This window comes from Tenrec ecaudatus, chromosome 1, assembly GCF_050624435.1.
Source record: "Tenrec ecaudatus isolate mTenEca1 chromosome 1, mTenEca1.hap1, whole genome shotgun sequence".
Classification (NCBI taxonomy): Eukaryota; Metazoa; Chordata; class Mammalia; order Afrosoricida; family Tenrecidae; genus Tenrec; species Tenrec ecaudatus.
Window position 1 is genome coordinate 100,526,804 of NC_134530.1, and position 72,089 is coordinate 100,598,892.

Here is a 72,089-nt window from a genome sequence, read left to right on the forward strand (position 1 = left end):
GATCCCCAAAGTTTTCCTCATGAATTCACCATAAACCTTAGTGCCATTACTGACTCCTACCTTCCTGTCATGCCATCTTTGTACTTACATCTCCGTTCATTCAGTCTCCTAGTCCTCTTGAGTCTACCAGGGAAATATCTTTCGAATGAGTTTTCTTCTCTTGCTACAACCACGTGCTTGACTAATCTCACTCACGGCCATGAAGTTGATGCCAACTCATAGCCATCCTCTAGCACAGAGTAGGATTGCTTCTGTGGGCTTCTGAGCTGGCAACTCTTTAAGGGAGTAGAAATTCACGTCATTCTTCAGAAGACAGGCTGGTGGTCTCGATTGCGGACCTTGCAGTTAGCAGCCCACCTCAGAACCACCAGGTCTCATGTGGTGCCAGTTTCAACAGTTTCTCTTTGTGCTACAAGCTTTCTAGAACACAAGCTTGGTAACTAGCTCTTGCTTATAAAATGTTTCCCATGAACCTTAAACCAAAATCCAAACCTTTCCATTGGTTTTAATTTTTGTCAGTCCTTTCCAGGAATCTTAAGAGAACATCCCTCATGTCAATGAATTATAGGGCAACTTGACATTGAAATAGACTTTCCTCTTTTCATACACGGCAAATTTCTATTTTTTCCTTAAACCCAATTCAAATACAGTCTTCATACCGATATGGAAGAACTCAGGACTTCCATGGATGGACTCAAATAAAGTCTCCAGTTTTAAATGGAAATAGGTGTTTAAAAAAAGTTCAGGGCTCGACTACTAAACAGAAAAGTCGCAGGTCAAATACAAGACACTCCAAAAGATGGGCTTATGAAAGGTCGCAGCCTTAAAAACCCTCTAAGCAGCCAATTCTTTTGGCACACATGGGATTGCCATGACTGAATTAACTAATTAGCAGCTAATAACAGTAATCATAAAGACCCTCAACCTGCCAGTTTGGGTTTCCTATGACATCTTTTATAATATCATAGCATTGTTCTTATTTTGAACATCCTTCAAATATACTTATAAAGTATTGAATCACAAGTAGAATAGATGTTTGAAACCACCAGTCACTCCATGGGAGACATATGAGGTTTTCTTTTCCCGTAAAGAGTGACAGTGTTGGCGACCCTTAGGATCCAGCCCGCCCTCTCTCAGAGGGCTGCTCCGTGTGGGGATTCTCATTAGCAGTGAGTTTGCTCTGGCGTTTGGAGGCGAAGAGGTTAGTAGTTTTCACCACCAAATGTTTTAATACTTGGAGAGCCAGAGCTGGCTTCACTGAATTTCCAATACCTACTACTGTCACTGAACTTTTCAATATCGTTTAGGAAATTACCTTTATGCCAGGATACAGCTCTTAAAATTACTTAGGCTAATAAAATAAACCAAAAAACAACCCCCTTGCACTCTATTGTTCCAACTCATAGCAAACGGGCAGGACAGTCCTGAACTGCTCCATTCAGTTTCCAAGGCTCTACACCTCTTTGATGGGAGTAAAACCCTCTTAATTTTTCCTGCAGACCAGCTGCTGGGATTGACCCACCAACTTAGGATCAGCTGCCCAATGCTTAGCCCACTGTATCACTGGGGCTCTCGCTAATAAAACTGTCCTTACAAATTGTACAAAACACAACTTACAGAGAAAATGTGACTTGTGCACAGACCGGCATGCAATGCAAATTTAACATATATTTCTATAGCCTTCGAAGATTTAGGATAGAGCCCTTAGGGTTTAATGGGCTGTCCACTGGCCTGCTCCGTCCAGGTGAGCAATACGGAACCACTAGCCACTCTGCAGGAAAAACATGCAGCTTCTATCTCTGTGAAGAGTTAGTCTCAGAAGCCCACAGGGTCTGTTCTGCTCTTTCCTATGGGGTCACTGAGCAGTCAGAAGCGACTCAATGGCAGTACGTCAAAAGTTCAGGAGAATATTTGTACAAAGGAAATACCAGAGAACCATAATGAAACATTTTCGTTGCAATCTTTCCTTCAAAATGAAAACTAAGAAAATCTAACAAAGGCCAGCAGACATGGGATCTCTGTGTGTATGGTCACTGAGGCTTCACTTGGTGTTTCTTACTTCAGAACTCTTTACTCAACCTGATTATCGGATATTGGCTCTCAGCACTGATTGTTCACTAGTTTAAAAAAGAAGAAATGTATTTACTTGCATTGATAATAGCCCAATCATCTAGACTAGCTTTATCCAACTATGTAAAAAAGTATTTGTAGGAGATCCAACCTGACTCTCCCCACACATACACACACAAAACTACAAAGTTCCTCCTTTGTACCTTGAATGAAGAAAAAACTCATAGGTACTTCCTTAGTAGATTTGAGATTTTAGCCTGCTCCTAGGCTAGGTTCCTCAGAAGGAGTCTGTAAGATAAAAATTGTGTGCAGGAGATTTTGAGGTCTGTTTCTGGGATTAATTTTGGGGTAACTAATGAGGACGGGAGTGGGGGTGAAGGACCACTAGAAAAGATTATGATTGCATAAATCATCTTAAAAGCAATTTAACTATGGGAGGGGTGCTCTAAAATTGATGTGGGGCTGATTGTATAATTCTCCGTGATATGACTGAATGATTGAACTACTGAACAATATGATATGCAACTCACTTGCCAACAAAACTCTTCTGGGGGAAAAGGGATACAGGAAAGAGTGACAGGAAGTAGGATGAATATAGGAAGGTGTTCAGTAGTAACACAGCCAATAGGAGACCTCCGTCAACCCCACTGACAGTTCTGGAGCTGAAACTAGCTAGCTCTTTGTAGCTTTTCCCATTTGTGACTGCATCAGGCTTTTATACTGCCATTTCAAGCCTGATATTGCATTTAGATTTCTCTGAGGAAAAAATGTCTGACCTTGAGCAAGGTAGTTTTGTTTAGTAGACTAATGACTAAGGGATCAGAGTAGGGGAATAAATTTCATTCCTGAAATTTCACACGGTGAAAAACTTATATGATACATTTAGTAGCAAGAGCTTTGATATGCATCCATGCTGGGTTGGTTTCATCTATAGGGGCAAATGTACTTACCAGCTTCTCTGGCATCTAGCTACTAGTCATTGTCTCTCTATCTACCTGCATGTCTCTCTCTCTCTAACTATCTTCTATCCATTTAAATAATATCAGAAAGATAAAAGTAAGATTAGAAGCCTGTTGCTAAAGTCTCTGTAATTATAATTAGTGAAAGGTTTTGAAATTTGAAATACTTCAATGACTACATAAAATGCTCTTTCAGCCTTTATCCAAACAAGATATTTATTTTTCTTTCACTCTAAATATTTTCCAAACAAACAAATAGAACTGGTTCATTACCAACAGTTTCAAAAAATGGATGCAAGGACTCCATTGAGTGAGTCAGTCTAATTCGGAAGGCAATTTTACTCTAAATTATGAATTACAAAATAAAGGTTGGTGATTTCTGCCTAAATATTACACAATATCAATACTAAACGTATATCCCTCAATTAAAATAATGTATGAAATGACTCTTTGCTCACATTTTAAAACATAAAATTTTGGTCATTCTGGAACATTAAAAAATTATGTCAGCAAAGTCATACTGTGAAACATCCACTGCTCATCTGCATATCCTAATTTCCATCCAAATTTTTATGGTGCTGACCATCTGGAAAAATGAATGCTACAGATGACTACCAGATCCTTTTAATAGAAACTAAAGTTATGCCTGCTGCTGTGGGAAAATATTTTTTTATTGAGCCTTAAGAATTCCATTTGTTAACATGCTACAAATGTGGAAATATATCCGGATATATTCTATACAGAATTCTTCCTATACATTGCAGTTAAATTTCTGTAAGCCCCAGCAACAAAAATATTCTGATTACTAGGGAATAGGTAAAAGAGCATAAGTCAAATTCATATTTAAATTTAAGTTAGGATTTAACATGTTTCCTTTTTTTTCTTAACCAAATATCAAACTCTCAGGGCTCCAGCTACCTACATTTTCATTGAGAATCATAATGCATAGTTAGGAAGCATGTTATAAAAATTTAATCACACAAAATTAAGTAAAAGCAGATTTTAAAATTATTGTATCAAGAAAATAAAGGACAAATAAGCAAAAGTATCTAATGAAAATCAAAACATCAATGTTAAAGCAGTAGCTATATTTAAAATCATAAGCAAATGCTGAGACATTCTTATAATAAATTTGAACTTAAAAATTTGATAACATATTTGAAAGTTCAGATTTATTAGACAATTTTCTAGGAGACAATAAATTATAAAACCTGATGAAAAAGAAATCCTGACTAGTTAGCACTAAGTCAACAAACTCATATAAATGTAAAAAAATGGACCAGTGAAAATCAGTAGAGTATTGTTTTTGTCAAGAAATATGAAAAGCTAATACTCCACAGACATTCATTTCTCATAATTACAAATATTAATAATGGAGACACTCTGCTGGAGTTTACATTTGTGCATCAAATTTGGATTGAAAGTAAATGAACATAGCAAATTTAACATATGCATAATTTTATAGGTAGGAATTCAACGTATATATTTCCCTAAAGGAAATGTTGTATATGCGTTAAACAGCACATGGATGCGAAGGCTTTAGAATTGTTCTTGCAAATAAAAGGGAAAAAATAGAAGTATCCTTAACAATCTTTCAATGGAGGAATACTTAAGCTCTTATTTATTTATTCGGTCGAGTATTATACAGCAATTGAATTAGATCAAGTCATTGACATGTTATTTTTTGTTACAAGTCAAACTAAGTCAGCCCATCATGAAAAAACACAAAGCTAACATCAGGGTTTACTGGGGGTATGAGACAAAGCGGCAGGATGCTGCCCTCCGGATTTTGGAGAGGGAGTGTCTACCACAGTTGACGTTCAGCAGCTTTGGAAAACATTTTCTGATTATTCTGATTATTCTGATTATTCTGAGAATAGAGGATTTCACCTTTTATCCCATTTCCCTCAATCTAGAGCCATGACTACTACAGCAAGAGAATAATTAGCAAGTCTGTTTTGACTCACTCTAGAGCTTCCAACCTAGACCGGGTCAGTAATTTGGAACTGCCTTTGCCTTAGCTTTTTGTTTCATTGTTCAATTTGTTCAGAACATATTTCTTATGTCCCATCATAAGCTCTATAAGTATGGTTTAAATAATGTACCATAAATAAAATACCAATTTCAGAGAACGACAGCCAATTCTTCACCCATAATTCTCACATAAACAAGATTGACAAGGCCAATGTGTGTCTCAGTTGGGAAGGGCAGCTTAACATCGTGGACCTGCTTCTTTCTGAATTATTATATTCACCAGATTCATTCTGAAAGTTTACTTTAAAACTTGAGAAATGATTTGTACATTTTAAATTTTGTATTAGGCTTGGAAATAACCACAGAAAAATAGAGAAGATGACATGTCACTGTATAATCTAATTAATAATAAAAAGCCTCATTCTAGCATATTCAGTGACCATCTTTAAACTTTACTGAAGTTTAAAGGCTAGAATTACATAGTGAGGAGAGAGAGAGAGAGAGAGAGAGAGAGAGAGAGAGAGAGAAGAAAAATGAAAAGGAAGCTTGAAATCCTTCTCGTGTCCAAGGTGAGAGCTGCCTCTCACCTTGATGAATAACAAAGGGCAGATAAATGTCTATGGTTCCCAACGTGGAGAGAGCCAAGCCTGCAGACCCAACAATCATGAATGGAACTAACGGCTGCCCAAAGTGATTTATTTCAGCTAATTGTTCCTTACGAGTTGCTAGTACACATATTAATGCAGTATTGCTCCATTAGAGATGACCTTATCATATGTGTACTCAACAATACAATCACTCAGGTTTGTTCTTATAATACCACCATAGGCCTCATTGTGATGCTTCACCCTACTTGCCATAACAAAATCAGATATTAAAGCGAAATGTATCCTCAACCCAATAACAAGGTTGACTCTTGCTTAGTCCTGCACTCATGGTGTACAGGGAACGTGAATGAAACTGCATTCCCACCCTCTCTGTTCTTTTGGGGTTTGTGAAACAACTAGCTGCAAAGATACACACTTCCCCATGAGACTTGCATAAGACTCATATGTCGCACCCCAAACCCTGTGTGACACATGCAGACACACATTCTTTGTCTCGAAATTCATCTGCTAAACTGCTTAGTCAGTATGTCTTCATGTGACAGCTTAGTTCTGCAACACCTCCACAAGTTCTTGAGCAACCAATTTGCCCAACGTGTCTTTCATAAATGTTGATTGTGGATCCAAGTGGAATGAAGTTCTTCACCATGATGCTGTCCTTTGACCCTGTCGCGGAGGTGCGGGTTTCCGTTATAGTGACTTGAATCTGTCCTGAAGGCCGCGGTCCTTGCAGCAGAAAGTGCTTTCAATCCTTCTAAAATTCAGCAGCTGTTATCAAGCCTTCAGCCAACCCTGTTGCCCAATTCTTCTCCATATTATCCAGTTAATTATATTTGTTCAGCATACATACATATATATGATGAACGGACGCAATCCCGATGCACAGCTTTACCGATTTTAAAACGCGCAGGGCTGCCTTGGTCTCTTCATAAGACCTGCTCTTAATTCGTGGATAGGTTCCACATTCGCACAACGAAATGTCCTGGAATTCCCACTTGACCAAGTCACCCCCGGTTGGGTGAGATCCACACCGTCAAATGTGCTTGCCCAGTGAATAACAGCACAGGTTCAAGGGTCTTTCTGGTGGTCTCTGCTTCCAGCCGTGGCCCAGCTAAGGGCGGCAATGGTATTCTTCTTGGTGAGTTCACTTTTGTGTACCTTTCTGGCAGCTCCCTGTGGATTCATTAGACTCCTGGATCCTGGCCCATCACACTGAAACCAGCATAATACAATTCCACTTTCAAGAGCCCACCTGAGAATAATCTGAACGCAGAATAGAACATTCTCTTATTTACTGTCCTATCCTATCTCCTCCCTCATTAGACTTTAACTGGCTGTTTCTACACTTCTTTATTTATATCTGGAAGAGAAAGTCTCATTTTCGCCTAACTGTTGAAACGTGTACAAAGCTCGTGGATGTAGCATTCTCTTTATTGCTCCACTCACTCTCTTCCCTCTTTCAATTAGCTTTTCAAACAATGTCTTTTCCTTTCTAAGTTTGAATTTTAAAAAATTAGGCTATTAATAATTCCTCGTGGACAAACCTGCTAGCGTTCACCAAATATCCATTCGAACTCTCTTTTATAGTAAAATACCTTTGATCCTTTTGCTGTCCGTAAAATCCTCATTTCCCAGCATCCGCAGGAGCTAAGTGGGGCCATGTAATAGTGTTGTGCACAATGGAGGTAATCAGAATTGATACTCAGCTTACAGAAGCTGTGATTATAAAGAAGTCTGTGCTTTGGGGGTTCATCTCTTTCCTATAGATGGAACACACATGTGGCATTTGCATTAGACAATGAGCCGTGTGAAGGACTCTCATGCAACAACATGTGAGAATAATCGTCACTATTTTTTGATGATCCTATTACTTGCAACCACACCTAATCCTGAGTTGAGAAGAGTTTTTACATATAAACCATCCTCTAAAGCAAGTAAGAAGGAAAGAAAAAAAACAAATCAACCACCAGTCACCTCACAGTAAATGATACCTACTGAGTTTTTTTAAACTGCTGCTTTTGTAATTAAGCACAAATAATTAAAAGTGAAACAAACAGTGGATAGAACCTAGAAATTAGGATAAATCATTTATTGATTTAAGTCTTTTCTTCAGATTCAGTGTAGTAAATAATTACAAATAATTTGAATACACTTGAAATGTGGTACAACTAATGGCTCCTTCTGATGAGATGCACAATCCTGGTTTATTCGCTTGGAACTAACAATGTCTTGGTTCAAGAGAGTGTAATATTGACATCCTCCCACATTAGACAGTCTGTCTTTACATCCATTATCAACCATGATTACTAATTTACTACTCTCTAATTTAACTGAAAGATCTAAACACATCATACAGTGAAACCTCTAAAAACATAGATGTCAAATGCAGTTTACTAATCTGCAGACATCAAAACCACACACGGATACAAACAAGGTGTAGAATTTATTATATCAAGTAAATTATGACTCATATGGACTCATTGTGTTTCTGAAACTAATCTTTAAGGGAGCACATAGTCTCATTGTCCTCCCACTGAGAGGCTAGTGGGTTTGAACTCTTATCCTTGCAGTACAATCCAACATTTACAAGACAGTGTCACCGGACTCCTTAGGAAATAATAAAGTATTTAGAAAGGAAGATAATATTAGTATTAATATGCAAGGGGACTCTAAATTATAGGTGGGGAAATTCTATTATTTTATAAATGCATGTTTCCATGAACTTTTTGAAGCTCTCTAACTATAGGAATATATGTGTCAATATATATTTAAAATAATGCCTAGAAATATTTGTTATTTTTCATTTCCTCATGCACCATTCTACTGATCATCTGTAAGTATGTTTTACTGTGGTTGCTTATATGTTTTCTTTTAAAAGCTCTGCCTCTGGCATTTCAAATATCAGTGGGGTCACCCATGATGGACAGATTTCAGCACAACATCTGGACAAAGACAGAATAGGAAGTTAAAGGTCAATAATTTTTGAAAACTGAGCCACTGAAAATTAATAAATAGCAGTGGCATGTTTTGCGATATCGTGCTGGAAGTTGAGGCCCTCAGGATGGAAGATGCTTAAAATATGACCAGGAAGAGTTCCTTTCTCAAAGGAAAAGCAACCCGAGATGCAATCAGTTACTTTCTATGGTCTTTCTAGCCATAATCCTTTGTGAAGTACCGCAAATTCGAGCCCCTGCATTTGGAGCGATATAGTCCTGGTACCTTAGCGTGCTACTAGTTGGGCTCTCTACCACAATGCCAGCAGAAACCACCAGAGAAAAATGCAGCTTTCTACTTCTGTACAGGATTTACACACTCAGAAACCCACAGGAAGTTCTGTTCTGTCCTTCAGGGTACTTCTCAGTCAGAATTGATTAGATGGCACTGAAATCCCTGTGGCTCTAATCCCATTTGGAGTAAATATTCTGTTATGATAATGAACAGGATTAAGGTGGGATACAGCCTGAGTCTTCACTTTGCTAGAGGGCATGACTCAGTCACACCTTTGCTGCTGTAGGGGTAGGGTAGGCTAAAAGACAAAACTATCCCTCCTCAAAGCCTTCCCTTTTGGGAGCTCTGTAGCCTTCCTGAGCACTGGTAGAAGGAAGAAAACCTGCTTTGACTTTTGGATATTTTTGTCTTCTTGTTTCTGCATTTCTGGTTCTTCCATTTGAGTTTTAACTGTCCCGAGTTCACCAGCTTCTGAAGACTAGGTGGGGAGGATCCTCCAGACAGACACCTCAACTTTAGATGGAGGTCTCAAAGGCATCCATCCACAGCTCCGTGACCCATTTCCCTAAAGTGCTGTGATTTCTGTTAGGTGTTTCAGCACTTTGCAGAAGCCAGGACAGAAGGAAAGATGCTACGGCTGGGGGTCATTAACTTTGGAGAAAATGGAGTGTTTTAGCATCTTGGACAATTTGGACATTCAACACACCACTAATCTTTACCTTGCTGGGACCAGTCTGGTGTAAGCGTTTCTAAAAGAAACTATTGCCACAAAAGCATACTGATGTAAGATGGAGCAAAGGTTTAGGACCTTCAATTGCTGATGTGGCATTACGCAAAATGAGAGACTCAGCTATAGACACCCATTAATAATCAAAATGTGCTTGTACACAGTATGAGTCTAGGAAAATTGCAATCATCTAGACTGAATGAGATAATAAAAATCAATACCCAAGGCATTAGAGAGTTTTAGAATACCATGGTCTAGTATTCACCACATTTAACCCGAAATTCATATTGTTTAGGATACCAGGGCTGAGCAATTAAAGAAGAATGGTTAGAATTCATAGTCAAAAAGAATATTTTGAGATCTACATTGATGTACAATATTATCTGTGATGGAATAATATCTATATGCTGACACAGGAGATCACTAATACAACTCTTATTCAAATTGATACAGAACCACAAAAACCAGTGAGGAAAAAAATGGAAGCGTTTTAGGATGTAATTGGCTGATAACTGCAAAGGCAGCAATTTGAATCCCACAGGCACCCCATGAGAGTGGCTGAGACTTGGAAACCCACAGGGCAGTTCTCCTCTGCCCATTAGTGCACTACGCATCAGAATCTACTCCAGTGGCAATAGGGGTTTTGGTTTGTTTGTTTGGTTTGTTGGTTGATTTTGGTTTATATGTAGTACACAATTGATTAAACATGCAATAAAGATGCATTTATAATTACTAATTATCAAAATAAGAACATTGGGGTGAAGAAGAAGCATTGCTACCTGGTATATATGGCTTGAGGATAAACAGATCCTAGAGATCACATGATAGAATTTTGAAAAACCAATGACTTATTAATTAAAATATTTTGATACAGCATAAATGACAACTATACACATGTCCTTGAGGTAGTTAGTTGATTGTGCCAACCTGGCCAATAAACACATGTGGGATTAATTGAATGGCGGAGAGATGAATGGCTCAGCAAGCCTCACCTTTCTTGTCTCTTGCTCTTTGATCATTGGACCAGTGTGTGGCTGCCTTACTTGTTTTGTGTCTCAATATGCAAGCTACACTACCTGTGGGACACCTAACCTGTGGACTGTGTCACTGTAATTTTAGGTTCCTTCAAGACTTGCTTCTTTACACCATTGAAATTTACATCTCTTGATCTGGGGACTGTCGGACCCTGTAATCTGGTTGACTGCTGATGACCTGCCTTGCTGTTTGCTGTCTGTACCCTGATAGCCTGAATTGCTCTACAGAAGTCTACCCCATAGCCCTCCAACCTTGAAGGACTGCCAGTGTCTCACAATTGTTTCACGGGAGTGAGTTGAACTCAGCCATCTGTACTACTTTATAAATTAATTAACTGTTTATTTCTTATGTTATCTATTTATCTGTATAAATATATATAAAATTATTAGCATTCTGGTTTTGTTTCTCTAGATAACCCTGACTAACACAGTCCTCAGCAGTTGTAATAATAAATAAATAGACTGCATCAATGGAAGGAAATAATGGAGAAGCTTGCTATATAAGTCAAACAAGATCAGGGGCTGACTGTAGAACAATTGATTGCTAATAAGCAAATTTAGGTTGAAACTGAAAATATTTAAACATCTCCATGAGAGCCAAATCAGGACCTTGAGTATATTCTATCTGAATATAGAGACCACCTCAAGAATCAATTGTATGCGCTAAACATGAATTATGGAAGAGAAAAACGGTTGTGGATGACATCAAGAGCATCATTCCTTAAGAAAGCAAAATGTCACTTAAAAGACAGGACCGAAAAGTTAAAATGGATTTCATTACAGTCTCTGCAACTTCCTCTTCATCAAGAAAACGTAAATGAAGTCTCTGTGGTCAGCAGGGGATGCAAAGAAGGCCTCCCACAATACACTTGGTTTGGACTAAGGTGCCTTCAGAGGGAACAAAAAAAAGTCCATCCAAAGAGTGACCACTGGGAGAAGGGGGAAGATGGCCGACAGGGACACCCGCATACTCTGAGAGCTCCTCCAAACAAAGCGGGATTGGCGACCAGGTAGCTGAATAGTAAGAGTCTGGTGAGTGAAATATCCCCCTGGGTCAGCACCCCAGTCCTACCCCACGTATTTGTCCGGAGCAGGGGTCTAGGTGAAAGAGGACCGGACTAGTGGGCCATCTCTGGCCACTAAGCTGCCGTGAGCTCACTGGCGACCGGCTTAGGCTCCATCCCCAAACCCGGCGCCTAGGCCAGAGCCACTTGCCTGCCCTGCCTACTCCAGCGGCCCACTCCCCACTCCCTATCGCGGATCCCCACTGGGAGAGAAGCTTTCCTCTCCCGCAGTTCCCCTCTCCCCACAGGGCAGCGATCTGCCCTCGGGCCCACGTCCCTCCCTCCATTCATCCAAGCTCAGGGGAGCGGACCCGCGGGTTGTCTGGCGACCCCCAGGGGGACCATCCACCCGCACCGCTGCCGCGGACCTCTCCACCTGCCCTCCGTGCGCTGGCCTCCCACCCCCGCCCGCCCCCGCCAGCCCCTGGCAGCCTAGCGCCAGCTCCACTCCTGGCGGGGACCCTGCGCTGAGCACTTCCCGCCAACAGGAGCCATAGCCCAACCCGCGCCTGTCCCGGACCCTGAGCTTCCGCGGAGCGCCTCGCCCCGCGCTGCTGAGTCTGCCCACCAAGGGCCCCCCCCTGCGCAAGGCACAAGAGTAGGTGCCCTCCCCAGGGTGCTGCGGGGACCCCGGCCGCCGCGACTCTGAGCCTGAGCAGAGGAAGGGCACCATTGCCCCCTGCGGTTTCGCGCCAAGCCTCCTTTGCCAGCGCCATTACCCCCTGCGGTTTCGCGCCAAAAGGGCGGAGAGCGAACACCATTGTTCCCTGCAGTGTCCCGCAGCTGCCTGCGCAGCTATCCAAGGGGCCTCCCCGCTCACAGCCCGGGCAGATCAAACACTCCACCTGCAGTCTCGGCTTTGCAGTCCCTGAGGAGCCGTCAGTGAGCTCCAGCCAGCTCTCACCACCTGGGGCCCTGTTGGGTCCCCAGTGCCAGCCCTAAGCCTGCCGCAGCCCGCCCCAGCCACCCCAGGAGACGGCACAGTGGCCTGAGCCTCCATACAATAAGGTTACTCCTGTCTCCCAGAAGCATGGGGCCTATTAAAGGATCAAGGAAAAATCAACAGACCACATCACTCCCAACAAAAAAATCAGAAAAACGAGGCACTTTAACAGACCTAACGTCACTCATAGAAGAAACAGATATAGATCAGCCACAAAAGGAAATCTTCAGAACTCTGCTTGCAGTAATACAGGAGCTAAGAGAAGCAAACCAAAATAAGGATGCAACGATAGAAGGGATGAAATGCACAATAGAGGGGATGAAGTCCACAATAGAGGGGATGAATACTATCCACCAAAAGGAACTGCAGAAACTAACAGAGGAGGTAGCAGAGGCCACACAAAAGGTCACAGAAGCTATATCTAGGCTTGAGGAGGCTGAGAACCGTATCAGTGAACTCGAAGACGCTCAAACCAAACGAAGCAAGCGAGAAAAACAATCAGATAGGAAAATTAAAGAAACAGAAGACAGCCTGAGATCAATGACAGATGCTATGAAGAGGAATAATATTCGAATAATCGGTCTACCGGAACACAACATAACACACAAATCGACCGCCAAGATAGCAAAGGAATTCCTGGAAGAAAATTTCCCCAACCTAACAAAGGAGAATCCGACTCTCATACAGGAAGCAGAGAGGACGCCGGCTAAGCTAAACACCAAGAAGAACACGCCAAGGCATATAATTGTAAAATTATCCAACTTAGAGGAAAAAGAGAAAATTCTACGAGCATCAAGAGAAAGGAAGACAGTCACATACAAAGGAGCGCAGGTAAGGGTATGCTCAGACTTATCAGCTGAAACCATGAAGAGGAGGAGAGAATGGAGCAGCATCTTCCAAATTCTGAAAGATAAAAATGCCTCCCCCAGAATCCTATACCCTGCCAAGTTATCCATTAAGATAGAGGGTAAGATAAGGGTCTTCCAGGACAAGGAAGAACTCAAAAAATATACTGCAAGTCACCCGACCCTGCAGAACATACTGGCTGACTCACTATGGCCAGAAGATCAAGCTCCAACTAGAACCTCCAGGAGACCACCATATAGCCCATCTCCATCTAGAAGCCAACATGCCAGCAACACGTACCAGGACAACACGGTCTCAGATGGAAAAGAGGACAGGATAGAAACCCTCCACTCAAACGCAGTACACTGATATGAAGGAAGATAGGCAAAGACCCAAAACACAAAACAGAATATGGCAACCATGAAGCCAGAGATTGTAATAATCACTTTGAATACAAATGGGCTCAATTCATATGTTAAAAGAAAGAGGCTGGAGGATTGGATCAGAAAACATAACCCATCAATCTGCTGCCTGCAAGAGACACACCTTAAGCAAGCAGACAAGCATATGCTGAGAATAAAGGGCTGGAAGAAAGTTTACCAAGCAAATGGTAACTCCAGGAAGGCAGGAGTGGCTATCTTAATCTCCGACAAAATGGATCTCAAGATCCAAAACATAAAAAGAGACAAAGAGGGACATTACATAATGCTCAAAGGCTCAGTAAACCAGGAAGCAATAAGCATACTGAATATTTACGCACCTAATAATGGTGCGGCAAATTTCGTCAAACAAACTATTAAAAAAATGACAGAAGAAATCACGGAAACAACAATAATAGTGGGGGACTTCAACACTCCACTATCAGAGAAAGACAGGTCACAGGGAAAGAAGCTCAGCAAAGAGGCCAGAGAGCTAAACAATGTAATTAGGCAACAGGGCCTGATAGACATCTATAGAGCCTTTCATCCAAAAGCAAAAGGTTTCACATTCTTCTCCAATCCACACGGATCTTTCTCAAGAATAGATCACATGCTGGGGCACAAGGCCAGCCTGAGTAAATTCAAACACATAGATATTATCCAGACGTCTTTCTCAGACCACCATGCCATAAAGCTGGAGATTAATAGGAGGGCACCCAGAAAAGCAAGGGTCACCAATTGGAGAATAAACAACGATCTCCTGCGACATGAATGGGTTAAGGTCCAGATCAGAGAGGATATCAGGAAATTTCTAGAAACTAATGAGAACGAGCATACAACATATCAAAACTTATGGGACACTGCAAAGGCAGTCATCAGAGGTAGCTTGATATCACTGAATGCATACATGAAAAAAGAAGAAAGGCGTATGACAGATATGTTAACACAAAACCTCCAACAACTAGAACAGAGTCAACAGAACTACCCCTCCAATAGCAAGAGAAAAGAAATAATAAAAATCAGGGCGGAGTTAAACCAGTGGGAAGACAAAAGAACAATGCAAAGGATTAACGCAACTAGAAGCTGGTTTTATGAACGAATTAATAAAATTGACACTCCCCTGGCAAAGCTTACCAAAGATAGAAAGGAACAATCATCAATAGCCAGGATAAGAGATGAATCGGGGGCAATAACAACAGACCCCAATGAGATAAAAAGGATAATCACAAAGTACTATGAAGGTTTGTATTCTAATGAATTCAGAAACCTGGAAGACATGGATAAATATTTAGAAAAACAATCTATCCCTAGATTATCTGAGACAGAGATCAAGAACCTCAACAAACCCATAGCGAAGGAAGAAATAGAGAGTGTCATCAAAAACCTACCAAGGAAAAAGGCCCCAGGGCCAGATGGCTACACAGCAGAATTTTACCAAACATTCAGGGAAGAGCTGACACCGATCCTCCACAAAGTATTCCAGAACATAGAAAAGAACGGCAAGCTCCCAAACTCATTTTACGAAGCCAGCATTACTTTGATACCCAAACAGGGAAAAGACCCCACAAGTGTAGAGAATTATAGACCAATATCTCTAATGAACATAGATGCAAAAATCCTTAACAAAATATTGGCCAATAGAATACAAAGGAACATCAAACATATCATTCACCACGACCAAGTAGGATTCATCCCAGCGATGCAGGGATGGTTTAACACCCGAAAATCCATCAATATCATACACCACATTGAGAAGAAAAAGGATAAAAACCATATGATAATATCCATAGATGCAGAAAAAGCATTTGACAACATCCAGCATCCATTCCTAATCAAAACACTCATGAAGATAGGATTGGAAGGTAAGTTCCTCAAGCTCATACAAGCTATCTATGAAAGACCAACAGCCAACATCATAGTCAATGGAGAAAAGACAAGAACAATACCACTGAAAAAGGGTACAAGACAAGGATGCCCCCTGTCCCCTCTTCTATTCAATATCGTTTTGGAGGTTCTGGCTAACAACATAAGACAGCGGAAGGACATCAAAGGGATCCAGTTGGGAGAGGAGGAGGTGAAACTATCGTTATTTGCAGATGACATGATCCTATACATTGAAGACCCCCAAAACTCCACAGTTGGAATACTTACAGCAATAGAGGAATACGGAAGGGTAGCAGGATACAAGATCAATAAACAGAAGTCGGTAGGGTTTCTATACACATCGGACAGGGCCATGGAAGAGGCGATTAAGAGGGAAGTACCCTTCACAGTAGCCAAGAACAAACTGAAATACCTAGGAATATACTTAACAAAAAATACTAAAGACCTATATAAGCATAATTATAAAACCCTATTACAGGAAACCAAAAGTGACCTTCACAAATGGATGAAGCTCCCCTGCTCATGGTTAGGTAGGCTGAACATAGTAAAGATGACAGTTCTTCCTAAAGCACTCTACAAGTTCAATGCTATACCAATCCAATTACCATCAACCTTCTTCAAAGAATTGGAAAAACTGACCACCAACTTCATATGGAGAGGGAAGAAACCCAGAATTAGCAGAGAACTCCTCAAGAAGAAGGACACAATTGGAGGACTCGCCCTGCCTGATTTTAATGCCTACTACACAGCTACAGTGGTCAAAACAGCATGGTACTGGCACAATGATAGACACTCAGACCAGTGGAAAAGAATAGAAAGCCCAGGAGTAAAATCATCAGCATATAGACAACTGATCTTCGACAAGGGTCCCAAAAACGTCAAGTGGGAAGCAGATGCCCTCTTTAATAAGTGGTGCTGGAAACAATGGATATCCACATGTAGAAAGTTGAAACAAGACGTCTACCTCACCCCATGCACAAGAATACACTCAAGGTGGATCACAGATCTAGAAGTCAAACCCCAAACCATCAGGACCATTAAGGAAGGAATCGGGACTAATCTCAGAGCACTGGCCCAGGGAGCACATAGGCTCACTGCAACAGGGAAGGGGACACACACAGGTGATCTGGAAATCGACAAATGGGATCTAATAAGAATAAAACACCTGTGCACCTCGAAAGACTTTGCCAAGAGGGTGACAAGGCAACCCACAGACTGGGAGAAGATTTTTAGTAATGACACGTCAGACAAAGGGCTCATTACTAAAATCTACAACACCATCATGACCTGCAAAAAGAGGAAAACAGTTAACCCCCTAAGGAAGTGGGCAAAAGAAATGAGAAGAACTTTCACTAGAGAGGAGATCAATATGGCCAATAAATATATGAGAAAGTGCTCGAAGTCCCTTGCCATAAGAGAAATGCAAATCAAAACAACCATGAGATACCACCTAACACCCCTGAGGCTAGCCCAGATCAGTAAATCAGAGAGCAACAAGTGTTGGAGGGGCTGTGGTGAAATAGGAACCCTCCTCCACTGCTGGTGGTCGTGCAGATTTGTACAGACACTGTGGAAAGCAATCTGGCGATACCTAAAGAAAATGGAAATTGATCTACCTTACGACCCAGCCATCCCTCTACTGGGCATATACCCGGTTGAAGCAGCAAATAAAACACGACCAGTCATATGCGCTCCAATGTTTATTGCGGCACAATTCACAATAGCAAAGACTTGGAAACAACCTAAGTTTCCATCGATAGACGAGTGGATTAGCAAACTTTGGCACATACACACAATGGAGTATTATGCAGCACTGAAAAGCACCGATGAGCACATGAAACACGTTATTTCATGGGAAGAGCTGGAAGGAATTATGCTAAGCGAGGTAAGCCAGTCCCAAAGGGACAGGTACAACATGAGTCCCCTGAGGTAAGTACAATCAGCATGACAGAAATGGGGCATTAATCCACCCAAGGGGAGGGTATTGTTTATATCTCCACAGGCAAAGTGGGACCAGACTTCAACCCAGTGTCGCAAGGTGTGAATGCATTATCCCGGCGTGGAGGACGGAACCAGTGGAGAGGTCTGGGAGGCAGGCCCCAGCACCATAATTTAAGTGGATTCCTGCCCCTCCCCCGAAAAGAACTTGTTCCAAAGGACGACATTGACCCTGCAGCTATGGGAGATGGACATATTTGATCAGAGCACACGGGAGCAGATGAAGGGGCAGGAGGAGAGAGTGGAGCACAGCCTGGCCCACCAGGCCGTGAGGATGATGTTCCTGAGTAGAGCAGCCAGTCCACAGAGAGAACAACATGGCTGGCCCTACTATGAGACATGATGCCCCTCAGTGACTAAGGGCAATACAGGGGACAGCACCGGAGACACAGTGTGGGAATTGCACCTGACCTGATCCCACCACACCGAGGCAATGCACTGGGGGAGTGCAGCGGAACAGCAAGGGAATGGAGTGGCAAGGTCCCCAGGGAATGCTGAAAGTGGACTTTGGGACCAGGGCGTGGTGCCCCAACAGACTGGACTGGAAAACGCTCCTAAGGGCCAGCAAAGATCCCTGAACTAACTACAAGCTTTTCTCTTGCGAACTGTTTTGTTCTGTTCTTTTTCAGTGGTTTGTTTTGGTTGTTTTGTTGTCTGGTTATATACTGTTGCTTTGTGTTACTCTGTCTAGTTTTCGTGCATGTTAGTGACTCCACAGGTCTGTCTGAATAGGACAGGCTGGATGAACTATCTGGAGGAAAAACAACGGGACCGACAGTTCCGGGGGGACTTGGGGTGGGGGGTAGGGGGGGGGTAAGGAAGTGGTGTTAACAAACCCAGGGACAAGGGAAAAACATGGGACCCCAAAGGGTAGAGAAGGGGGAGTGGCAGGCCTGGTGGGAAATGATCAAGGGTAAGGTTGCTTAGAGAAGAGGTATACTCTAGCCCAGGTGGCAATGAAGCATGGTAGTAGGGCAGGAGGAAGGTCAAGGGAGATGGAGGAAAGAGCTAGAAGTCAAAGGGCATTCATGGAGGTCTAGACAACGACATGTACATGCAAATATATATAGGAGGTTGGGGAAATAGATCTTTGTGTCTATATTTATAGGTCAAGTATTAAGGTGGCAGAAGGACCTTGGGCCTCTACTCAAACACTCCCTCTATGCATGAATACCTTCTTTTATTAAATTGGAACTCTATGATGCTCACTCTCCCGACACAACAGCTGGAGCCAACATGGGTGAACAAGTAAATGTGGTGAAGAAAGCTGATGGTGCCCGGCTATCAAAAGAGATAGTGACTGGGGTCTTAAAGGCTTGAAGATAAACAAGCGGCCATCTAGCTCAGAAGCAACAAAGTCCACATGGAAGAACACACCAGCCTGTGTGATCGAGTGGTCCCAAAGGGATCAGTTACCAGGCATCAAAGAACAAAAAATCATATCATTGACTGCACACCTCCATGATAGGATCGCTGAAGACAAATGGGTGCATAAGCAAATGTGGTGAAGAAAGCTGATGGTGCCCGGCTATCAAAAGAGATAGTGTCTGGGGTCTTAAAGGCTTGAAGGTGAACAAGCGGCCATCTCGCTCAGAAACAAATAAGCCCACATGGAAGAAGCACACCGGCCAGTGCGATCACGAGGTGCCCAAGGGACCAGATATAAGACATCATGCAAAAAAAAAAAAAGATATAAGTGTGTGTATTTATGTGTATTTATGTGTATATGTATATATGTATGTGTATATATATATTATATTAAATGAAGGGGGAAGTGCAGAGTGGAGACCCAAGGCCCAAGTGTCAGCCAATGGAGATCCCCTCACAGAGGGGCTTAGGAGAGGAGATGGGTTAATTAGGGTGTGAGGTAGTATCGATGAAGAACACAGCTTTCCCCCAGATCCTGGATGCTTCCTCCCCCCAACTACCATGATCCGAATTCTACCTTGCAGGGTTGGATAGGACAGAGGCTGTACACTGGTACATAGGAGGGTTGGAGATACAGGGAATCCAGGGTGGATGATACCTCCAGGACCAAGGGCGTGAGGGACGATGCTGGGAGAGTGGAGGGTGAGTGGGTTGGAAAGGGGGAACTGATTACAAGGAGCCACATGTGACCTCTTCCCTGGGAGAGGGACAGCAGAGAAGGGGGGAAGGGAGACCCCGAATAGGGCAAGATATGACAAAATAACGAGGTATAAATTACCAAGGGCATATGAGGGAGGGGGGAAAAGGGAGGGAGGGGGAGAAAAAAAGGAGGACCTGATGCAAGGGGCTTAGGTGAAGAGCAAATGCCTTGAGAGTGATTGGGACAGGGAGTGTATGGGTGTGCTTTGTACAATTGATGTATGTATATGTATGGATTGTGGTAAGAGTTGTTGGAGTCCCTAATAAAATGTAAAAGAAGAAAAAAAAAAAAAAAAGAGTGACCACTAAGAGGATCTGCTGTGTCATTTCAATTCAAGGAGGAAGGTTATGGTCACTATTTTGGGGATTCCAAAATGTCAGTTTAAATAGATTTTTTCACCAAGGACACATAGTATTACCATTGAGCTTATTTAAAAGAAGAAGTTTTAGGAAAGTGGGAAAACATTAATTAATGAGAAAACAAGCTAGGGAAGTTGCACCAATGATTCATTTATTCATTGGCACTACAATGGACCTGCTACTTCTCTAAGGCAGCTAAGGCCTGCTCTCGGAGAATTTCATTGGGAAACATTACGCCATCAGCTTCCAAGCCTGAGCTTCCCCCTTCAGACTTCTTTTTGTTCCCCCTTCCATTTTAAAATGAAAATGATATAAATCCATCAGTATCGCCAAAACTGACGTTCTGATTTGGTGTAACCGAAGAGTTCAGAATTGTTGGGGAAAGACTTAGAGAAAGAAAATAGTGCTTTCAGCAACATATAGAAGAAGAGAACAGATGGTGGTATGTAAAAATAATAGGTTTGCATTTTGATTTTTTTATTTAACAAAGTTTCTATAATTTTTTACCACTAATTTTAAACTACCTGGATGTGTATATAGGTACATTTTTGGTGCAGTGGGTTATGACTGGGACTGCCTATCACAAGGTCAGCAGCTGGAAACCACCTGAAATTCAAGACCAGGCTGTCTTCTCCCACAGAGTTACAGTCTCAGACCTCACCAGGGGGGTCTAGACTGTCCCATAAGGGCACTCTGAGTTGAATTGACTCAATGGCAATGAGTTTGTTATTTTGTAGTTGTGTGTGTGGGTGTGTGCCTAAAATGAATGAATATAAATTTGAGTTAAAATCTGAAAGTATTTTCCTCATTTAAAATACTTATTAGTTATAAAAATACTTATTGGTTCATTTAAGGATATACTGCAGTGATAGTTGAGTGACATGTAGTTGCTTCATAAACAGGTTTAACTTTCACAAACAACTACACAACATCACATCAAATCTATATTACAGAGAATATCACCTAATTAGTATACCAATGGGAACAAAAATATGCCAATTAAGTCACTGTTCCAGTTAACCAAAGCCCATAGGAAAATGTGAAACTGGCTGATAATCACTTTTATATCTTCATTGGCTTTTGAATCTAAAAGTAGCTTCAACTATAAGTATACACCATTTTTTTAGCAATCATAGTACAAGGCATAGAACAAATTAATTGCATAGAACTTATATCTTTTTTTAAAAACTTCATAACTAACAACCCAGTAAATATATTAAATGTGTTTAAATGGTATTCTATGTTCTTGTATTTATTCAACACACATATTAGTAACAAGAGTCAAATATGCATTATTTCAAACCAATTAAAATTGGACCAATTTTAATATGAATTATTAGCATGTAGGATCAAAGCAAAGAGCTAAACACTATTTTAAAATCTTTACATCTACATGAAACAGAATACCAATCTCTGCTTTTGAATTGCTAAAATTTGGTTCCATGTATTTAAAAGTTCTCTTTGATAGTTTCAAAATGACAAAGTTTTCATAATTTTAATCTTTTAAATGTCTCTCATGCTTTCTTTTTATAGATTGTTTATCTATAAACAATATTGGGAAATCACTGAATCAGAAACTTAAGTTCTTTTAATTCACCTCTTCATTAGCTTAATACTATCTAAGATTATATTTGGCTGTTTAAATAAATATATCCCAGTAAAAAACTATGGTTCTTTCAATATTTATGGACCCATTAATGGACTGGATTGAACTAATAACCATCCAACTAATTTATTTAGCAGCCTATTGGGAAGAAGGCTTACATTCTGACAATGTGTAATAGTAATATTTTGGTGCTTTCATTGTTGGCCTTTGGAATTAAGATATACAGTTTAAACATGCCTCTTTGATAATCATCAAGAGTTTAAGTAAGTTTTAATTTAGCTTAAATAACTTTTGTTTTATAAATTTTCATTATTTTAAATGTAGCAAATCATCTAGGTAAAAAGCTCAAGTTAAGCCCTTGGTCTATATGCTCTAGGGCCATTTTTTTGTGAAATAATAAAATTTAAAGAATATATATACTCAAATATATATATGTATATACTTCATAACTAAATATTAGTCAACACACACATAGGTAACAATAGATTGATAGATTATTGATAGATAGATAGATAGATAGATAGATAGATAACCTATAGATAGGTTATGGGCTATACAGAAAACATTTTATTAGTGGTATTTACTAACTATTTCTAAAAGAATCAAGAATGACTTCCTGAGCTGGGCTATAGCGAGGATTCCATTCGAATTGGATTTCAGTCACTGGATTCAGAATCAGTACCCATGCATGCTGCAGTCAAGTAGCAAACAATATGTTGCATTAGACAAATCTGCTTCAAAAATTTTTAAGTGTATAAAGTAGCAAACATACAACTTGAGGATTCAGTGTTTTTGACCCAGAGAGTTTTCAATGATATCAATGCAATATGAAAGCTGGACCGTGCACAAGATCGAGGAACTGCTGTGTTAGAATGCTGATGTTGGTCAAGAATACTGAATATACCATGATCTGCCAGAATAGCACACATTTTCTCTTCTTTCTTTCGTTCTTTCTTTCTTTTTTTCATTCTTTCTTTCTTTCTCTCTTATCTTTCTTGAAAGAAACACAGGCAGCTTCTTAGAACAAGGATGGCAAGACTTTTTAAGTTATAAGGAGCCCTGGGGGTGTAATAGTATTCCATTGTGCTGCTATCTGCAAGGTCAGTAGTTCAAAACCATCAACACTCTCAGGAGAAAGTTTGGGTTTTATATGCTAATAAAGAATTACAGTCTCAAAAACTCACAGGGGTAGTTCTACCCTGTCCTATAGGGGCTCTATGAGTCGGCAGTGAATATATTGTGTTTGTTTATGGACATGTTACCACGAGTCATCAGTCCCTGGAGAAGGATATCATGAATAGTAGTACAGAGGGTCACCAAAATAAGAAGCCCTCAAACCGGAAGACCTCAGAAAAAATCGACTCACACTGTGCCTCCAACAATGGACTCAACCATACCAACGGTTGTGAAGATGGCACGACAATTGGCAGAGTCCTAGTTCCTTGATCGGCCTGGTATGAGTCAGCATCAACTTGATGCAACCAAACAAACAACAATTAGTTAGTTATAAAATTATTCAAGTTAATCTTTAACATTATCTGTTACCTATTAGTATCTTGAAAATGAATTGTGCAAGATTATTTTCTACCTTAAAAATTAGAGTATAAGACTTCATGTGACTTTTTTGACACTAAGATCATCTTGAACATAGGATTTGGAGAGGGGTGGAGGAAGGGTTGGAAAAATAAAAGGAAAGCATCTAAAATGTGTTTCCCTTGCGAGTTGACAGCTTTTACCTTGCATACCAAATCTATTAATTCATTAGCTGATGATACTTAAGGGACAAGAATAAAGAATGACACAACAATGAGAGTGAATAATGTGTTCAATCCAAATATATTTTTATGAATATATTAACATATTTACCAGTTACTTATTCCCTGTACCCTTATAAAATTCCACATTCTATCTATCATATATTTAGTATTCTCCTCAACCATAATTTCATCATAGAGGTAGATTTTGTTTTTACAGTAAAACTTCTCTTTCATTCACTAATAAAAATGAATAGTAACACTGAACACAACAAAAATCTTTGCTTACATGAAAACAATAGCAAGAGCAACAAGAAGCATTAGTAGGTTATATAACAGAAGACTATAATCATATTTAGTTGTTTGATTCTATATTGCTATGTGAGGTAGTTAGTTTATTGTGCCAACGTGGCTGATAAAAAAGTGGGGTTAATTGAAGGACGGTGGGATAAATGGCTCAGTGAGCCTCACCTTTCTAAATCTCAGGTCTCTTGTTTCTGATGGTTAGATCAAGGTGCAGCTGCCTTAGCCAGTTCCCTGCTTCAGCTGGCAAGGCTCACTTCCTGCAAGACATTCCCAGGAGAAGCCACATGGACCTACCCCAATGCAGCCTTGGGTGCTGGAGCAGCCATGTGGAAACCCCTGCCAGTGCTGAGATGTTTACACATTCACGGACTCAGCTTTCCTCCTGCAGTTGGCATCATTGCATCTGCTTTGTGAGATGGAGGAGGACTTTTTGAATTGGTATTGGACACATGGGTTAATGTTGGATTTGTGGGCTTGGGCAGCAATGGGTTGGGATGTTTTCTTGATGCACACTTAATCTTTATATAAAACTCTTATACATGAGTTTCTGTGGATTTGTTTCTCTAAAGTACCCAGACTAACACACTGTAAAATATCATGTAAGTAAACACTTTCTTAAAGTTTTTGAAATAGTGGTAAAAATCAAGTTAGAACCTAAAGTTTTAAATGTATACCTCAGTACCAGAATATGGAATTATACAGCATGCCTTTCCATTGATATAAGTAGCAATTTGCTTCATTATAACAATTGATTTATCTACAAAACAAAGTATGTTATGAATTCCTCCTTTCAAAAAGTAAACTTAGAAACTATTAAAAATATCAATATCCTAAAATTTAAAAATCTCAGATCAATATTTTATTATTATAGAAATAAATTTCCTTTCATGCTGTTATCTATAATTAAAATGGTTGGTACAAATTGGTAGAGGAAGAATATTTTAGGAAATTATAAGGTTTATGTTTATCTTTTCAAATATTTTTTAAAACTTCTTAATCCATAATAAAATATTCTGATTTTATTTTGGCTATGGTGAACATTTGTTAAGTATTTCATGGATATTTGTCAACTGTTTCACATTAAACATTCTTTACTTCTCTTAAAGCGTTATCTTCTTTTTCAATGTATATCCATTTTCAGCCATGGAACGATGATCTATTGTTCTCATCTATATTGGTGATTTTTGCCATTTGGAACCCATGATCCTATGACATGCCTTGGGTATAGTTTTTGGTCTAGAGAATTACTAGTCACTTATTTCTAGACAATGACTATGAACAAATCTTAGGACTAATCAAGGTTTTTCTTTTCCCAAAAACATCATGGTAGGAGGTCTGAGATAAGCAATATTACAGTCTTCTGCTACTACCTGGGAATATTGGATATTTGGAACATTAATTCCATGTATAAGATGAGGATGAAACTTGATTCTAGAAGACCACGTGTAGAAGACCAAGAGAGAAATTGTGTGTTTGGGCATCTTTTGTTCAACTGCTCACCTACAGATTGATGGACAAGCCCAACCAATGGAAAACAAGTCTCAATGATTGATTTTCTTTCAAATTACAGCCCATCCTTGCAAATACACACACACACACACACACACATACATGTTAAAAAGACACGTAAGCATTCAAATCTGTAATTCTTAGAGCTGCCATGAGTAAGAGTTGTCTCCAAAAATGCAGGTTTGTTTTGGTTTTACCAAAATGTACTTGAAATTTGGCTATACACTACAGCAATGTTAAATTTTATTTTCTACTTCTTGAAACATAAAATATTGAAAATGCTTAATAATGATATATTATTTTGACTAAAAATATTTTTAATTTAATGGGTTTCTAACAGCACTTTTAAAGGAAGGATATATTTTACAAATATTTTCTAAATTGATAAACAAGGACTTGTGCATCCTTGAAAAGGCCAATATTGGGTTCTTCTAACAGTCCAACTAATTTGTAGGAGCTAAAGTAGTTACAGAACCTGCTCATTTGACTAAGATTACAAAGTAAATCTGCAGCCTCCTTTAGAATTAAGGAAAGCAGTTACAAAAGTGGATGTTATCTTTAGAGAAATCAAGCAAATCTATTTGATCAAGACCTTTCAAAGGAACTCTAGTTAACAGCACAGCATGATAGTTAATTGCTCTGCTGCTAACTGGAAGTCAGAAGTTTGAACCTGTAAGCAAACCATGGAGATTAGAGAGCAGGAATTCCACAGAGAAGCTCTATGCTTTTGTATAGTATCATTATGAGTTGGAATCCACACAATGGCACCCAGAAAAAAGAGAGTCCATAAAACGAACTGACAGATTTAAGGATCAAAGGAACTGAGTCAGCAATGGACCACTCATCATCAGAATTTGGGTTCCAATAGATAATGCTGCCTTCAGGCAGCTTCCTGATGATTTCTCCAATAAGCAAACAACTGAAGAACGAAGTCGCACCATTTTACATGACTAAGATTGCCTCAAAAAGGAAGATGTATTAACAGGGAAGATGCATTTATTCAATAAATAAATGTAACACATAATTAGGTGTATTACAAATATGTAAATATAAAGATACATAAATTAAAAGGATGACACTTTAATAGTGGTTAAAGAATATTTAGTCTTGAAGAAAAGATGTGAACTATTTGTAATTTCAGGCTTTAAAATGTCTTAGATATGCTTTCCATATAAAGAGACATCATAAACTTTGTGGGAAAAAAATCCCATTATCTTTTAATTCCACTTGTTCATGAACTTTCTTGAAGCCCTTCCATATTTTCCTGGCTAGAGATTATTGGTCGAGACATATGCCAGAATATTTGTTATCATCATCTATTATTAAAAGACTGCTTATTTTATATTTTAGGTTTGAACATGCTTTAAATATTCCCTTATTGTCACATTGGACTCAGATTTTTAGACCATCTATGTGCTTGAATATTTTTGCTACCTTGATCAATTATTTGTCAGAGCTAGTTTATTTTTTTCTATATACCCTTTATATAATATTTTATAATTAAGAGAACAAGAATTAAATGGAACTACTAATGTTAATAATACCTTCCCCTAAAATTTATATTTTATGAAATAAATTTTATATTTAATGTCAGGATGATATTTTTTACCCAGAATCTAGAAATTAGAATTCAGATGAGGGACCTGCACTTCAAACACTGAATGCTTATGAGAGCAGGGTGATATCCTCCGAAACAACTTCAACAGCAATAATTTCTCATAAATCACCTGCCAAAATAGTGTACAATTATCATCCAAATGACATTTCCAATTATTTTTATATTGAAGTAAAATATTTCAATGACCAGTTACAAGTTAATGTCACTGAATCATGACTAATTGTTGCTAACAGTTCTCATTAATCTGCTATCTCAAGAGACTGATGATAGCATTCTTCGGGAAGAACATCAGGAAGACGGAGGTGCACCGGCCTCTCTTGGACTTGTCATAGAAATTGCACGACACTGTGTTTTCTTTTTGCAGCTGTTTGCTCTTTTCTGTGCGTGGGGCTTATAAAGATTGCTGCCATGTGTCCTGAAGGTGTTTTATAATATCAAATGGAGGGAGGGAAAGACAGAAAAATAAATCTTTTTCTTTACCCTTAGGGTTCTTTCAGAGGTCTTTGGATAATATAAACATTTAAAGATAGGCATGGCTTCAAAAGAAAAGAAAACCAAAAAGCCCCACAGATTAGAAAGCTGTCTGGAGGAGTACTGCGCACACAATTGGGGTGGGGTGTGGTACCCAGGACTTGAAATTGACTCTATAACAACTAGCAACATCTGCAGGAGTCTTTCCTCGACCGCTCCCGGTTGCAAACAAAACTGAGCACACAACTATATTCCTAATACACTGTTAGCAACACGAGCCCATATTACCTGCCATGTTTACTATTATCAGCATTTATGTTGAAAAATGCTTCTGCTGAGCAGCTTTTACTGTAAGTTCAGTTTCCTTGGTTGCCTTTATAATTTAGGTTGTACAAGCCAAGTTGATGAATTCTTGAATGCTGAATTTTCTACAGATCTTTTTTAAATTATGTGAGCCTTTTTATTGCAATATTACTATATTTGTTGTGAAAATATTTTATTTATTAATCTTCATCAATCATTGAATAATAATAAACTTGCTTTTAATTTCTCTAAATATTTAATACTTGATTTTCAAATGTTTTCAATTAAAGGTAGTTGAAATTGTTATGGCAACATCATTTTTATCAATCAGCACTGTACTTATATTATGCTAAAAATGCACTATGGCGAGTCTTTAGGAAATCGGGATTTCAATTATGTCAGTATATCAAGAATACAATTCATTGCTAAGTTAGCAGTGCAGTTCTTGGTAGGACTCGTGAGATCTTACATTATTCACCTTTAAAATAAGTAGTCAGGATAGATAAATTATAAGGCATTAATCATCAATGAATTTATAGATATGATGTCTTAACTACAGTAAGATAAAATATATGTACAATACAGGCATTATTTGAAAACTCTTTATTCCAGAATGGCTTTTGATGATTCAACTGCACAGTCAGGCTGTTGCTGTAAGCCCAGACTTGATTCCTACATATGGAGGCCCTATTGACAAGAGCATGGCTGAGCAATACGGTACAAATATTCCCTATGGCAAATACAAAATGACTGATTAAAGAGAAAGAGCAAACACCTATGTCTAAAATATTAAATATACTTCAAGTTTCTAGATATTATAGTTTCCACTCACATTGTAAGAAACATTTGACCAGGATTCTGGATTGAAAATTTAGTGGCTTGCCTAAGATAAGAGTACTCTGGCAGTCGTGAATTCAGCATCGAGCTGGCAACTCAAAAATGCGCAGTTTGCACCCAGTAGGCATTCCTCATGAAAAAAGATGAGGCAAATGCAAGTGCTGAATTAGAAGATGTGGGTAGTGCTCAGATTATGCCCTTCTAATAAACTCCTTGATGATGTCCACGCTGTCACTCCATTATGCAGGTTTCAAGGAGCAAGAGTCCCATGGCAATGCTGGCCACTCTGGATTAAGATTGGAAGCCTCGGTAAACAACTAAAATGGTATCGATTTGGGAAAAATCTGGGGTCCATCAGCAAAATGTAGATGCAAATAAGAGTATTGATTACCACAATCATTGACAGACTAAATAAATCAATATACATAAAATGCCTGCAGCAGTATCTGACTCATAATAATTTTTATCTAGCTTTATAATAGACCATGAATTGACATATCACTAAAAATTACACCATCCATTTTCAGGTATAGTTTCAACTGTAAGAGTGGTGTTTCTGATGACAAAAGTAGTACAAGTACAGAACTAAACTATATATGTGTGTGTGTATTTGTATATATATATAAAACAAACCTAAAATATCAATAAACACAAGTTAGTATAATAGTAAAATTATTACTGAATCATTAATCTAATGTCCCTCTAGTTTACATACAGGGATAAATAGGTTTAAATATTTTTAAATTCAGTGAAACGTGGTGAAGAAAAAATTTTTTTTTTTTAATTTTTTTAATTCAGTGAAACGTGATGATGCTGCCTGGCTATCAAAAGATACAGCATCTGGGTTCTTAAAGGCTTAAAGATAAACAACTAGCTGAGAAGCAACAAAGCCCACATGGAAGAAGCACACCAGCCTGTGTGGTCATGAGGTGTCGATGGAATCAGGTATTTCAGGCATCAAAGACCCAGAATAAAATCACACCCAATGTGAATGGGGGTGGGGGACAAGGTGTGGAGACCCAATTGGACATCACCTCACAGTGGGTCACAGGAATCAATAAGCCAGTCAGGATTCAGTGTAGCATCGATGAAACACACAACTTTCCTCTAGTTCTATAAAACTTCCTTCCCAGCCCACTCCCCCACTCCATTATCATGACCTCAATTCTACCTTATAAATCAGGTTAGACCAGAGCATGCACACTGCTACAGATAAGAGCCCACAACACAGGGAATCCAGGACAGATAAACCCCTCAGGGCCAATAAGGAGAGTAGAGATACCAGGTGGATTAGGGGAAGGTGGGGGGAGAAAGGGCGAATTGATCACAAGGATCAACTATAACACCCTCCCAGGGGGACAAATAACAGATAAGTGGGTGAGAGGCTACGGAAGACTATGTAAGATGTGAAAATAATAATCTATAGCTTATCAAAGGTTTGTGTGGGAGGGAGGGCTGGGGAGGGAGGGGGAAGAAATGGAGAGCAGATATCATGGGCTCATGTGGGAAGAGAATGCTTTGAAAATGATGGTAGCAGCGTATTTGCAAATGTGCTTGACACACTGGAGGAATTGTGTGGCATGTGATAAGGGATGTAAGAGGCCCCAATAAAAGTATTTAATAAAAAAATTCAGTGAAAGTTTATCTTTCCCAGCAAAAAAGTATCTAACTAAATGCTTCCATTAATGTATATTTTATTAATATATAGTTTATATTGTTGCCATTAATTTTAGGCATTTATCTTTATAACTTTATTTTCTATGAAACCATTCAAATGTAATATTCATATTAAAAATAAAGACATGGCCACCAAATGGAATCTGATTCATGGAGACTCCATGCATTTCCACAAGAACAATAATCCAGACTTTTGAGGATTTTTATGTTTCTGTTTTTTAATCCACAGATTTTCAACAGTCAAGATCACAGTGTCCAAAGGCAAGTTAAAGTCTATTACAATTTGGTGAGCAATAGAGTGCTTACATATACTACATAGAATCTCATATAAATATTATATTTAAGGCAGAAAATCCTAAAAGAAAAATTAACTATTTGAAAATTATTATAATAATAACAACAGGTTATTCACTTATGCTGTACTACTGTTTGACTTTCAGCAGACATATATATTTTTTAGAGAATGCATCAATTCCCATCAATGGGGTCATCCACACACCAATAATCCTACGTAAAACTTTCTTATAGTTTCCCCTCCCCTTTCTTTAATTTCATCCAATTAGTTATAGACTCTGTCCACTTGAAGCATTTAAAATATTTTTTACCCTGAAGGCAGAAGATTAAATTATGGATTAATAAATAGATAGTACTAATCAGTCCAGGGCTCAATTTTAAATTGGCTGAAATAAGTAATACTGAATTATATCTAACTCCAGGGATTTGTAATATGTGAATTCCCCAAGTTAAAAAAATATTACTACTTTATTCCATGAATCTTTTTTTAATCATCTAAGTGGGCAGAATTAAATTGAAATATAAATTGAAAGCTAGGGGGTTGCAGGATGAAAGGATTACCACGGGTGCGATCGGTTTAGCATTAGGCAGCTAACCTCAAGATTAGCAGTTCAGAACCACCAGTCAGTGCGGCTCTCTACTCCAGTCAGATTTATCGTCCTAGAACTTCAAAGAGGCAATAAGACCCTGTCCTCTACGGTTACTTATGAATCAGAATAGACTTGAGGGCAGTAAATATTTCTTAATTCAAAATAACCCATATCTGTATAAAACTATAAAATACCTCTTGACTACTCCTAATTACTAATTAGCATTTTTGTATTAAGGCAATCATAATATAATTATTTTTTTATGATACCTATAAGCAAGGGTCTCTGGAGATTTCAATCATCCATTCAGGATGACACTACCTGGAAAGAAGACAGGAGTTTTGTTTTTGTTTTATTTAAGATATACAATGTTTATATTAATTGATTGCCCTGAGTCAAAAGTTCATCACTCATATAGCTTGTGTCTGGCTTTCTGTAAGATCAAAAGATGTCCTGTGGAATAGGCTACTTTCAGATCACAGGACATTCTCTTTTCTCAAAAAAAAAAAAAAAGCTCTCGCCATGGAAATAAAGGATAATGTAGTGAGGGTGTATCTTGTAATTAATATGCATGGGAATTTACACAGTTAATTTACATTCACATTTACAGGAATTACCTCTAACCTACATATTGACAGAAGAGGTTCTTTAATTTTATGAGTCCAAGAAACCTTTCTAAGTGCCTAATTTTTTTCTCCATTGCCTTTAATTAAAATAACTCCAGGATCATCTACCTGATAATTTGGATATTTTTTTAACAGGAAGCAAGTTTGCTCACTGAACACATTTTCTAAGCTTGCCGAGTGATAGCTTTAGATTCATGAAAATTAAAATGAGCATCTCTCTGCAGGCGATGGTCCCCCTCCAGGGGAGTAAGAACACATACCTGCAAGCTTCCTTCTCTCTGGTCCACCAGAGCACTGGGGCATTCGGTAAATCAGGGGTACAATTTAATCCATTTTCCCACCTGTGCAATGGACCTGAGCCAGCCACCAAGGTGCCATCAGGTCTAATTCCCATGGAATGCCCTTTGTAACCAGGTGATTTCCAGTCCATTGAGACTCATGGAGACCCTATGTGTGACAGAGCTTTGTCTTTTGTAGAGCATTCAATGACTGGGTTTTTTGTTTTGTTTTTTACAAGTAGGTCCAACAGGTTTTTATTCTGGATGGACTCAAAATTTTGACCTTTCAGTTAGCAGCCAAGCAACTCAACAGTTTGAACTCTTTGAAATGCCCTAGTAAATGCCTAGTAAATACATATATAAGTGAATCATATATATAAAGAAATTATATATATATGTATATAAAGATTAGGGATCTTATTGGAAATCTTTGGACTGTAAACCTCATGGTCAGCAGTCCAAAATTACGAGAACCGCTCTGTAAGAAACCCCGGAGTATTTGTTCCCATACAGATTTAGTCTCAGAAGTTCCAAGGATCCGTTCTCTGTCCTATAAAGTTATTATAATTATAATGGATTCCACAGTAGTAGACTTGGATTTTGGTCTTGGAGATAATTCTAATAAGATTGAAATCCACAAAAGATGTAGCTTTTAACCACTGATGTTATTGGAAAACATATTATCATTGATGGTCTTTGATATATTAAAATAGTGAAAAATCTTGCCTGCATAATTGCCAAAGATGCTTTTGCACAATTAAAAAAAATAATACTAGAAATCTAGAAGCAAATTTTTTCTGAAAATCTTCCAACAACAATTCTAGCTGTGCATTCTAGGGAACTTTCAGAGATTCAGGCCCGATTAGGAGGAGGACATGGAATAAGGGATATCATTGCTGATGTCACAAACCTTGGCTGAAAGCAAATGCCAGAAAGATGTTTTCTTGTGTTTCATTGCCTATACCAATGCATTTCAGAGTGTAAATGATACGAAACTGTGCAGCGTCTTGAGAAGAAAAGAAATTCCAGAGGACTTCATTGTTTTAATGCAAAAATTGCACATAGATCAAGAGGCAGTTGAGCAAACAGAACAAGGACATTTTGCATGGTTTAAACTCAGGAAAGGTTCAAGTCTGGGTTGTATCCACTCATCATATTTATTCAATCTCTATGCTGAGCAAATCATTAGAGAAGCTGGATTATATGAATAAGAATGCAGCATCAGGATTGGAGGAAGGCTTATTAACCTGCAATATGCAGATGACACAACTTTGCTGAAAATGAAGAGAACTTGACACACTTACTAATAAAGATCAAAGAGTGCAGCTTTCAGAATGGATTGTAACTCAAAGTAAAGAAGACGAAAATCCTAGCAATAAATCAATAGGTAACATGATAAAGGGAAAAAAGACTGATACTCTTTGAAATAAATATAAAAGAAGATGAAATTAAATCAGTCCTAGGGTGGGCATGTTTGTGTTCATGGTACCTTCAACAACGATTAAAATGCTCGAGTAGGTGTAACTGTTAATGTCAATAATAAAGATAAGAAACATGAAAACTTGCCTGAATGGCCTTCCTTAGCATACTAGGTGGCTCTCTGCACCGTACAAGGCACGCGAAAATGATTATCTGATGACCTTTGGCAAAGGCTACCAGGCCGTTTTAGCCTACTGCAAGGTTTCTCGGGGACCAATGAAAAAGTTTGCTCCCACTCACGGAGCTCCAGCTGGTGTTGATGGCTGAGCGAGGAGCCATGTGCTGGTGAAAGAGAAGTAGGCACCCTATTGGTTTCCGCTAACCAGAAACATGAGTAAATTTATTTACTGACTTTTTTTTTCTGAAAGAAACATTTCTTTAAAATAAAAGATGCTCACTGCTCCACAATTTTAATTTATCTAGATTTTTATTTAATACAAGGAGCATAATCAACAAGTGAAATGTAATCACGCTTGTTCTCATTTCCAATCCATAATGAACACACTGGAGATGAGTCCTTCTTTTGTTATACTACAATGTGCAATTTTCTTCAAATTCCTACCATTATTGGTAAGTCCTTAATTTTACTTTGGATATTTTGAAAGCCTTGTTCTGATGACAAAAGTGTCTTAAAAATTGGAGAATCAAATGTTTCAAGTCAGAAGCAAAACATTTGGGTGATAGACGTCTAACAATTTCACATTACATTTTTCTCTCTTCTTTGTAAACCTTTTTAATTGGCTTCCAAGTATTCACTGGTTTTGGAAAGAAAATATTTGCAAGTGGTATTAACACCCATCAGTATTTTACAAATGGGAAAATACATGATTATTCTGTGACTGTTATGTTTCTGGGATGCCAGGAATTTATAATTCTAAACACAAACTATATTTACAAATCAAAACTTAATGAGATATGAGAATATTCTAGCATTGTATTACATTGGTAATGTGCTTTTCTACATAGAAAGATGGTTGTAAAATAGTGAGGCTCATTGAAGCTATTATTTATAAATCAACATCTTACTCTAACCATAGCTTGGTTAGATCAAATTTATCAATCTTATCCATAAGTATTCTCAAATAAATGTTCTGCTTTTGGAGGAGTCCCTTACAATAGAGAAGGTTAGCTAATTAGCATGCTGCTGCTCCGTGGGCAGCTATCACCCCTAGAAGGTGAACATCTAACTGCAAAATAGAAAGGAAATCACGGGCGTGATTAATTCATATGTAAAGAATTCCACAATATAATAAATACATAGATTTGGGAGTTTAAGAGTCAATAACTGTGATATTCAGTTGTAAAAATATTCCAGTTTTTCCTTTCTATTTAATTATGAAGGATATCACTTCTTGCTTTTTTAAATAAACAAAGATGGTCTCTTATCATTTAAAATAGCATGTGTCATGTAGTATGATACTCTACAGATGTGTACACCCTCTCCATATCGCAAAAGTGACAAAAATGTTTGCAATGACATCCAAAACATGTATGAAAACATCAGCGAGCTAACCAATAAGAGAAAATGAGAAAGCATTCCTTTACATTTGATGGGAGAGTGTATTGAGATGTCTAAGAGCTCAAGGGTTAATAGATGAGTGGGAAAGAGCATCTCAGGTAGAAAGAATACCTTGTTCAAAGGTCTTGAGCCAGGAAGGGGTTCCTGCTCTTCCTATGTCAATGAAGCCTTTAATGAGTAGAGATGCTGCAAGCTTTCATAATAGGAATTGACAGTATCTGGAGTGATTAATTAGGGAGTTCCATTTTTTTTTTTATGAAGGTATGTTGTGACTCTCATCTAAAACTAACAACCGAAACCCCAAGCCAAAAATTACTAAGGAGGCATACCAATTACTTTGTCTAAGTAGTTTGCTATTTATTTATGAGTATTATGAATTAAAAGGAAAAGGGTGCTGATGTAACGCCCTGTCATTTGTGGGAAGGAAAGAAAGATCATTAGCTCTGCCAGATGTCATCCAACACGGGAAGGTGTCAATGTTAATCAAATACCCTCATTCGACATCCGTAGGCACTAACCAACTAAAGCAAACTCACTGCCATCAGCTTGATTCTTGACTCCTGCCAACCTTTAGGTCAGAGTGGAACTGCCCCTTGGAGTGTCTGAAGCGGTCATCTCACAGGAGAAGACTGCTTCACCTTTCTCCCTGGGAGAAGCTGATTGATTTAAACTGCTGACCTTGTGGTTAGCAGTCCAAAATGCGACCCACTTTGCGACCAAGGCTCCTCTGAATAACTTTATTTCTGAAATTCTTGCAGAGAAATAACTTGACATAGCAATCTGAAATGATTTGGGCATTTTGTAATCTCATTTTTCCCACTGAAATAATTGCTTCTGAAAGAACCCTTTAATAGCCCAACGTTTCTTAACACATACATTTATTTAATACAGGTACTCTCCTTCAGAATTACATTCTTTGACCAGATAGCAGTTGCCGTCTCACTCTATGCTCCCTGCTACCAGAACTCTCATTCTTTTACCAGTTAAACCTATGGTCGAAGCATTTAATCCTCTGATTTTTAGTTTTCAATTAAGTGCCTGGCACTAACATCATGGGTATAATCATCTGATTATTTTAGAAATTTTTTTCTTTAAGTTCTTTTCATTTTTTTTCTGTTGGCTTATTTTTGGTTTTATTTTTCTTGTCTTACATGTAGGAGCATTTTTAACTTTCCTTTTTCACACATACGTCTACAAATTGAGGTCATACTTTGTCACCGAGTATTTAAATCCGGGGGTTGTCCTCCTGAAGGTCACAGAATTCTCCATCTCACACCCGGGCTTTGAGTCCCACTTTTCACAGCACATGTTACTATGAATGGCTTAACAGTCATTCTAATGATTTTCTGTCAAGTTAATATTCTCAGTAATTTCATAGTTTTTAAAAAGACAAAGATCATTTTCCAAACAGAACTCTGAGTTATGATGGTTTCCTTCTAAATATGTTTTAATTTTTTTTAACAAATGGAACCTAACAACCCAGGAAGATTAATTATTTGATAGTAATTTCTCCATACGAGTCACTTTCTGCTCAACAGTTACTTGGAAAGATGCTGAAATGCAGTGAATTATTTAATGTGGCTCTTCTAGCCACAGCCATTGTTACTCCCGCCAAAGGACCCTGATGGGTCTGGGTAAGAAATTGGGGGAAAATGCTGATTTAGTTATATGGTTCATCAGTGAGTGGTTGTTAACAGTGCTAATCAGCTAATTACGATTGTCATCCTGCTGCTGTAAAGTAAGAGGAGAAAGTAATTTGACAAGCAGCAAGAGAAAACCCAGGTGTAGCTTGTGTCCTTTGGACAGGTATATTCCTGTGCACTGAATTTCCTTATTTAAGTAATGACTTTGATACCTTAGGAATAGCAAATAGAGAGGAGCGGAGGAACCAGAATCCAGAGCAGGAGACGGAGAGGGGGACTTGCCAGTCCACAGAGGGAGGAAAGCTCAGTGGTTTAGTGTAGCGGCCTGGCTTATGGAATGGGGTACTTCTGGGTATTGAATTGGGGGAGCTGTTTGTCTGCTATTTGCTCTTTTTTTGACTTATTCGAGATGCAACTGAAGGCTTTTAAATGGAGTTGTATGCCCTTTAGGAATTTACTGGTAGATGAAAAAGAGCTTTGTAATATTGGCTGAGCAGTGCAGAGTCCAGACCAAGAGGCTCAGGGCCAAAGAGGCGTGTATACAGAAAAGAAGCTGTCCTGACTCAACTGTTGTACACTGAGCATTCCTCACCTGAAATGTAACCTGCTAACTTTCCTAATAAACTCCATCATCATGCTAATCATCGGTGAGTTTTGTGTAGATATTGTAATACATTTATCAAATCCAGACACAGAAATAGAGTGCTAGGGAGGGATGGTTAGGATTAAAAAGGGATGAAGGGTGGAGGCATGTCTGACCTCCTTATGACAATCAGTCTTGGGAGCCAGAAGAGGTCATATGTGGACCCCACACCATTATTGTAGTAACAGTGATTCCATAAAAAGCCAATGTTAGGAAAACCCAAACCAAACCCACTGTGGATTCCAATTCCTAGCAACCCTATTGACATTGGAGAACAGCTCCATAGATATAAAAAACTGTAGTCTCTATGGAAGCAGACTGCTTCATCTTGCTCCCCCAAAGCAGCTCTGGGTTCAAATGTAGTGGCCTTTAGGCTAGCAGGCTGATTCTTAACCCACTACACAGCCAGAACTCCCCATGTTAGGGAACATAGCAAAATAAGCAGAAGATGCAAATATTTGTCATCAGTTTACCTAAATCAATATGTGCAGAATGCTGAAAAAAGGACCTATAAAAACACCACAAATATAATGGAGAATGTTTGGTGCAAAATTGTTCACAAAAATTTTGCGGTTGTAATATAAATTCACCTGGGGTGTTTCTTTTTCAAAATTGAAAACTCCAGTTTCTCCCAAACACGCACACATACACATACACACACACCAATGCTTCTCAAGTGTAGATGCCTGAAAACTAAAATATCATGAAATTGTGTAATCTAAATATCATAAATGACCTAATATTCCAAGCCCCCATATTTATATTATCTTGATGAACCTCCACTAACATAGGTGTTATGATATATATGTATGTTTGTATATATACTTACTAGGTCTTTGATTAAAGCACTGTATTTCAAATAGTTGGATAATTATTTCACATATTCATGTTGCATCCAAGCAGGCATTTACTTTGGCATCTAAAAAGAAATATATCATCCCAACCACATAAGAGTAAGAGTTTATCTTTATTAATGAATCCCGGTTTGGCATTTATTCAAGTAGAGTTACACTACTTCTAACTGTATTTCTTTTTCATTAAGAATCAAGTAGACTGAAGACTTTTTCTACTAGTTGATTGTTGTGTGTAACCACATTTATTCCTATTAATCCCCTATGGTATAGCTAATACATGCCTGTTAGGGGCTGGACTATAAGGGATCGTGATAGGTCAGCAATTCAATCCCATTAAGCACTCAGCAGATGAAAGATGAGGCTTTCTGATCCTACCATGATTATGGCTTCAGAAACAACTTGAGAACAGTAAGCTTGGCTTCTTGCAGTCTTTCCTCCTGTGAAGCTGCTGGTGGGTTCAAGCCACCAACCTTCCTTTTTCTGTTTGCTTCCCAGTACATACCCAGGGTGCCACCAGGGATCCTCTGCTTACCGATTAAGAAAGTATTGAGATTCAGTGGATTCCTTCCCAGCATCCTTTAGGAAAATTAGAACTGCTTCACTAGAATTTCAAGGCTGCTTCTTTACGGAAGCACTGTCTCCACCAAAGCTCCTGATGGGTGAGAACCACCGACCATTCAGATAGCGGCCCTGACTTAACTTCCTGAAACAAAGTGCTCCTCCTAATTGATTAGTGCACCGTATTTCCCATTAAAACTTTACATTGGTGATTGGATATCCTGTCCTCCACTTAATGTACCCTGATGACACAATGGTTACTGCTCAGCAGCTAATAGATTGGCAGTCAGAATCACCACTGCTCCGCACAGAAACGATGGGATGGTCTGCTGCTCCAGATGCACAGTCTTGGGTGTTCTATGGGGCAGTGCCACTCTGTCCTCAATTGGACATGAAGGCAATGAGTTTGGTTTGGTCTTCAACTAATTCTTTAAAGTAAAATCCTTATTCAATCAAATTATGTTCATTTATGTATGGCAAGGCCAGCCCACTGCTTACTTTTTAAGTCAGGAGAATTCTTTCTCAATGCATTTTATTAATTCTTGATCTTTAAAAAATGCAAGGAGTGGGGGAGGCCTGGTAGGGAGTGATCAAAGGCAACGTAACAGAGGAATTACTGAAACCCAAATGAAGGCTGAGCATGACAGTGGGACAAGAGGAAAGTAAAAGGAAATAGGGGAAACAACGAGGAGACAAAGGGCATACAATGAGGCCTAAATACATGCATGTACATTTGTAAATATATTTATATATGATGATGGGGAAATAGATCTATGTGCATATATTTACAGGTTTAGCAGTAAAGTAGCAGATGGACAAGGGGCCTCCACTCAAATACTCCCTTAATACAAAAATACTTTGCTTGACTAAACGGACATACCATGATGCTTACCTTCCCAATACAATCACAGAAGACAAATGGGTGCATAAGCAAATGCGGTGAAGAAAGCTGATGGTGCCTGGCTACCAAAAGATACAGCATCCGGGTTCTTAAATACTTGAAGGTAAACAAACAGCCATCTAGTTGAGAAGCAACAAAGCCCGCATGGAGAAAGCACACTAGCCTTTGAAATCATGAGGTGCAGAAGGAATCAGGTATCAAACACCAAAGAACAAAAAATCGTATTATCGTGAATGAGGGAGAGTGTGGGATGGGGACCCAAGGCCCATCTGTAGGCAACTGGTCATCCCTTTGCAGAGAGGTGGCAGGGAGAAGACGAGTAACTCAGGGTGCAGTGTAGCATTGATGAAACACACAACTTTCCTCTAGTTCTTAAATGCTTTCCCACCCCACCCTACTATCATGATTCCAATTATACTTTACAAACATAGTTAGACAAGAGGATGTAGAGTGGGGCAGATAGGGACTGGAAACACAAGGAATCCAGGATAGATGAACCCCTCAGGACAAGTGGTGACAGTGGCGATAGTGGGAGGGTGGAGGGAAGGTTGAGTAGAAAGGGGGAACTGATTACAAGGATTTACATGTAACCTCTTCTCTGGGGTATGGACAACAGTAAAATGGGTGAAGAGAGGCATCAGACAGTGTAAGATATTATAATAATAATAATAATTTATAAATTATCAAGGTTTCATGAGTGAGGGGGGAGCGGGGAGGGAGGGGAAAATAATGAGGAGCTGATTTCAAGGGTCCAAGTAGAAACCAAATATTTTGAGAATGATGGGGGCAACAAATGTACAAATGTGTTTGACGCAATGGATGTATATATGGATTGTGATAAGAGTTGTACAAGCCCCCAATAAAATTATTTAAATTAAAAAAGGATCGCATTTGGTTTATCTTTATTATAAAATAATTACTGTATTAGTCATTTCATAAGTTGTAGTATTTCAGAATCTGTGGATTCTGAAATTGTTGACATTTTGATAGCAAGCTTTAATCCACAGATCAGGGATACCTATTAGCATTTATTTGTAATGAAAATGAACTGTTCTCCTTCCTCAGCAAGCTAGTTTTACAAACATTTTCTTTTCATGTCCCCTAGCCACAACTTCCCTATGCTTTCCTACACACATTTTCTATCAACAATCAAAATACTGGATTTTAAATTTCCTTTTCTTTATTCTCTGATCCAAAATGTATAATCCCTAAAGGATGAGTAAGCATCTTGCTAAGAATTTCACAAGGCCTCACACCCAAATTGTAAGCCTTATCTTTTCTCTGTGGATCATATGTCTTTATACTTCAAATACAAGTCTTATATGATCAATTTTCCAATAAGGTTAAAAAACACCAAATACCTAGAAATGATGTTTGATGTTTCAAGGTGAACCTAAACTTGTTTTCATTTTAAATGTTCTTTAAAAAGGCAAATGCTTCATTTTTTCTGTACTTTGATTTATGGAGTGCCCAGAGCTTGCCTAGATAACAAGTTTAGCCAATAAGATAGTGAAGCAAATCATTATTATGTTACTAAAAGAACTTTAAAATAAAGCAATAATTAATTATATTGCATTCATTTAATTAATAGAAAGAATACTAAAAATTTTAACCCCTTTGGAGAGTTAACTAGCAAGGTATATAGTCTCATATAACTAAATTTTGACATAAAATATAATAAAGATAATTATCGGCTAAAGTTCCAACATATAGGTCACAAATACAAGCCAATAAATAACCAATTAATTACATTTCAAAATATCTAAATAAGTAAATTTCATTTGGAAAAATAATTCCATACTTTGTTAAAAATATATTTTACTGAATATCTTAAGAATGTCCATATAACTACACATATTGCAAGAATTGTTTATATCTTCTCAAGCAAAATAAAATTTTGTGAACTCTTACACATGTTAATTCAGTGTTTATATTTATTTTCTATTAAATTCTACTGAATTTTTAGCGTGACATTATATTATGGTTGAAAGTCAAGATTCAAGAGACTGGGTTTAAAACCTAGCACCAGCACAGAATAGCAAACAGATATTTGTAAATTACTTACCCTTACTTTGCCTCAGTACAGTGGGGGTTATATCTCTCTCTGAGGGTGGTGAGCATTGCTTAATATATGAAAAGCGCCTACATCTACTTCCAACCCAGACACACCAGCAGGTGATCGGTGTTTACAGTGATTGTTAAACCAGCCCAATTTGATTACTCAGGCTGCCAAAGAATACATCAAAGACCACCAGGCTTTCTGAGTTCTCCCTCATTATTTCTTGTATGGCATTGATCTCTGATGCATCCTTCAATGTAGTATCTTCTATTAACCTGAGTCTACTTAACCTATGGAGCAAGATTTGGACTAAAAAAAATGTTACCACTCAAGGGAAATAAATTCTACACAGTTTTCTTCTGTCTTCCAGACTTTTTCATTCCCTGCTCTCTAAAGGTCCAGAAGGAGCCTGGTGGAATAGTGGATTACATGTTGGTCTTTAACCCCAGGTGGGTGGTTCAAAACCACCAGCCACGCTGTGGGGGAAAGACGGGGTTTTCTTCTCACATAAAGAGTTAGTCTCAGTGACCCACAGGGACAGTTCTAGCCTGTCCATAGGCTTGCTCTGGGTAAGAATTGACTCGATGGCATTGAAAGGCTCGCAGTGAAAGACATCTTACTTGCTAGGGTTCAACAAGTTAGCAAGAGAATTAGATAATTTCACTGAGATCAGAGAGCACCATGTCTGGGAGATTTGATGTTGGAAAATCTTCTGTATATTTAATATCTGTCTTACGTGTTTAATGATTCTATGGAATAAACTGTACTCAAACCACCACAGAGATGTCTGGGATCTTAAAGACAATTTAAAACAAAATCAATAGAATCACACAAACACCAAAAAACAAAATAAAGTGTAACTTGGCAAAAACCTGTGATGAATGACTCCATATGGTCGGAATACGATTTATTCTCTTGGTTGAAACTGGGGCTCTTCTCACCCAAGGTTGTGCCTTCCAGAATTTTTAATGCTGCGGCACCGTTACTATCTTGTAAATGTAACAGTAATTGATATTTTAATAGAAAAAAGAGCAAGAAATATGGAATGTCCCCAAACAAAATGTCTATCCTGCAGGCTCAGGATACTCCCGAAACGTAATCATTTGGTTGCTAACCAAATGGTCCCTGGTTTGAGCCAATCAATGCCTCATGGGAGGGAGATGTGGCAGTGAGCTTCAGTAAAGATTAAGCCTTGCAATCCCTAGGAGATGTTCTGTGTTGTCTTCCAGAGTCACTATAAAAGTGACGAGTTCAGGGCTGTCTATGGGTGTCTATGCCAAGATTACATCAAACAGCTGTGCAGACCCGACATAACCTAGTCTCCTTGTCATAATGATCTAGGCTAAGAAGTGACCAGAGGTAAGAACTGAGTACTGAACAAACACAATTCCCGGTGCTTTTATGCAACAATATTAGAACTAGTCATATTTTCTTTTCCTCATGTTAAACAATACTTGAACCAGGCATGTGTATCTGTTCCACCGTAAAAAGTGGGGACAGTTTTAAAAATGGTAGTTTCTGCCTTCCTTACTCCTTAGGGAATCCTTACTCCTGAGCAATATTGCAGATTGCTCCTTAAGAATCACGGGAAGACACCGCTCGGGGCTCAGACATGCAAGACTATTCTGTTACAAACTGGCCAATGCCACTCACTTTCTAATGCTGTACTTACTTTAAAATCACGCAGCCCAGGTCCTCAAACTTTGAATATTCTTTGTAATTTTCCGATGGGGAGAATACACTATGAATGTGTTAGTGTTGTGTTCTCCTTGACTGCACCACATCTCTTAACTCTAGCTTTGCTAGAACAGCCAGTCTTGGCTTGATTTTTTTCGGGCAGTTTTTGGAAGTATACAATCAATGACAGCTAATAATAAGTGAATTGCAAATACATAGAATTATATAAATAAGTTTCCTCTGATTGTTGCTTAGTATAACAAAAACAACTTCAAGTTAAAGTATTAGAAGATCTGCTTTTCTCTACCATTCTAACATATAACATTTTTCCATATATATGAAATATTCTCTCAGTTCTACATCTGTTTTATTATTCACCATAAGTAGGGAAAATATACTTTCTCAAAAAAAAGCACACAACCAAATAAAACAAAAAATAGTACTAAGCAAATTGAATATTCTTTGACTTTGGTCAAACATGTTAAATGGTTTCATTTTGAAATAAGCAGAAGCATAAGATTTAGAATCATAAATCCAATTACTTGTTAATTTCAGTAGCAGTATTTATATTGCTCTTAAAAGAATTCAATCAAATTGAAAATTCACCAATAATGGAGAATGTTTATAACTGTGTTTTAAATTTTCTGTTACAGTGTCAGAACAATTCCATACAATTTTGAGCTTAAATAAAAATTATTTTACCTAAAATAACTATCTTTTCTCATCTAGCATGCATTCATGATACATATGCATACATTTACTCTTTAAATATGAATAGTTTGCTTATAAAAACAATCCCTATTCACTGCTTTGAGAATTTGAATTTATGGAGAGTGTGCTCTTTCTTCTTAAAGAGATATGGAAAAAAATTGATTCAAGGAAATAGATTACCAAATGTGAAAATAGGTTATGCATCAGCCTTTAGACTACTGACCTCTGTCTTAATGTGATAAAAATGTAATAAAATTGATAAAACTCTTACATGTACAATGTCTTTAGATCTCCTTTAGCAGTGCACAATATGGGTTAACATTCACACGGGGCTCACCAAATGAATTTCAAGAAAAATACTCTCCTCACAAGTCTAGTAGCAACTTAATTACAGCAATATGTCAGTAATACGTATAATCCCTCTGACTTATTATCAATTCAATTCTTGCCAACTAGGCTAGTCAACCTAAAAGTTTATAAATGAAAACAAAAGACCCAGATGTAACTTTTAATTTTGTGTATGTAAATGCATTGCCTTATACAAATAGCAAAAAACTATTAAAAGTACTTAAAAGCAATACAGTGCTAAATAATAAATTAATATATTTTATTATCTGTTAATAAAACGATATAACTAGATCATCATTGACAAATTTTCATATATTTAACCAATGTTACAAAAACCAAAATATAAATTACTAGCAATAATGACCTTGGCATTGTCAACACAGAAGAGAGGAATCTAAATACTGTAAAGCCCAAATCAAACTATTTTCCTTTCTTATGAAGACCAAAAGGATAACTCTTTAAACTAAAGGTGTGAAGCCTAGCTGAGTGATTCTTCTTTCTCGAGAAATAAATAAGCAGACTTGCAAGTGTTGCTATTATCAAGGGCCCAAGAATATAACTAAAACCCAATCAACATTCAATTTTAGAGTATCTAAAAAGAAAGACTTCGAAATGTAGCATATACTTTTTATACGAATCCCTCCTTAGATAGCCATATACATTGCTGTCCTTGTTTATGCTTAAAATTCATTGTTTCTGATTTCAGTACTTTCTCCTTTTGTATTATGAAAATTACCTGATACCATTAACACATTATGTCATGCAACACCAAATCACATATAATACCACAGAGTTCATTCCGGTTCATAAGGACTCTCTACAGGGTTTCCTCGACTTCCAGGAAGGAGGCATCATCTTTTCTTGCAGATCATCTGGCTGACTTGAGCCTTGCTGCTAGCTGCTCAGTGCCTAACTCACAGCTCTTCCAGGGCCCACCATCATGTCATAGCTCTTCAAAAGTACACAAAATATGAAGAAGCCAACGGAAGATCATGTTGACCACATAGTTGGCCAGTGTACAGCACAGCTAAAACACCCGTGCTTGTCTAGAAATGAATGATTTAATATCTAGATTAAACTAACACTATCTGAATTAATTTTAGATAAAATTTATTGAATCATTCCTATTTGTGTAGGTGGTAGGCATAGTTTCTGTCATGTACTTATATCCAATTCTACCTATATACAATTTTTGATTTAGAAATTATATGGCAAGTGGTTCATATGACATAGAATTTCATCTGTTGAAAAAAATGAACTACAACATAAGCAACAAGATGTGCAGTTATATTGTGCTGTGAGTTCCAGCACACCTTCAGAATTTAACCTTGTCTTTCATTCTAAAGAGCAAGCGTCCACCAGAAGAGGTCTGTGCAGTTACATTCAATGAAATGAGTAACATTATCCTTGTCAATAACACAAATAAAACAGATCAAGTAAACACTTAAATCCCTTCAAAATAAGTTGCTCCATAATAAAAATACAGTAAACTGTTATTTGACATGTAAAAAGGGCATAGCACTAAGAACTTTCTCAGCATTTACCATAAAATATTTACCATAAAGGAAATGTTTTCATATTTGTTAAGTAGCAAGTTTTTAATGTGATGATTATAATACATTAATCAAAGTAATATTGGCACGGACCAATTCAAGTTACCAAGTACCTGGTCCAATGTAAGCATGAAAATTTAAAATAAAAATATACTTGAACAGAAAAATATACCAAAATTCCAGGATAATTTGAAAAGACTTGTTAATTTTTAGAAATTTGTAGGAATAGGAAACTACAGAATAAATAAAAAAGCAAACCAATTGCTGAAAAAATGACTCAAAGATAAAGAATGTTACTTGAGCCAGAATGAATAACCATTTTATTGAAAACTTTTTTGCAGACACAACCAAGTGTTTTCTTCACACTCAGAAAGGAATTGCACTGCAAATTTTATAACCATATGAAAATAAGGAGGTTGAATGTATTTCTAACACATGAATTCTTTAAAACAAATACTAACATAAATGAATGAATAAAATGCTAGAAGCCTAACTGGAAGTGTGTATATTCTTTACCAGTTTATCTTAATTAACTTATCAATATTATTTGGCTGCATCAAAGCAAGTTTAAATCTCTAGAACTATCTCAATGGCTGTCCACCCGCTCCTTCCTCCAACTGTTCCCTATAAGATCCCCACCTAAGTTACTCTGCCAGTCGGACACTCAGAGAAGCAGCCCTCCATTATCGCACCTCACCAGGTTATAACAGAAAGGAAAATATGGGTCCTCAAGACAATAAAAGCACAGCAACTCTCAATGAATAGCTCCCGAGAAAGAACCCTGTAGCAAATTCAGGGAAGGAAATTACTTGGATTTTTTTAATTTGATGAGAAAGTTAGTATAACTGATGAGTTAGGCAAAATAGGGATATTTCACTCTCCATCCACACCGCGCAGTTATGCTCTAAACCTCAGAGTCCTCTCAGGGAGAAGGCGGCATGATCTTTATGAACATGACCTTCAAATCAACATGCTAAACTCACAGAAGTGCCAAATTCTATAAGTATTGAGCGCTTGCTATTTTATAAGAAGCTTGGCAACAGAAGGCAATAACTTATACTATAACTGTGCCCTCGGATCTATAAAATGGGAGAAATTAGGTCATTTATGTAGAATATACTACGTACATTTGGAAGATAGTAACATAGCCTAGGTCTATAAACACGCTGGTATAAAACTTTCCTCTAATGAGAGCGTAAATGAAAAGCTTTTAAAGTGTGCTTTTGCTTTCCTCAAAGCGACTCGAAGTTGCCCATTTTATTATCTAAGAAATAAATATTTTTAAAATTGGAGAAATTCCATTTATCCATGAAAAATTTGAAGCAGATAAATAACCAGACTTTGCTATTTAGAATATGTATTCATACTTACATATATGTATATGTCCAAAGTAGCCCGTGTGCCTTAGCGGGCTACGTGCTGGGTTAGTGAATTATGTTTTGGCTTGCAAGGTCATTAAAGGGGCAGTTTGACTCAGTCCTATAAGATTGCTGAGTCGGAATCAACTCAACTTGAAGAAAGTGCATTTTATTATATATATAATGTATATCCGTTCTTTCTTTATCTGAATGAATATGAATATAGGTGTAGATAGATAGATAGATAGATAGACAGACAGACAGACAGACAGACAGATAGATAGATTCTGTGTGAGGTGTTGAGATGTTGAGATGAGTTAGAATCTGTGGGGTTTGGTTGGTTAAGTGTTACACTGCTACCCACAAGGTCAGTGGTTTCAAACTAACCAGCTGCTGACTGGGAGAAAGATGAGGCTTTCTCCTTCTGTAAAGATTTAGTCTTAGAAAATCCTATAGAGAATTGCTATGAATATAAATCAATTTAACGGCAGTTCTTCTTAGGGTTATGTAGTAATTTTATTTAGCTCTATCTCCTTTTACTGCTAGACTCGTAATACAGAAAGTGAAATTAACCCAGCTACTTCATTAAGAGCAAAGCCCTTTTAACTGTATACTTGTTGGTGTTGTTAGGTGCCATCTAGTCAGCTCTGACCCAAAGCAACCCAATGTACAACAGAATGAAACACTACATGGCCCTGCATTGGCCTCACAATTATTTCTCCGCCTGAGCCCACTGATGCAGCCACTGTGTCAATCCATCTTGTCAAGCTTCTTCATGTGACCAAACATGATATCTTTCTTCAGGGACTGGTCTCTCCTGACAGCATGTCCAAAGTATGTGAGATAAAACCTTGTCAGTCCTTGCCTCTAAGGAACACTCTGGCTGTATTTCTTCCTGAAAAGATCTGTTGGTCCTCTTAGCAGTCTATGGTACTTTCAATTTGTGTCTATCCAGCCCCACAATTCAAATGCTTTGATTCTTCTATTGTCTTCCTTATTCAATCCAATCTTCACATGCATATGATGTAATGGAGTACACTGTGGCTTCGGTCAGGCACACCTTAATCCTCAAATGTACCCTTCAATACTCTAACGAGGTGACATGCGGCAGATTTACCTAAAAGAATATGTCTTTTGAGCCTCTAATTGCTGCTTCCTTGGGCATTGCTAGTGTATCAAAGTAAACCGAATTCCTGGAAAACGTCAACCTTTTCTCCTTTTATGAGATCTATTGGTCCAGTGGTGAGGATTCTGATCTTTCTCCCATTAAGTTGCAATCCAGCCTGAAGGCTGTAATCACTGATCTTCACTAGCAAGCATGGTACTTAAATTGCTCTTCACTTTCAGCAAAGTTGCCATCTGCATACCACAGATTGCTGTGTTCTTTATGTAATTCAGGTTTTTTGATTATTTGTTCAGCATATAGCTTGAACAAGTATGGTGAGAGAACACAACCGGGAAGCATGCCTTTCCTGATTTTAAACCATGGATGATTCCCTTGTTCTGTTCTCACAACTGTCTCTCGCGATCCCTGGACGACTTCCACAGAAACATAATAAAAGTGCTTTGGAACTCCCATTGTTCTCAGTTATCCACAGTTCATTATGAGCCACACAGCCAAATATCTCTGTGTCGTCCATAGAGCACAGTTAGCATCTTTCTGGTATTCTCTACTTTGACTCAAGATCCGTCTGCTGTCAGCAATGATACCCCTTGTTCCAAGTCCTCTTCTCAATCCAAACGAATACCTGGCATCCCGTGATCGTGCGGCTGTAGCCACGGTTGGCTGACCTTCGGTAAAATCTCCCTGTAGCTGTCACTGGCGTTGTTCTGCAGTCTGTGCTTTCTACTGGGTCGTTGGAATGTGAGCAAATATGGACCTCTTCCAGTCAGTTGACTTGTAGTTATCGAAATTTCCTGGTGTAAATCAGTGCTTCCGGTGTTTCTTCGGTATTCTGAAACATTTCACTGGTTATTCCGTCAATTCCCGGGGCCTTGTTTTCGCCAATGCATTGAGTGCTTCACGGACTTCTTCCTGCAGCACCATTTGTCCTTGCTCGTGAAATGGAGGCTTGTGGACTAGCTGTTCCTGGTACAGTGGCCCTGTACACTTCCGTCTTCTCTTGATGCTTCCTGCAGCATTCAATATTTTGCCTATAGCGTCTTTCGAAATTACCATTCAAGGCTTGATTTTTTTTTCTTTGAGTTCTTTCAGTTTCAGGTATGCTGAGAATGTGCTTGCTTTTGATTTTCTTATTCTAGGTCCTTGTACATTTCATTATAATATTTAGCTTTGCCTTCTTGAGCTGCCTTTGGAACGTTCTATTCAGCTCCTTGACTTCATAATTTCTTCCATCTGCATCAACTATTTTATAATAAATAGCAAGTTTCAGAGTCTCTTCTTTCATCCACTTTGACATTTTCTTTCTTTCCTGTCTTTTAAATAATCTTTTGCTTTCTTCATGAAGGATGGACTTGCCCTTCCACGGCTCAGCAGGTCTTCTGTCATTAGTGTTCAATGCAGCTAGTCTGTTCTTGAAATGTCTTTGAAATTCGGGTCAGGTAGATTCAAGTTGGCATTTTAACACCTGTGAACTTGTCTTCATTTTCTTCAGCCTTTATCCTGAAATTACATAGGAGCCACTGATGGTCTGTTTCACAGCTGGCCCTGTTCTGGGTTTTGGTGCTGATATTGAGTTTTTCTGTTGCGTCTTCCCACAGATGTGGTCAATTTGATTTATGTGTTACATATGGGGATATCCATGTATATTTGCTATAAAAATTTATTTTGAAAATTTGCACTTCAATCACCAATAATTATCAGTGCATGTAGATGGATATTTGATTAATTTATGACTCAAATCATTGGTAGAATTCTTCAATTTCTTCATCACCAGCTTTTGTGGTTGGTGTACAAATTGGAAAAATAGTTGTAATTATTGGATTTCCCTAAAATCTGATAGATACAATGTAATCACAGATAGCATTGTACTTCATGATGATTTAACAAGATCTTTTCTGAAAATGAATATCATGCCAATAACATTGATTGCATTATTCCCACCATAGTAAATCATATGATTTTCTGATTCAAAATGTCTAATAGCAGTCCATTTAAGCTCACTAATGTCTATGATATCAACCTTCATGCATTCCATTTCATTTTTGACTAATTCCAGCTTTCTAAATTCATACTTCATATGATCCAAGCTCCAATAATTACATTTTAGTGTACATTGAGTTGTGCCCCTTCATCAAATGAAGGCCCCTAAGCTTTCCACTCCCCAGACTTTACCAGACTCATATCACCATGGTCAGCTCCTCTCGAAGAAACCGTCTCCTCTACAGTCACGTCCAGTGCCTTCGGAATTGAGGGGCTCATCTGCCAGCAGCGTTTCTGAAATTGTTGTGTTTCCTTTGTTTCGGCTTTAAGTATCTGACAATGCTTCAGAGCTGTGCGTGAGGTTTCCAAAGGCTTCTTCCTCCGAAGTGGGGCGCCAAATCCTTCTTCTTTGTCTCTTCTTGGTCTGGAAACTCTGTTGAAAATATGCACCACCTGTTTGCCAGTTAATTGTACTTGATGGCTTATGTGTTGCTGTGTACTTACATAAAAATAATTTATTATTCTAAATCATTAGGATTAAATAAAAGACATTCAATCTTCCTTACTTCCTATATCTCCCACCAATTTTCTGGTGCATGTATACGCTTTTATGTTGTATTCATTGTGAAATTCTTCAGCTAATTCTTTTTGTTTGTTTGTTTCCAGAAAAAGCTGGACTTCTGGGGGGAGTTATTCATGATTTAAAAATTACTCCACAACTAACCTCTTTTCTATCCTTTCCCTAACAGATGTCATATGCTCCTGTTTAAAGAAAGTTTTAAATTTCTTACAAGCCTTTAAAAATGTAATATTTTCTATATAATATTTCTTATGGTTGATGTTTTGCCCCCTCAAACTCCCCACCATCAAGTCAATGCAGACTCACAGTGTTTCCCCTGCCCCCCAGCCCTGTGTGTTTCCCAGATGGTCACTCTTGAAAGGAGTAGCAAACACAGCCTTCGTCCCACATAGCTTCTGGTGCTTTCAAACAGCAACCTGCAGATCACAGCCACCTGTATAACCACCACACCACTAGACCTCCTTGTCTTACCCCTTTGAACTCATTGAAACCAAAATAAACCAAATTCACTTCAAAAAGTTAATACTAACTCAGAGCAACTCCATCATAAAACAGAATAAAGGGGCTCCCTTAGAGTTTCTGATATTATAAATCTTCATATAAGCTTACATTCTCATATTTCTCCCAGGAATCACTCCCAGTGACTTTTCAGCACCGCCTGGCAGTTAGCAGCCATATGCTTAACTAACCTACACTGGGAGGGTTCTTTACAGCTGATTATACTAACTGCCATTGAGTTAGGCTGACTTGGAGGGCAAAGAGAACTTCCCCTGTGGGAGTCGAAGGCTATAAATGGTTAATAAAGGGGAAAGCCAAAAAATGTTTTCCTTCCCATGGAATGATGGGTTTCAGCAGTTTCTTTGGGGTTAGCGGGCTGATGTGACTTCCACTACACTATCAGGGCACCTACAACTCCTTATATTCATCACTGGCTCAGTAAAGATTGCTGATCATTAGCAAGCCCGGCCCTGCTCCTTATGCATATCATTTCTCATGAACCCTCTTACCCTCCCCTGCCCCCTGTCCTCTAGGAGACAGCAGAGTCCACAATGAGAGATATTTTTTTGTTACATTTGTTCCCTCAGAGTTCATCCAAGTAATCATCACTCTTTTTCTATGAAATTGTTCACTATATGAATTCCAATATGTTTATATGGATAAAATGAAGATATTTTACATTTTTATCTAAACATTATAAACCAAAATAAAATATACATATGTTTTTCAAGCTTAGCAATGGCAGTCAAGGGTATAACTTGCATTAGAGCTATATTACATTATATATATACATTTCTATGAAGGAACAGTGAAGGAGCTTTGAAGAAGGCTATGAATGAGCTTCAAAAGGTTTATGTAAAAATTCCAATTAGCTTTAAATCAATTTTTACACTTCATCTTCCCTATATAAAGTCTTTATTCCATAGTATTATTTTTCACAATAGTACATAGAACACGTTTTTCAATTTCAATATTTTAAGTACATCATTTAATGAGATTAATTTTATTATCCATGGTGTCCTACCATCACTATGAACCACTTCCAAGTGTTTCACTACTCCAGACAGAAATTCAGTAGGAACTCTCATCCCCTCCCCGCTGGCCCCTGCCGCCCCTGGCTACCACTAAAAGCTATTCTTTGTATGCATTAATTTGAATTCTGGATTTTTCACACAGATGGGATTGTGCAATATTTATCCTTTTGCATCTGACTTATTTCACTAGGTGTACTGTTTTTAAAGTTAGACGATGCTGTGATCCATGAAAACTTTGTTTCTCTTTATGGTTTAGTAATATTCCACTGTATATATGTAGTACATTTTGCTTATTCATTCATCTGTTGATGGACACCTGGATTGCTGTTTTAAATAATACTAAAATGAATGCAGTGTAATTTTCTGTGCGGGGGCTCTGCCTATTACTGTCTTGTGCACACACCTAGGAGTAGAAACATTGTTTCATGAATTGCCAAACTGCTTCTCACCTGGTTGAACCAATTTTATATTCGTACCATCAATGCTTAAGGGTTTCAAATTCACCACTACCTCATTGGCACACATATAAATTTCCATTTTTCTAATAAAAGTAATCTCAGTTTATGTGAAGTGACATGTAATTACATGTCTCTATATTTTATACTGTTTAGTATCGTTTTATTATGCTTACTGGATATTTCTATACTTTCCGTTGCCTATATTTTTAGATTATACAGATTCCTTTATAGATATACATTTGATTATAATCATCTCAATTTGTGCTTCCAGTTAAATAAAATGTATTTTTAAATCACAAAAGTTATTTCTGGCTGAATCAGTATTTAATTTTGTTGCTCATAAAATACATGCTAACATATATAATTATTTACAGGAGATAAAAGTATTATTGATTAATTTTTAAAAGTTAGGTTAGCAGTTCTTTTGCTGAAAATATATTTGCCTTTCAACATACATTTTCAATGGAGATAAATATGATAGTCAAAGCATCCTCTCTTTCATAAAGACAGATTATAGAAAGTTAGTTAACCTGGGTTTTATTTACTTCCTCATGTGATATAATAATTCAAACTCAAAACAATGTTGAAATGGAGATAGAGGGAAAAATGTGTTCTGGAGTGTCAGGGCTCTTATGAGTGCCATGCCAGCTCGTGAGATAAACGTTGACTATTTAAATACAATGTAACCATAGTGTAAGCATCGAAGAAGACTGATATCACAGAAACACGGGTGCTCATTGAACATTGCCTTTACCTCCACATTCCTCTCCGTGTTCTGGCATATAGGCATGGTGACGGATATTCTGGAAAATGGAAGAAGCAATACTGTGCTACATTGGAATGAAGAGTAAAATAGCTGCAATGAATTTCCCATATTTCTACCTTTGTCCCAACAATTAAAGAAACCAGGTATTCCAGGAACGGTACCTCCAAGATTATGATCCAGCCATTCTGGCTATTTCAGTGACCATGTGTACCACAGGCCTGCCACTTCAGTATCAAACAAAACAAAAAACCAACAACCATTTGGAGAGAGTAAAACCGGCCCTGTTTGTTTCTGAGATTGTAACTCTTTATGGGCGTGGAAAGCTTCATCTTGCTCCTGCAGAGTGACACGTGGTTTTCAATACTGGCCCGGAGGTTCGAGGCATACTTCACTACACCACATGAACTCCTGTGACTTTTAAAATATGAATAAAAATGTGTTTGACATTAATTTATATGTCATTAAAGACTCCAAGTCTACTTCAAATTTAAATTTCCTCCTTTTTTAGCCACTAAAACCACTATTTAGATCTAAGGGGCAAGGAATCAGGACTTTGTATTGTTTTACCCCACAAAACAATCTTTATTGTAATTATTTATTCACTTTGTGTTAAACTCTCATTTTGTGGGAGGGGTGGGGGTGGCAAGAGAAGGTTCCTATAACAAGGAGGAGTGAATGAAAACTAGACCTTTGTTTGGTTAAGCAGGTTGGACGCAGTGGCATCTGCTCCTGTACGGTAATCCAGTTCATCTTGAAGAACAGGGTGTAACAGAAGAGTCAGAGACTAGATGAAGAATTCTGAACATCAAAAAGGTGAAGTAAATGCTGGATCTTTTGGAGATAATGGTGGGAGGAGATATAGGGTGTGTAGCCTCATCACTGGATGAACTCATCCCTGATACTTAAGATATATGTTTAGCAAACATACATGTTAGAATTCTGAAGATTAAGGATGAGTCTTGTCTGCACATAGAAAAAAAATAAGAAACTGCACTAGTAATTTTAGCAATAGAAGAATTGATAAAAGTGCATTTATAGAAAAGAGAAAGAGAATATACAGCTGGATGTTTCATAATGAATAAAAGGTTCAATTAAGCAAATTCATGTTAAAGGTCTTCAATTACGTTAAAACCTAAAGTATTGGTTTCATAACTATAAAGAGCAAACATTGGTAAGTTGTAACTGTGGGTTTATGGAGAGCAAATAATTTTGTGTAAAGTTTAATAGAAAACAAAATAAAAAATGACAGGTGCCATATAATAATAAATCCCCAAATTTAACTTAGCGGAATTTGCTTTATAATATTTAGGACATAATTTTTTAAAAGAAGAATGTAACTAGATCAATATTTTCTATACACAATTCAATCTGTGGAAGAAACTGAAGAGGAATGCAAATTTAAGAGCACACTGAAACCACATTGATCGTTAACACAAAGACCATTTCAGAAAGTTAGATGGGCAGAGAGCAAAGGAAAACAAATTCCTTGTGAATGAGCTAACGTGAGTTTGGTTTCCGTGATAAATTTGCTGTTTCACTGTTGGCTTTCCCACTACACGACTCTGCAGCATGGTTGAACCTGAGCTGTGTTGAAGCTCTCAAATTCAATTTGAGGGAGCAGTGAACCAGGAACAGACGATGTGGAAATTTCACTGTCCACTTCCCCGAAGTTCTTTGTTCATAGGTATGCCTCATCACATAGGGAAAAAAAGTTCAGTAGACACTGTTAACTTTGTTAGCTTAAGTTACTCCCATGAAATGTTAGCTATCAATTCTCAAACCCAACTCTAAAATGAAAAGGCTAGGAAGGAAAAATCACGTGTGAATAAAATAGTTTTGATTCAGAAGCTGATTTTATCTTTAAATTAACAGGTTACAGGTTTCTTCCCATCGTCGTGAACGGGAAATTAAATTAAAAACATGGAAGTCAGAAGTGCATTTAAAAATATCCACTAAGATTTTCAACAAAGAATAATTGAATGTCCTGGAGCAATGGTGGCGTTACGATTACCTTTCAACTTAAAAGACCCAATTTTTAGATAAACCTTTAGACATAATTATTCATAAAGTTTTACTAGGATTTTCAGTGTTTTCTCTCAGATGCAGCAGTATCATTAAGTCCTATCAGAGTGCCCCTCTGTAGAAATACATTATTGTGAACTGCTGTCGAGTGGGCCCAAATACAGGCAATAGACCTGCACTGCTCCAAAGGGCTTTGCTGGCTGCAAACGAGAAGAGGCTCCTCTGTTTCTTTGCAGGGCTGCTCAGTGGGTTTGAATCATCAGCCTTTACGTTAGCAACAAATCATTAGTGTTTCTGCTACATATCTCCATCACCACATTACAGGGTTGGTTCCTATAAGAGTGATTTGGAAACAACCCAATAAAACTAAAATAGCAAGCAATTCAAGATTGAGTTATACAGTATTTTCAAGAAACCAATTTTCGGATAAGGAAAAGTATCTTTTTCCAAGGCTGTATACAATGCTCTGAATAAAACAGCATTAAGGTTGATCTAAATAGCATAGCCCTTCTTATAAGCAGGTTACAATGTAACAACTAATTGCCAAACTGACTTCCAATGAAAACATCAGAAGGAAATAAATCTATTTTCAAAGTTTCATAAATTCCATTGCATAAAATTACCAAGAAACAAAATCTCATCTATTCTGGAAATGCTGTGGCAATTTGTATATATTTTGAAGCATATCTAAGTACTGGAGAACAAGACCTTATTTGGAACTAAAAAAGTATTGAATAACATGAAAAATACAATTAGTTTCATAAAAATGCAAAAAATGCATAAATACACTTTTTTTGTTCTGAAACTTTTTACATTAAAATTTAAAATATGCTAAACTATTTTATTCACTGAAGTCCACGTTTTATGTTTCCTTTGGCTGAGTTTCTAGTCTCACTTCAAAGAAAAGTTAATTTTAGCCCATTAAGCAAAAAGATGTCATATGCATTGTATTTAATTTACATTTTATTTTCTTATCCAAACCAGTCTTTCTTCTCTAGAGTTGTTTTGCTTTACCTATTTAAACAGATAATTAAATTGACAAAACTTCTATAACTTGTATATATTTAGTAGATATTACTATTCAGTTTTTGTCATTGTACAAATATGTTCTTCAAAATGAGATAAATGTATTGGGTGAGACTTCCTTTTTTAAGATATCCTTTTTAAAAATCTATAGTTCAGTCTGCTAAATTACATGTTTAATCTTTTCTAAGTGCAGTTGATGTTGCTAGAAAGGAGAAAGTGCTCTTCAGTTCTGATCATGACTTAGCAAAAAAAATTCTAAGGCTTTCTTAAATGGTAAGAAAAATGATTGGAGAAATATGAGAGGGTAGCCAAAAACAAAAATGCTGTTTGTTTCGTTTTTCCCCAAAGTTAGATATTTAATTTTTTAGAAAACAACCTACCAGCTTCAAAATATACTCTCTATTACACTTAATACATTTGTCAAATCTGCAATTCCATTCTTGGAAACACTTTTCAAACTCATCTGTTTGGATGGCTGACAGCACCTCCCTCTTTTTTTCCCTTCACCTTTTCTATGATGTCTTTTCATGCCCCTCTTTATTCACAGAAGCAAAAAGAAGTCACACAGAGGGTGGTAAGATGAGTAAGGTGCATGGGGTGCCAGAGGCATGCTGTTTTTGTAAAAAACTGGAGCACTGAGATGGCCGCATGTGCAGGTGCATTGTGTGGTGGCAGGCTCCCATCTCCACAAATCAGGCCTTTACCTGTTACTTACTGTTGCACATCTTTTCAGAAACTCTAAATAGAAAGCATGATGAATTGTCTGACCTGGTGGAATGCACTCCAAATTCACGACGAGTTACACTTTTGTCCATCAGGAACTTGACGGACCTCCAGAATGAGGTCTGTCATGAAATGACATTTTACCATTTTTGAAATGAGAAAACTACTCATACACTTTAGTTTTTCTTATAGCACTGTCTTTGTAAGGTGTGTTCAACAGCACACTAGTTTCTGTGACATTTTTCCAGAGCAGGAAAAGATTTTTGCAGCCGCAAGCTGTTCCCTTAAAGCAGCCATCACACAACAAAGAGGTTTGAGTGAAATAACTCTTATGAAAAAATTCACTGTGACCAGAAAAAGTCTTTCCAGGCGACGCCACTGGGTGCACTAACTGAGCAAGTGGCTTGGTGCTCCCTAACAGGAAAAATGCTCACTACAAATGCTCCTCTCTGACCAGCACCGTTTCAGTTTTTGGGGATACCATCTCATAAAATATATATTTGAAGGGCACTTGCATTAGCTTTCATAAGGTCAGATGTTTGTAACAGATGGAAAATATTCTCATTCTTTTGAAAAATAATTACGTTCACTTGTTCTTTAAGTGACTATTTCAATACAAAGAAATGTCAAAGATTCCCCAATTAATGTCCTAGAGCTTATGAGTAGCAGTACTGCAACCAACATTAGCGATCCAAATTCTTAGTATATTGTCCTTGTCCATAACACTATATTATATAATACATGCCAAAATTTTCTAGATTGAAAAAAAAACAACAAACAGAGATCTTTCTTTTTCTACTTAAGACCCAACTGTACGTAACCAATTCTAACACTGAATTATTCTTCTGGTCACAATTAGCTCACTAAGCTTTCCTAGGCTGAAAACAAAACAAAACAAAAACCCTCACAGATATCTAGTAAATTATCAGACAAAGTCATCATATCTAGCGAAAGGTGGCATTCTGTTACTTTAATCTCATTTTCACATTAGCATGTTTTCAACTAAACAAAGACAAAATAATTTAATAACCTGGCTGCCTGGACAAATTCCTTAATTTCACAGCAGCAGGATTAGAATAACAAGCTTACTTAAAAGTAGTCATGCTATTAAATATTAAAACGTGTTAAAATATTAAAACACAACTTCAATAAGATAATAAAAACACATAATCTATCATATTATTATGTTCTATTTTACCTGAATACTTTCCTTTATTGTAAGGAAGATAGAGGTTATAACATGCCTCAGAGGAGAAAAGGAAGACTCATAAATAAAAATGTGTCATCTAATTCTAAACATGTGATATAGATAGAATGGATTTATACCCTATTATTTTTCTTTCAACAACTACAGTGATGAGAATACTGATAAAAGTGTTCTTTAAAATTCATTACAATGAATTACAAGACCATACCCCTTCTTACATACACACACATGTACACCTGCACACACATCTACAAACTTTTTAAACTTTAGCTTTTTATATGAACATTTGAATTTCAAATACATTTTCTGGAAAAAAATCATTACAAACAGTTATTAACCTTACATTGCATTTATAGAGAGTTTATAAGACAAATCACTGCTACTCTTGCAAATTATTTTTATTTTCCCAAACTACAAATGCATTCCGTTATTTTTTCATGTCCATATAGCCTTTTGAAATTTCCATTTTCTGGGTATGAAGCTAGCTATTTAAGGACTATCTTTAATTCCTTCCAAAAGTCAAAATATGCTGAGAAAAATTAAATCTTACTGATTTCAGTGGTCTGTTCATACTTGGATTAAACAACTCAAGAAAATATTTGCATAAAGAAAGAATAAAATATTTGTTATGCTTCTAAAATCAGTAAAAGGGGAATTGGGGAAAATTTAAACTGTTTACCCCTGTAAGTATTTTGTAGAAGAAGTATAGTGAGAATTGTATCTAAGAGCAAGACTAGGGAGACTTGGGTTCAGTGGCATTGGACATGTTCTTAGGAGGGACCAGCTCTTGGAAGACATTATGCTTGGCAAAGTAGGGCATCAGAGGAAAAGGGGAAGATTTTCAAGATGTACAATAAAAAAAAAGATGTACTATCAATCTGGCTGAAGTGTTAACTTCAAGCACTGAGAGAATGGTGCAAGTTCAGCAGTGTTTCTTTTAATTGTACGTGGATGTTGTGAGTCATGACCAGTCCCTGGCATCCCATAATAATAATAACATGCCCTGTATAAAGTTGATTATGTGATTAGAGGTTCTTAAAATAAAATGTATTTTAAATTTTTTTTGTAAAGCTCATAGATAACAAAATTAAAACACTGATGCTATACTTAGTAATTCACACTATAGATTTGGTATTATTCGTCATAATATGAAATCAGAGGATGAATAACTTTAGAAGTTGTACATCTAAACATGCAGATTCTCTGGCTGGAGAAATATGCATAGAGTGCAACCATAAGACACTAGTAGATTAATTTCCAGTTTCATGTGAGAATTAAAAGGAAGTATTTTACATAAATAATTTCTGCCAGAAATGGTTAAGATCCAAGCGTGTAAACCATATTCAGTGGATAATACATGTGTCCTGTGGTCTGAAAGATTCTCCATGACTTCTTACAGGAACTTTTTAAAATGCAGGGAGGTCGTCACAAGGATGAACTCAAATGTAAGCATCATCGTAATGAGGGCAGTTGACCAGGCAGTGCTTTGCTGAAAGGAGGGTTGCTATTTAGTCAAAATCTATTCACCTGCAGCAAACAACCACACATTCAGAGATGCAAAGTAGAAAAATAGTAATAAAGGGATGAAAACATAGAATGGAATCTATTCTCAATCTTTTTTACTCTTTACTCTGACAATAAAGGTGATGACCACTTTCTTAGGACGAAACTGATTTTCAGCATTTTCTGGCTTCTGATACTGAATTATTTGACAAAACCAGCATATTTGTGATTAAAACTAGTGTAAACTAGAAAGAGCCTTTTTTTTTCAGGCAAACATTATGTAATCAACTTTTAATCACTTCAAAGAAAATTTTCATTATTGTAGAAACAGGATTTCTGTGTGCAACCAATTAAGAACCATACATGGTCAATATCTTTCTCTTTACCTATTTTGCATAATTTTCCAATGATATTTCATTTTTCCTGAGAAGTTTTATATTGCCAATATTAGAAATGTGATTGTTCCTTGTATAGGTCTTTAGTATTTTTTGTTAAATATATTCCTAAATATTTCAGTTTGTTCTTAGCTACTGTCAAGGGTATTTCCTTCTTAAGCCCCTCTTCCTTGGTCCTGTCCGATGTGTACAGAAAACCTACCGACTTCTGTTTATTGATCTTGTATCCTGCCACTCTTCCATATTCCTCTATCGCTGTAAGTATTCCAGCTGTGGAGCTTTGGGGATTTTCAATGTATAGGATCATGTTGCCTGAAAATAGCAATAGTTTCACCTCCTCCTCTCCCATTTGGATGCCTTTGATGTCCTTCTGCGCATTCCCTTAATACAAGAGCACTTTGCTCAGCTAACCAGTCATTTCATGACACTCACCTTCCTGACATGATCGCTGAAGACAGACGTGTGCATAAGCAAACATGGTGAAGAAAGCTGATAATGCCCGTCTATCAAAATATATAGCATCTGGGGTCTTAAAGGCTTGAAGGAAAACAAGTTGCCATCTAGCTCAGAAGCAACAAAGCCCACAGAGAAGAAGCACACAAGCCTGAGTGAACATGAGGTGTTGAAGGCATCAGGTAGCCGACACCAAAGAACAAAATACATCATTATGTCATCACCTTCCCCACATAAATGCCAAAGACGAATGTGTGCATAAGTAAGTGTGGTGAAGAAGGCTGATGGTGCCCAGCTATGGAGAGATATAGTGTCTGGGGACTTAAAGGCTCGAAAGTAAACAAGTGACCATCTAGCCCAGAGGCAACAAAGCCCACATGGAAGCAGCACACCAACATGTATGATCAGGAATGACCAAGGGTACCAGTTTTCAAGCAACAAAGGCGGAGGGAAAAAAATCATATAATCGTGAATGAGGGGAGTGCATGATGGGGACCCTATGCCCATCTGTAGACAACTGGACATCCCTTGCAGAGTGGTAGTGGGGAGGAAATGAGTCACTCAGGGTTCCGTGTAGCAACAATGAAACTCACAACTTTCCTCTAGTTTTTAAACGCTACCTCCCTCCAAATATCATGATCCCAATTCTACCTCGCAAACTTGGTTAGACCAGAGGATCCACAGCAGTACAGATGGGAACTGTAAACACAAGGAATCTAGGACAGATGACCCTCAGGACCAGCGGTCAGAGCGGCCATACCAGGAGGGAAAGGGAGGTAGAAAGGGGGAACTGATCACAAGGATCCACATATAACCTCCTCTCTGGGGGGTAGGCAACAGAAAGGTGGGTGATGGAAGATGCTGGGCAGTGTAAGATAAGATAAAATAATTTATAAATTATTAAGGGTTTATGAGGGAGGGGGAGTGGGGAGGGAGGGGGAAGGAAAAAAGGAAAATGAAGAGCTGATTCCAGGAACCTAAGCGGAAAGTGAATTTTGAGAATGAGGGCAACACATGTATAAGTGTGCTTTACACAATTTATATGTGTCTGGACTGTGATAAGAGTTGTATGAGCCCCAATAAAATGATTTAAAAAATTGGGAACTGAGTCAGACAACAGATTAAAATAATTATATATCATGATAAAAAAGAAATGTGATTGTTCAAGACTTTTGAGTTCACATTTTATTTATGAAAAGTTACTTTCAAAATCACAATACAGTCACTTAAAAAATCTAGTCTCTAGGAATAAGTGAACATATGAAAGACCAAGTAAACTAATTAGTTATTCTGTCTAATTGCTTACATTACTTGATTTTCTACTTTTTACTTTGATTTATTATGTAGGAGAATCTTATATTTACATAAATTAGGGAAATTCTGTATATCAATATGCTGACTTGTCAGGCTCCGGAGCCCGTGTAGAGAGAGGGTGGTGGTCTGCACTGGTTACTCAGTCTCTCTTAACCTTGTTCTTCTCGTCCGTGTCCTGCACATGCGGCGGTGCTTACCTCAATGTGCTGTAGTGTACATTATGTATAGTAACTGATATAAAGCAGATAGCACAGGTTTTGCATAGGCCTAGGAGTGTTAGATGAAATAAAGAGACAAGAGCATTTGTGGAGAAAAACATAAAAAAATAAATAAATGAGTAGCTGATAACAAAGGCTCAAGTAGAAAGAAAATGTTTTGAGAATGATGGTAACAAATGTACAAATGTGCTTGATAGAATGGATGTAGGTACAGATTGTGATAAAACCTATATGATTCCCAATAAAATGATTTTTTTAAAAGAAGAAAAGAAAGTTTGTGGGGAAGAAAAAAATTTCAAGATAATGAAATTTCACATATAGTTTTTGAAGTCCCCTTCTATAATTATAATGGTTAGATTTATTTTGATTTTTCATACTAGGTTAGGGGAAAATAATCATTTGTCTTCTCCCCGCCCCCCACTTTCTTTTCAAAGCATAACAAAATAGGAATTGGTATCATGAAACAAAACAGTGAGTCATTCATATAATTATACAAACATCCACAGGGTCATATTTAAGAAATCACTGTGATTAGAACTATAGTCTCTCATGACTAGGCCATTCTGTGGACTAATGGCCTAAATCTGCCTGCTACATGAGACTCTTAACTCTGAAACCGTGACTAAACTTTGGAGCGAGGAAAAGCCACAAACACATACGCACACACAAACAAACTGGGTTTACTGTCTATCAAATAGAATAGAGATTCAAAAATCAGAAATTCAGATAAAGTAAAACAATGTAATGATATTTGTTGAATAGCTGATTTGGGAGAATAAAAATCGATAGCTATTATTGTTGGCATGGAAGTGGCATCAGGTATTTATTAGAAAATAATTCAAATATATTAAAATACATATTATATGAATCTAGAAAAGGAAGAATCCAAGAGGCCATAACTGAGAAAGGGGACTTGTAAGGAAATGGAACGGTAAATAACATGGTGAAGGTGTGGAGAGATGAGTAAAGCTGGGGAATCATTCCTACTTTAGTGCCATATTTCAAAGGACTTTTTCTAAGCAGATTTTGACTGTGATCTTTCTCTCCTTAATCCTGGATTATCTGGGAAACTGTCCTCTCACAGTTAGGTGGCTCTCATTTTCTTCAAATACCACCAGGCTGTCAGTTTCTCAGTAGGAACAGACTAGCACAATACAGAAGACTGAATGTAATCCTTGTGTGTGACAGCACCGTGTACACTGAGCACCTGACAGCTCTACTGCCACTTGATTCTGCTTACCCAGTCACCGCAGAGCCCACTGGGCCATTTCCTTTATATTTCTGTGTAAAGACATTTGTATATTATCATGTTATTATCTACTAATCATAAAAGAGAGTATAACTCGTGATTTTATGATATGCATGAATTTTCAGAATTGAAGCCTACTGCTGAGCATTAAATCCAGGACTTGAAATCTTTCCATAGGCAATATTAGATTTTTCATTTGAAGAAAGTTTATTTCCTTGTTTTATTTCAAGCATTGTGAGGAAATACTGACAGCTCTTGCTCTATTTTGTTTTTAAATATAGAAAGTACAGAATGCTTGAAAATATTCTTTATTCTACTTAATATATGTCCTGTCATCCTCAATTACAGAAGCAAATATCTTTGGGAGCAAGTTTCTTGCCCAGGAAAGTGGCATCTTTAGTCTATTGTACTTGAAGTTCTTTAGAAAAAAGAATTAGCGTACTCATGAAAGTGTATAATTTTGAAAAGAAAAGTGTGTCCGGCTGACTTTTTATATCAAAATGAGATCACAAGGATCTTGGAAATCTGGTGTTTCCCAAGCTGGAGCATATTTGTTGTTTTTGTAAAGATTAGAAACTTGAACATAAGTTGGCTCAGATTTTTGTTTTGTTCTAGAGAAAACAACTGATTATACTTTAGTAATAACTGTATAACTCAAAGGGTGTTAAAGGTCATGTCAGTGTTTGAGAAAATGAGAATAATATATAAATTTGGTCTTGCAAATCTTGATTAAAAAGTTCTACTGTGTAAATAAAATATCACACAACTCTAAGTTGGGATGATTATTTTCCTGAAGAATATGTAAATTTTCACCATAAATCAGAGATTAAATGCTTGTCCATCAGACAGCCTGAATGAACCCAGGAAAATGTGGCAAGCACTGGGTTTCAGAGATCTCCAGTAACAAGTTTCACCTACATTTATGCTAGATCTCTCCGCATTTCGCAGTTGTCTGGAAAGTCTTAGTCAGCATTTCAGCCTTCTTTTCGTTTGAGCGAGGTGGCTGAACGCACCCTGGGCGTTCAGTGGATGCACTGGGGAGGGAACGAGGATCATTTTCCTTCCAGGTGTCACGAGAAGTCACTGGGTATCCTACAAGCTTTCATGCAATCTGGTTTGAGGGATACACTTAGGAGAAGAAATCCCAAAATTAGGGTGTGAGTGTTGAGGGCATAGGCCCCACTTCTCTTCTCTGCTACCGAATCATCCTGATGGAATCAGCAGCAAAGTTATAATACATGTGTAGACCCCTGAAATCAAGAGAAGACTTAGATGTCACCTTGCAAAGGACCAGCTGGGTTACTTTTGAATATCAGATACACTTTGAAAGTTTGGCTTATATTTAAAAGTGTGCAAAAGCTGGTCAGCATTTTTAAAAGAGGAGAATATTAAATTATCAAGGCAAACAATTTTACATAGTCTTATAATTCTCAATTTGGAACTTCTCTAAGATAATGGAGATTTTCATTTTTAAGATGCTTGCAGCAAAATGTCTCACTCTGGGGTGTGTAAAGTGAGGCCAGTATGAACTTTATTCTTAATACAACCCTATTTTATGCAAATAAAACATTTTGTATAATATATAATATATTTTTTGAAATTCAAGACCCTATATATATATGCACATTATTTGTGTGTGTGATTTATATGCAAAATACGGTAATAACAGTTTCTGCCCTTTTTAACTTGATGCATCTTAAATGATAGCTACAAAGAACACAAGGCCATACACGTTAAGTTAAAATGTATCTATCCATCAAATCTGTTCGCAAAGTAACTGTTCTGTAAAGCATTAGAGGTGGCATTTAAAAGAATGCTTTGCGAAGCACAAATTTCTTTGAATTGTGAACAATAACACCTCATTTGCAATTCCAGATTTAGAAATTTGGATCTTCTTAAAGTCATAGATCGCCTTAAAAATTTAGCTAGAAAATCATCAGCACATGCTGTACCTAGATAAGATGATCAATAACTCTTTGTTGAATGAATAGTCAGGAAGTGATTATAGAAGTTAATTATAGATTACCCCTACTTCATGAAAAAACCCAACAATTTCTAAACACACACCTACATATCTACATGTTATTATATTTATTATAAAAATATTTTAATTTACTTTAAGTACAATATGTTGATTTCATATGACAGCTTAAAACCTAACTTTGGATTCTTATCTCCATTATCTTAGAGAAATCCCAAAATTAGGGTGTGAGTGTTGAGGGCGTAGGCCCCACTTCTCTTCTCTGCTACCGAATCATCCTGATGGAATCAGCAGCAAAGTTATAATACAAGTGTAGACCCCTGAAATCAAGAGAGACTTAGATGTCACCTTGCAAAGGACCAGCTGGGTTACTTTTGAATATCAGATAATATGCCAAAATCATTACTTTAAAACATCAAAACCACAATAAACTATGAAAATGTTTAAGGTATCTGTTTTCATTATTCATTTAAAACAACTTGTTAACAGTGAGATATCCTCATAGATTCACAGCTCTAATATTTAAAGTAATACTTTACCATTGACCTTAGTAACAAAGTCCATGAATCCCTATGTTTTAAAAAATGGAACACTAAAATACTTACTCATAATGAATTTCCACATCGCTCTGCGGGTGCATGTTGTGTGAAACATATGGCTGGAAGCCCAAAGGAACCCACTTACGTAATTCCCTGTAAACTGTGGCCCCATAAACAAGCGCACTCTTAAAACCTCTCTGAGTTCAATCTACTTTTCCCCACCATCTTCTCGGCTTCATCTCTGCTAATTTCGGTAGCAAGTTTTCCATACAGGGGAACACTGCAACTTTGAGTCTTTGTCCACGTTGTAATGCATAGTCCTCGACCATTTTGTGTGTGGTCTCAAAAGGTGAATCTAATTAAATATTTTTGTAATTACAAGTAGATATTTTTTGCGTAGTTCCTTTCTATCCTCAGCAACCCCTAAAGAAAGGCTTGGTAATGATTTGATACTGTTTACCTATATGCGGACTTCTAGGCATAGTGGCCTTGTGCTGGGCCAGGTCAGCAGTTGGAAACCACCAGATGCTCTGGGGGAGAAAGATAAGGCATTCTACTCCTGTAAATATTGAAAATCTTGTTACCCAACAAGGGCAGTTCTATTCTGTCCTATAGGTAAAATCAAATTGATGGCAGTATGATCCATGTGAGCAGGAAATTACAAAATTTTTACAAATAAAACTTAAACATAAGCAAGAATCTAGTGATGTTGATATTAATTTCTGTTCTTTGATCTGTCAGTAGTGTAGGCCTAAAGAAAGCACACACACAGATCTCTCTAACCAAGAAATAAAGGAAACTTCTTTGGGAAATAAAGGAAGTCCCATGTATCCAATATCATCCTCCCAGCAAGAAAGATTTTGAACCAGTTTATTCTGCTTTGACCCTTTGGGGAGATTTTGCATTTCCACCCCAGATATATTGAATCAGAATCTGAATTTTAAACAGATGCGCAAATGTTTCTCATATATACCTAAGAATCACTTTGGAATCCATGAAAATCACCGGGGGGATCCAGTTAAACTGCAGCTCAGACTCAGTATATCTGAGGTGGAAATGCAAATTATCGACTGGGGGGGAGGGGGGTAAAATCAAATGAACAACTTCAAAGCTCTGGCAGCAGGATAAAGGAGTTTGAAGTCACCTGTCAACTTGCAAATAGGATGTCCCTATATCACTGCTAATATTTCAGGCATTGTCCTGCATACCAATCCTTAAAAACCGAAACATATTCACCTTAGAAAAGACATGTATCTTTTGGATGGTGGCAGAATGCATGCGGGGGTGGACACTTGTTAGTTTAGCATGCTTTATCCAGGCCAGACTGCAAGCAAAGGGATGTTCACTTGCCTTAAGATATTTTTGATTTTCAAGGGCCACCTGTTACAGAAATTGCAGCCAAACGTTTTCCAAGAAACGTGGTGGAAAGACATCCTGTGACTGAAGAAGAATAAGCAAACGCTGCAAATACTCGCTCTAGAACGAGGCACGGAGTACTGTTGCTGGGGATGAGATGGGAGGTAGTCAGAGTTCACTGCTGGGCCTCCTCTTCAGCCAATAACCATTGTGTTCTTATTCCTCAAAGCTAGATGCAATTCTTTAGAACACGGACTTTTTATATTGAAACCTTCAGACTCGTGTTCCATAGCAGCATTGTACTCGGTGCCCAAAGCATCATTATGCATAATTTGACTAACAATGCAAGGGAGTCCTAAACCTTTTTGTGTGCCAAAATACAAAGAGGGGAATTGCATGATTTACTGAGCCTTAGTGGTATAGTGATTTCATGTTGGTCAGTAGTTCAAAACCCCCAGCCCCTCTTCTGGGAAATAAAAAAAAAAAAACAACTACTGAGGCTATTTGGTCCCATAAAGAGTTATTGGAAACCCCGGAGGGCATTACCACCCTGTCCTATAGGGTCACCAGAGGTTGGAATCAACTCAGTATAGTGAATGCAGTTAGGGGTACACTTCGACCATGGCTGTGAAACTCACATACTGTAACAGATCCAAGAAATTGGTTTCTTCAGTCTCCCTCAGAACTTTTTTCTTGATCAGCTTGTACTGCAGATGTAGAATTAAAAACATCTCTCATAACTCCCTTAAAGCTAAGGCTCCATAAATGATTTAAGTTCTGCCAATCAGAATTGAGAACTGTCATAGGGAGACTATAGCTATTGGGCCCGTCTATATCAAGTTTGATCATGAAAAGCATGCAAGGTGGCTCAGGTGACAATGATGTTGGCACTGGCCAAGACAGGAAAGCAGTGATCTCATTTCCTTGACGTCTGATTGTGGGAAACTAGCAGTGGTGCAAATTTGTTCTATGGGCCATTCCAGAAACTCAGACCAGAGCTGGTTCTCTAGAACTTCTAGCAGTTTAATCCTCATGCAGTTTCTGTAATGAGATGTCTCTCTGCGAAAAATGGCTATATTTCTGTTAACAAGTAATCTATGTTATCTCATCTGGACTCTGACTTTAAAAATTATAAAGATGTAAGATATGTATTTATGAATTTGAAATATATATTTATATGTTTCAAATAAGTATATATTCCAAGAAATAAAATATACATAATTCACACAAATTAATATATTTACACATATATTCAGTATTTGAAATATTTATTCAAATATTAAAATGTTTCAATATTTAAGTGTGATGAAAATGGTTTTCACAACTAAATTATATGTACACCTTTAAGTAATTATTATTATTAACCACTCGAATCCCCTAACACATAATACACAAAACCAAGACCTTGAAAATTTCTAGGTCGTGGCAAAAAGTTTTACTTCCAATGTTATATCCTAAGATTTTATTATAAACTATTTAGATTTTGAAATTATAGCAAGGTAAATATATCTATTTACCATGGGCTTCAAAAAGTTTGTTGAAAAATGGAATTGAGAGAGAATATTTTCGTGACTTAGTGAGCTACACATGGAGAGGCTGGAAGCCACCAGCTCCTCTCAGGAAGAAAGATAAAGTTGCCACTTCTTATAAATATTTAAAGCTCAGAAACCCAAAAGGGCAGTTCTACTCAGCCTTAAATGGTCACTATGACTCAGAATTGATTTGCTGTCAGTGAGTTTGGTGTGGAAGTAGAATTTAGCATGGAAATTTGAAGCTTCCATGTTATGTGTGTGCGTACACATAAGTCCATGGCCCTCAAGCCAATTCTAACTCGTAGCAACCTTTTACATGCTTTCCAATGCTGTAAATCTTTATTGGAGTAGAAAGCCTCAACTTTCTTCATCAGAGCCACTGGTGGTTTTGAAACTCTAAACTAGTGGTTAACAGTCCAACAATTCCCTGACAAAGATTATTATCATGTGCACCTGGTTTTGTGCTTCATATATGAAACTGAGTAACAACTGAAATTGCTATACAATATGCTAAATATTTGCAACTAAATATATAACCCTCCATGAAAAAGTTAGCATTAGTAATTCAATTAGCAGATAGATAAATTAATGTTCAGATCACTTGTTTTCCAATGTTACACAGCTAGTAACTCAGACTAGTTTATTTTCATCTAGTCATTCAGCCTTTTAAAAAAAAATTATGCTTAAATATTATGTAGTCAATATATGGTAAGGGAATATACTACATTATTACATTACAATAATATTTTATTTTACATACTGTTTAAATATGTATCATTTGTAGCAAAAAATTTAAGTAATTTGAGAAAGCACCTAATGCATTATTTAAAGAACTAATATTATGAACTGTCCCCAAGCTCATGACCATGTTTAACATTATAAAGATAATAAGTTGGTAGGAACTTACTCCCTTCTTTTAAAGATTATGGTGTGTCACACTGACCTAACAATAAGCAGTTGCTTACAAAGCCAACGGCACAGGACCAGGCGAGCTTTCATGCTCTGGAGTGTAAAGTCTCTAGTCTTAAATGAATAGGTTGCACCTAATAACAACATCAGTAAAATAGTTTAGATTCAAATTCATAAATAAATGTACTACAATATTCTTTTAAAAGAGCTGAAGAATCCTCCAAAGAGGCATACCGCTCTGCTGTAATCCTCAGTGATGGGTCAGCCACCCCAACCCCGCCCCCCCCCCCAAACCTCCTGATTTAATTGTTTTGAGGCCCTCCACTCCAAAAGACAGCTTTCTGCCCATAAGGCCTCAATCTGAATGTGCTCCACATTCAGGAAGTTCATCATTCTGTTCCATGATCTGGCTCCGGGTTATGCTGCTGCTGCTGCTTCGGATGTCGCTGTCTTCTGGATCCAGGATGCTCACTGAGCAGGAGTCTCAGGTAGATTATGCACTCCACTCCACCTCTAGTTCTAGCTGGTCATGGGATCCCTCCTCCAGAGTCTCAGAGGGCTCATTTTATTATCCACAGCAGGATGCCACTCCAGGGACTCCTATTTGCAATGATCACCTGTGAATGCTCTTAGTATCTTCCCCCACCTTGTGACACATTCAGGGAAAATTCCTGTAGTAGGAATTAGGAATGTTTGCTGAAAGAGCCACATTAAATAATTCACTACCCCTGAAGCCAGTCTCAATGTCCGTGCTTGTGGGACACTAACCCTGAGAGAAATGGAACTGGGACTTATTCCCTGACGGGTACCGAGGGAATCCGGAAGACTAGTATTCCACTGCAGGAAGACCGCCACTCTGGTAGTTGGAGCGATAGTCCGAGTACATTTTCCTGTGGTTGTCTATCATTTCCACAGTATCTCCCTTAAGCTGTGCTGCCTTAAAATGAACAAATGGTTGAGTCTATCTCCCTGTGGAAGCAGACACTCCTATGGGCTCTATTTCTTCCTGCTGGGGCATCCACTCTCTCTCATACCATGCTCCAATAGTGGATGAGCATAGGGGGATTTTATGCCCCATGCATGGATTCAAAATGTTTACCAATAGCCTGAAATTTTGGCTACATTAATTTGGTCGTTAATTTTGCCTTGACAGCTTTGAATGTATAGAAAACAATCACTTTGCCCCTGTGGCTCTTTTAAATTTTATATATAAAACAAAAGGGGAAATTGTGGGATTATAAAGGGACTTTTCCCCAGCTTTGTCTCCTCCAAAGATATGCCAAACATTAGAGACTATTTGCCAGCATCTGCTGGGAGGTCAGATGCTTAGAGACATCCTTCCTGAAGGCATTAAGTCACTGACCGCTCCCACCACAAGAGGGGCCCACTCCCTACTGTTGAGGACAATGGGCTACTTCTCCCTTAAGGATTGCTACCATCAGTCTGGTCCCTGTAAGTAGGGTTCACACCCTACTGATAATAGTTTCCATGGAGAGCTAAAGAACAGGTCAACCTGCTCAGTGACATCCAAAGTTAGGTTGCCATCTTGAATCTAGAATCCTCCCATCTTCTCACATGTGTACCCCCATTGCCTCCCCTTCCTATTACTTGGATGCCTCTAGATCACCCCTCTCCCATTACTGTATAACCTATAGCACAACCCTTTCCTGTGACATATGTCTTCACCTGTAATTAGGGCTCTTGCATGTCCCCAGAGAATATATAAGCCTTGGCTAGCAATAAATCTCTCTCTCTCTCTCTCTCTCTCTCTCTCTCTCTCTCTCTCTCTCTCTCTCTCTCTCTCTCTCTCCCT